This window comes from Perna viridis, chromosome 9 (genome assembly GCF_037379345.1).
Source record: "Perna viridis isolate PV_CMFRI_1.1 ecotype Kerala chromosome 9, ASM3737934v1, whole genome shotgun sequence".
Classification (NCBI taxonomy): Eukaryota; Metazoa; Mollusca; class Bivalvia; order Mytilida; family Mytilidae; genus Perna; species Perna viridis.
Genome location: NC_142453.1, coordinates 18320777 through 18392865, shown reverse-complemented (window position 1 = coordinate 18392865; position 72089 = coordinate 18320777). Strand labels below are relative to the sequence as shown.

General features: G+C 31.3%; 4 protein-coding genes and 1 long non-coding RNA gene across 6 annotated transcripts in view; 3 read left to right on the top strand and 2 right to left on the bottom strand.

The window, feature by feature from the left end:
- Positions 1-12904, top strand: part of LOC148607169 (tectonic-like complex member MKS1) — a 23803-nt gene extending 10899 nt beyond the window's left edge. Inside the window, exons 7-18 of the mRNA XM_088545438.1 lie at positions 164-294; positions 726-771; positions 1694-1787; positions 2303-2345; positions 3466-3528; positions 4269-4339; positions 5462-5540; positions 7713-7999; positions 9083-9165; positions 9849-9908; positions 12049-12086; positions 12526-12904. Coding sequence (XP_088401564.1) covers positions 164-294; positions 726-771; positions 1694-1787; positions 2303-2345; positions 3466-3528; positions 4269-4339; positions 5462-5540; positions 7713-7999; positions 9083-9165; positions 9849-9908; positions 12049-12086; positions 12526-12626 — 1096 coding nt within the window. The 3' untranslated portion in view covers positions 12627-12904. The remainder of the gene's footprint in view (positions 1-163; positions 295-725; positions 772-1693; positions 1788-2302; positions 2346-3465; positions 3529-4268; positions 4340-5461; positions 5541-7712; positions 8000-9082; positions 9166-9848; positions 9909-12048; positions 12087-12525) is intronic.
- Positions 12905-34749: 21845 nt separating this feature from the next.
- LOC148607168 (uncharacterized) lies at positions 34750-38481 on the top strand. The gene is made up of 2 exons (XR_015915323.1): positions 34750-35844; positions 37482-38481. It is a non-coding gene; the product is annotated as an uncharacterized LOC148607168 (long non-coding RNA).
- Positions 38482-42891: 4410 nt separating this feature from the next.
- Positions 42892-46981, top strand: LOC148607167 (flavin-containing monooxygenase 5-like). The gene is made up of 6 exons (XM_088545223.1): positions 42892-43587; positions 44056-44111; positions 44358-44545; positions 45293-45645; positions 46177-46277; positions 46576-46981. The coding sequence occupies exons 1-6, from the start codon at positions 43017-43019 to the stop codon at positions 46927-46929; spliced, it is 1623 nt and encodes a 540-aa protein (XP_088401349.1). The 5' UTR covers positions 42892-43016; the 3' UTR covers positions 46930-46981.
- Positions 46982-55157: 8176 nt separating this feature from the next.
- Positions 55158-59074, bottom strand: LOC148607166 (flavin-containing monooxygenase 5-like). 2 transcript variants are annotated; one of them, XM_088545566.1, is made up of 6 exons: positions 58507-59074; positions 58250-58305; positions 57275-57462; positions 56592-56951; positions 56067-56160; positions 55158-55627 (listed from the first exon to the last, which is right to left on the bottom strand). In XM_088545566.1, the coding sequence occupies exons 1-6, from the start codon at positions 59072-59074 to the stop codon at positions 55277-55279; spliced, it is 1617 nt and encodes a 538-aa protein (XP_088401692.1). In that variant the 3' UTR covers positions 55158-55276. The 2 variants fall into 2 exon arrangements, with proteins under 2 accessions (XP_088401692.1, XP_088401691.1); XM_088545565.1 differs by having other exon boundaries at positions 56067-56167; positions 56599-56951.
- Positions 59075-66330: 7256 nt separating this feature from the next.
- Positions 66331-72089, bottom strand: part of LOC148607165 (uncharacterized) — a 26626-nt gene continuing 20867 nt past the window's right edge. Inside the window, exons 9-12 of the mRNA XM_088545458.1 lie at positions 71091-71142; positions 70281-70388; positions 69354-69432; positions 66331-68576 (exon numbers count right to left, since the gene is read on the bottom strand). Of these exons, the coding sequence (XP_088401584.1) occupies positions 68481-68576; positions 69354-69432; positions 70281-70388; positions 71091-71142 (335 nt within the window). The 3' untranslated portion in view covers positions 66331-68480. The remainder of the gene's footprint in view (positions 68577-69353; positions 69433-70280; positions 70389-71090; positions 71143-72089) is intronic.

Genomic DNA, 72089 nt, shown 5'->3' with positions numbered 1-72089 from the left:
TTTCCCTATTGGTAGTAAAAGTATTGATAAATCGAAATTCTTGTGAATGAAAAATTCTGGCACCATTACTACAACTATAGTAAATGAAAAATGATAACCCTGAGTTTCCGAATCATCACTTTTACAACAACTGATATTACATTACTTTCTAAATTTTTTTCAGAGCTGGTACTTTAGATGATGAAGTGATATTAGCCATTGTGTCATTAGATCCTAATGGTGTGCTGTGTATGAGACCAGACTTCACCAGGGGGAGAAAACCTTATATTAAAGAGACCTCTAGTTTTGGAAAAGGTTAATAATTAGAGCAACACATTGCTGTAACTTTCAGTGTTCATTTAAGCCAATAAACTTCTGTTAGTCCATATTTTTATTTGCCCTTTTCGTGCTTTATTGTAATGTTTTTTTTGTTTTGTCTTTCTTTTTTGATTTTGTTGAATATATACGGCTAGTGACATCCAGGTTTTGCTAATCACTACTCTGTTATTTATTGAATTTAATCTAAGAAATACACAATAAATTAGTATAGCACATCATACGATGATGACAAAAAACCTGTACAAATACAGGTGTGTTCATTTTGGTTGCCATAATAGATATCAAAATTGATAAGGAAATGTGGGTATTTAAAGCCAGTAGACTGCTTTTTGCTTATTTTTCACAATTTTGTTATTGCCTCTATGACACATTCCATGTATCCTCTTTTTACTTTATTTATTTTTCAGAGGTGTATGAGTACACAATAGAACATGCATCCAAGCTGATGAACAGGTAAAATTATGCCAGGTTAATTCCATGTAATTTATAATTCATTTTACATGGCTGCAAAGAGTTAAGGGTAATATTGTAGTATCATGCTGTCATCAGCGTTCATGTTAGGCATCTGTAATTAATTTGGTTTCCAGACAGTAACATAAGTATTAGTGTTAGCACTTTTATGAAAGCACAGTCATATGATTTTTAGTTAAAAAAAAAAAAGAGAAATAACCTATTAAAAGATTTAGAAAAGGTATTTTAAAATTTTTAAATGTTCTATTTCTTTACATTTTTTTATACTAAAATTCATATAACTATGATGAAACTGTACTACTAGGCACCATATCACTTAGGGAAGGCTGGGATTAAGTTAGGGGTTTTGACCATAGGCAATTAAGAACGAGGAGCAACAAAAGGGCCACAAACAAGCATTTCTTAAGGAGGTAGACCTAGGGTAATGGACATAACTCTTGAAATCAGTGATATGTTTGTATTATATTCAATTTCACCAAAGCCTATCAAGTTTTCATTTGAAACATAATGAAATCAGTCCAAGTTACTTTGATGCTTACACAAGATTGATTTAAAATGCTGAATACAAACATTCCAATGATTTCTAAGAGTTGTGTCATTTACCCTAGGTCTACCTCCTTAAGTTGTCTTAGGGTAAACTTGACTGTTAGTGAATAGAATCTTTTTGTCGTCCAAATTTTTGTAACAATTATCTTGGCTCCCTATGAATGGATTGATTTTATATTTTGTGAGAGCTTCATATAAATGAGGTCTGTGTTGATTTTGGTTGCTCCCTGATTTCAACTTCCTGTATGAGTGGGGGTATTCTGAGCATAATGACCAGGCAATATCATGTTTGTCCTGATTACATGTAATGTAAGATAACATGGCAATTGATATGAAAAACGTCTTTTTTCTTATTAAGACAAGAACAAGATAAGGAGATGAAGATGTACAGAGAAGTCTACAACAGACATAAAGACTTTCTACAGGCTTGTGTAGGAGATGAATTTGAAATGGTATGCATTGATAAATTTGTTTTGATAATTCTCTGTTAGAATAATTTGATTGTATGAACTTGCATGGCAAGAGCAAGGATGGCAATGTGCATAGTGGTGAAAAAGAACAGTGATAATGTTCTTCTAGGGAGAGGTACAATTTGAAAGTCTCCAAAACATGTATCTGTTCATCCCCAGCAGTTTGCAGATGATAACGTTAGAATATATCAATATTTTTTTTTAAACTTTGCACAGTATTATAGCATACAGGTCATGTTTAATTTTCAGCAAAATCAGTAATACAGTTTTTGAGTTAATTCATTTTGAACTTTTGCCACCCCTGTTTTTTCACCATTACGTTGCAAGGAATCACCTAATTCCTTATTTTTTGTATTATCTTACTGTTAATATATTTGTACATTCTTAATATATGGTTTTTCATATTTCAAAAAAAAACAATTGGAAACATTTCTGCATGCCAGCTGCCTACATGTGATTTAAAACTTGGTTCAACATGTGTTTTTTAATATTTTCAGCCAGCACCTAATGTACTCAGATTGCTAGTCTATGGAGAAATTGGTGAGTCATCAATTCTAAGTAACATTGTTTTACTTACTCAAGAAATGACTCTTGGAGAGGGTAGATTTGTACTCATTTTATCATTTATATTTGATTATTTAACAGTGAGCGACAGTGAGGTGTTATATGAGAGTATAAATGCCAAGCCCATGTTAAAATGAGTATAAATCTACCCCCAGAAGAAATTATTTCTTTTCTAATATGACAAATATGGTCGTTTTTGTGACAAAAATTTTCCTAGGTGTAGCCAAAATAATGACTGTTCCGTTTAACATCCTTCCTGTGGAAGTTGGATTTAATTAAGAAATAAACCACATATCCAAGTAAACCATCTTGTTTATTTATATAATGATTTCAATTAGATATCCTCTCAGCCGTTAAATCATCGTGTAAATGTTTTTAATGATCTTTGTCTCGAAGTGACAGCGAAAGAAAAGAGACAGTGCATAGGTGCTAAAGGTTGGGTTGTACCGACATATACTGTTTGATGATATGAAGACGTCATATTAGAATTTATGTTAATACATACCAAGTGACAAGGTATTATTTGATGCCCTCCAAAAATGTGTGTTTGTTCGTGTCTGCCCTTCCCGCGATGGTTCATAGATGATAACTTAGAATATATTGAAGGTTCTTTCTTCCAAACTTCAATGAAGTTCAAATTTCACTTTGATCCAATTATTTACATTTAATTTATGACCATATTATGTTATTTTTACCCCCAAAATTATTTTGCAACATTGTGGTATTATTTAATGTCCCATTAGATGCCCTATTTTTTTTTAAAGAAATATCAGCTATAAAGTTTGTTATAGCACCTTTTATCTGTCTGCTACATCCTCCCAACCTTACTTAAATTGTCTTTATATATTTTCTAAAGTAGTTTAATTATCTATCTTAAGAAAAGCTTAGGATTCAATATATGTGAAGGGTCAAGGTTGTACACTCAAATGTTTTTATCATGAGGGGATGCCACACATTGCATTTTCCTTATTTTCTGTGCTTGGATTGGATTTTTGGATTTATGTTCAGAATTGTATTATATGTCAAAATTTGGCTTTTACATGTCAAGCATCTACAAATGTATGTCGTAGTACTATATGATTTTTATTCTTTGTAGAATCTGCCAAGAATTTTGAGTATGATAACCTATACTGTCATTTCTTTGTTGACCTTCCAAAACGTAAGTATATATAGAACTAACCTTTAGGCATTTAGGGATGTTAAGATTAATTGCTGTCAGTCTGTTTGTTTGTATGTATGTGATGTTTATTTTTCAAATGTTATATAGACTAAAATTTCAATACATCTTATTTTAATAGTTTGAAACATTGTACAGAAAAACAGCTTTCCAAATGTGTATTCACGTCCAGTTTTTTTGTTTTGTTTTGATGTTGGTTAGGAGTTTCACATCACGGTTTTTAAGGAGGTAGACCTAGGGTAAGGGACATAAATCTTGTAAATCATAAGAACATTTGTATTCTGCATATTATATCAATCTCATGTAAGCACCAAAGTAAAAAAGATTGATTTCATTCTGTTTCAAATAAAAGCTTGATAGACTTTGGTGAAATTGAATATGATACAAACATATCTTTGATTTCAAGAGTTATGTCCCTTACTCTAGGTCTACCCCCTTAAATTGTCAAAATGTTGTGTCTATACTTGTCCTAACTAATGTAATATTAAAGCAAAGAATTTTACCAGTGACAGTAGCAGTAGTGTGACCTGATTGGGTTTACAAATTTCAGACCTTTCAAACCCTTGATTTGTCCTTTATGATTTTCATTGTACTGTTTATTTACTTACCATCTGCCAATTTTCACATCCCCTTTTTTTCTTCAAATTTCATCCCTGTGGTTTATTTGTAGATATTTTTGATAAAATTTTTTTTACCTTTTTATCTCTTCTGTGATTTAACAGATTGGCAAGCAGAAAAACATGAACAGTTGTCATGGGTTACACAGACATGTGCCACAAAGGTCGAAGGTCGGGTAAGTTTTCAAAGAAATATTACCAGTAAATAAAAGAAATTTTCAAATTTTCATTAGAGTTGATATGCAATCAAGTTACTTAGGAAATAGAGAAAATCATATAGTTTTTAAAGTTTACAATAGAAACCCATTTTCTTTTCCTCTTTTTAAGCTAATTATTATACCCCCACTTGCAAAGTGGAAGATTATAGTAACAACAATAATAATAATAATAATTATAATACATTTAGAAGCCTCTATTTAGACTGGATTAACACATATATTAATACATTATACTAGTTTACATAGTGGTCCTGTATTATGATACATATACACATCATAAAAATACAATAAAAATGATATTATGGGTTTTTATACAAACATTTCAACTGACAATAATAACTCTGTAGGAATAAATTCAGTAAAAAAACTTCCATTGCTTCCATTGTAAACCCATATTTTAAGTGATGTCCCATGTGGATAAACCTTTAGAAATCAAGCAGTTTTATGTATCTTTCTTTTAGGTTCATAAGCCAAGTTATCTTTTGCAACTTTCGAAACATAGGGTCATGCGGCATTTTTTTGGCCATTACCATGGCTTGTTTACATACAGTGTGAAAATGTGCTAAATTTTTACCATAGCCCCCACTACTGTTTGAAGTGCTGTCAAAAAAATTATGAATAGCAAAATGAAGAACTGGCATATTCTGAAGTGCAAAAATGAAATATCTTTCAAATTATGAAATTTGAAAAATATTATTCAATCCCATGGCCACTGGCCTTCTCTTCATGGTAGATTGTTCTCCCCGAAAGGGGGGGGACCTTGTGACGTCATGAATGTTTACTATATTTATACCTATATTGAAAAATACTCTTCTTAATAAGATTTTTTAAAATACCTCAACATATTACAGTTTCTGACTTTTTCAGGTAAATTGTTCCATAGACTGGTACAAGACGCTGTTAACGAACATTTATAATATTCTGTACAGGATCTTGGAATAAACAACAAATTAATAACAGTGTCTAGTTCTTCTAGAACTTATTTTATGTACATATTTAAATATATTCATACATGTAGGTGTTAAATATAGTGACAATTTTGATTTGTCTTTTTCAAATTATTTTATATTTTCTTTTTAGGATGATGTTGCCCATTTCAGTTTTCCATTTAACTTTGAACTATTCTACAAAAATGATTCTGTAAATGAAGATGAAAAGGGTATGTATTGCATTATTAAAACAACTATCAGTTCTTGTAATATTAATTTTATACAAGCAGTGTGTCTCCATAATTGAATGTTTTGACCATAACAGTTTTATAAAACAGCAAAAATGCTTTCCATGTTTTTTTTGTTGTTTTTTTAGAACTATTTCCTTATAACAAGTCTTCATTTTTTTTTCGTATTATTGCATTCAAGTTTTAATTCTGAGCCATTTTAATGTTCATAACTAAAGCAATATTGCAATCAGCTGCTTTCCAATTGCAAATAAGACTCTTTTTTTATGAGCAACTCGGCGGGTGTTTCTAGAAATGCAGAGGACACTTACCCTACCAGTGCACCTGGTCCATGCTCCCAGTTTTTTAGCTGAGTTCGGGTTTGGTTTGTATTTGTAATTTTTGTTATTTTATGTTCTTTGTTTTGTGTGTCTATTTTCCCTGTCTAGTCATTATCCTTGAATTTTATTCTTTTGATTACTGTTCCAATCCTGGGTCCCTTGATTCCCTTTCAATAATGTTGACCTTCTGATAAAATTATTCTTGGCATGGTAACATCACTAGCAAGTTAATAAAAGTATTATAACAATAACAACAACAGTCTGAGAAATTTTTGCCAATAAATACTTGTACCAGTACTTATGTTTATTTAAAGTCATATAAATACAAATTGAAGATAAGGACTTTTTGATAACCAGTTGGCACTGTAGAACATACATTTATAAGTTTATGGCAGAGTTCTTATTATTGATAAAAACAGGCACAATAAGGAGATTATTTAGAACTTTTTTAACATACCAGCATTTATTGTATGATCCATTCATACATAAAGGGCATTTTTCAGTTTGCATTATCAAATTTGCATTACATAAATACATTATCAAATTTACATTACATAAATACATTATCAAATTTGCATTACATAAATACATTATCAAATTTGCATTATATAAATACATTATCAAATTTACATTACGTAAATACATTATCAAATTTGCATTACATAAGTACATTATCAAATTTGCATTACGTAAATACATTATCAAATTTGCATTATATAAATACATTATCAAATTTACATTACATAAATACATCATCAAATTTGCATTACATAAATACATTTTTGTCGGTAGTGTAACCATTCACACTGTGCATGTATGTTGAATGTGCATTTTTATATATTACTGTGAAAGTACTTTTATTCGTGGATACCAATTTTCGTGGATAAGGTTAGAAACACTAGTTTTTGGATTTTTGAATTCGTGCTTTTCAGGTTTTCAATTATACACCTTAATGGAAATCTTCTTTTGGATTGGAACCAAATTTCGTGGTTTGGCCTTCTCATGATAACTACAAAAGTTGGTACCCCGCAATCAATAGGACATTAACAGTTATTAGAATGCACATACTGATAACATGTTAATTATTATGTTCAATTCTCATTCATTCTCAATAAGTAGTACTGATAACTAGAATTTTACAGCATTCTCAAAACTGTAGAATGTACAATTCAATGTAATTATGTACATTATGGTAAAAGCACTTATAATGCAAGAATGGATGATGCTTAATTTGAATCTATTCAAATAAGAATATTCATTTCATGTGAGTGCATATATATGTGTGGATTTTGATGTACAGTAAATGTATTTGTTTTCATAGCTTACCAATTTTCACTACTTTTAAAGTGAACAGAAAGCATGAAAAATAGTATCCAGGAAATTGATATTTAACACTGTATATTGCTAATCATTTTTTAACTCTATTAATATTGATACGTTCATTTGACGGAATCCTTGAAAATTAGAAACCGCAAAAATTAATTCATTTACAGTATGTGTGACCAGGCATATCTCATTTTATACCTTGCCAAACAAAATTTCCTTGTCTGTCCTTCTGTCTGTCCAACCATCTACTGTTTTTGGAGGATAACCCAAGAATGGATCAATGATTTTTTAAAAAAAATTGAGCAGTTGTTAAGTACCATAAAATACTGATTAAGTTTAATTTTCAGCAAAAAAAAATTGATAGGTGGTTTTAGAGTTAGTCCATTTTGAATATTTTCACCCCCCTAATTTCACCATTACACGGCTGGTTATCACTAAATGTACAATTAATGTCCTAATTTTTTACTATTAAACCAGTTTATATAATACTTTTTGTTTTCCTATTCAGATGAACCTCCACATTTTCCACTGATTCTGATAGAGATATTATCCTTAGATTCCTTTAAAAGATTCCGTACTGAGGGTTACACATATGTAACTGTACCAAACAGACCAGGTATGTTTATATATAATGGTCAGGGTTATTCAAGAAAAAAATTCACTTGGAGAGGAAGGAACACTGAATCAGATAAAGATATCATTAAATTTCTCTGTGAAACCTTCATCGGGGGAGGGGGGAATAACTCACCAGAGTTGGAGGATCAGACATACACAGCTATTCCATCTACTTTCCAGGTACTGTGCCAGCTTTAAGTATATTTTTACACAACTAGAAAAGTGTTAATACTATAAAGTTGGTAATTGTAGCACATGCTGAATTATTTGATTTGTTTTAAGAAGGAGGATACTGAATTTTAGAGGTTTTGACTTTAAGTGCCTTGCAACTGTTATTTGAATGCATTCAGGATGTAAAATTTTGTTTTTGCACTTTTGCTTATAACCTCACAAATAAATTATATGTAAGTCAAAATCATATCTACAAACAAATGACCAGCTATACAGTAAACTGGTAATACAAATGCTGCTAGTAACACTATTTGCATAATTTAATGATATAGAATAGAATTTTATTTTAATGTGCAGTCTGATATATCTATAACATACATGACAAAATGACAAGTAGCATTTATTACTTAATCATTTTTTTTTAATTTGAAACCTTATCCACACATCAACCAGCCTTTGGATGTTTATGAAGCAGTTTCAGTTATAGATATCTCAAATATAACAATGAAATAAATTGACAAATATTCATATATAATATTGCGTAAATATGAGGTTTGTAAAAGCTGATAGTTTCATATAGCTAGATTTATGTTTCAAATTGATACCGAAATGAAAATAGAAAATTTTGATAATAACATGAAAATATTCTGATATAATTAATCTAAGGTTCAAATAGCTTTTGGAAGAGTAAATATTAGGTGAAGACATTTTTATTAATATTATACAGGGATTTTCTTTGAGTAAAGTTTTCAAAAATAACCTCTCATACCTTAACTATAGATTCTTTTTTTTTCCCCAAGGAAGAAGAAGTCCTAAAAACAATCATGTAAACCAATAATACACTTGTTGATGTCAATTCCAAATATAAGACACTGCAAACCTTCATAATGACTTTGAGACACAAAAAATTATCAGCATATGTTTAAAAAAGTGAATGGATTGCAGTCTTGATTCTTTTATGTTGAAAAACAAACAATATTATTAGTTATGGTATATTTTTTCACTCCTGTCTGAAACATGTTTTTAGATTTTAAAAAGTCAGCTCAATTGAGAAAAGCACTCTGAATTATTTTTTTTTAAATGTATTTTTAGGGAAGTCGCTTAAGTAAATATGGATTCCGTACAGAAACCACTGGAGAGGTCAAGGTTAACCTCAATGTAATAATGCAGGCTAGGTGAGTACAGGTTAAATTGTGTCTGTCTGTTTGAATTTTGGGGATATATTGGCTGATCGTAATGTGTCTCAATATTTTTATTATATCTTGTCTGTCAATACAACCACAAATTTTGTTTTAAGTCATCTTTTATAAATAAATTTTTGCTGTTAAAAGATATAACCTACATAGAAAACACATGCATTTGCATGCAACACACACAAAACTATGATTGCCTGAAATTTATAATAAAGTTCACTACATTTTAGGGAACCACAGAAGTTGGTATCAATGATAAAAGTATCTAACATGTATTTTATAGAGAAAAGGACACAAAACAAAATTGTTTGTTTCTTTCTTTGAGGTCAAGTAGACTTAAATGGTAGACTCTCTTCCAACCTTCACCAAAAATATGGGATGGGTGGGAGTATTTTTTTTTTTTTTTTTTCATTTTTTTATTTTTTATTTCTTATCAGATATTTCATAGCATTTCAATTGGCCTTACATAACTAGAATATTAGAAAGCTTTAAAAAGTGTTCATCTTTATACCATTCAAGGTCCTGGCTTGAGAAATGCATTAGTGGCCTTCCAAGTCTCTGTTTTTCTGAAAAAGTTACACGAGTTGTCAATGATTTTATTGTTGTAGTTAGAGTAGAAAACATTAAAGGTACATTATGATAATTTTGTTTTTGTTTTTTCACAGAGCATTTATGGAAAAGAAATCTCAGAAAAAGTCGCTTGGATCTCTACTGGATAATTTAGGGTAAGCACATATTCAACTAACAGTGAACTATAAGACGGAGTGTCAGTGAAGGCCTACATATATAGATCCTCTGTCAAAACATAAATGGTTAAAAATCTTTCTTTGGGAATTTACACATGTAGATCCAGTGTCAAAACATAAATGGCTCAAAATCTTTCTTTGGGAAGTTACATATGTAGATCCTCTGTCTAAACACAAATCGCTCAAAATCTTTCTGTTGGAAGTAACATATGTAGATCCTGTGTCAAAACATAAATGGCTCAAAATCTGTTTTTAGGAAGTAACATATGTAGATCCTGTGTTGAAACATAAGTGGCTCAAAATCTTTTTGTGGGGAGTTACATATGTAGTTCCTTTGTCAAAACATATTTGGCTCAAAATCTTTCTGTGGGAAGTTACATATGTAGATCCTCTGTCGAAACACAAATGGCTCAAAATCTTTCTTTGGGAAGTTATATATGTAGATTCTCCATCGAAACACAAATGGTTCAAAATATTTTTGTGGGAAGTTACATATGTAGATCCTGTGTCGAAACATAATGGCTTAAAATCTTTCTATGGGAAGTTACATATGTAGATCCTGTGTCAAAACATAATGGCTCAAAATCATTTTTTGGAAAGTAACATATGTAGTTTGAATGTGATTGTTTGAAATTATAACACAGACACATATCATGCTTTATGTATAGGAAGTCTTGCATATTCCCGTTGGTCAATCTCAGCGATATAACAACATAAAGGTGCATTATCAAAAAATTTAATGTAATTTGAGTACAAATAGCTCTGTCACTCATAGGCAAATCCTTTAAATCATATTACGTGTATATATACTGTTTTGAAGAAAACAATTTTTGAATTTGGAAGGTGTATTAAAAACATGAATGCTTCAAAATTCCTCAATTAGAAATGACATACACAATTGGGAGGTGAGTGTTTGAATTATTAGTTCTAATGTACTAGGAATTTTACCATATTCTTGTATGTCAAGACATCACTGATAACTCTAAAGTGGTACATTACCAACAAAACCAATTGTTATATGAGTACTAATATCTCCATCTCTCATAGGCCAAAACTGTATTGTATTAACACCAATTTTAAATTGCTTGATATTTTTCTGAATAATATGTATGATTTAAACTTGAGTTTAAGAAAACCTGGAAGTCCGGGTAATATTTTCGTTCCACACGTTTCTCTAAAACATAACCCCGGGTCACCAGTAACGTCTTCTGTCTTTTGATTGGCTGAGTGAATATGACATTTTTTTGTTTACTTATTACGTTCTGTATTCAAATTTACCAAAAAATATGTTCCAATAATTATTTTTATCATTTTTCTGTACAATGCACAATAATTAAGTTAATTTAGATAATTTTATCTTTGTTTTTATTTTATTTCATAAGTGGCAATTTACTCACTTATTGTGCATATCCATTACTGGTGACCTGAGTCTATATTTTTTAGTGATCCTAGGGTCGCTTATGATATTGATCAGGAAACTGGATTAAAGTTTAAGATTGAAATGGTAAGGAGTAGGAGATCCCTTTTTTTGTAAGGAGGATTTTGATTCATATTAAAAAATGTACGTGTCAATGTTTCAAACCTTTTTTTTAAGTAGATGCATTTGATTTAAGATTTTAAAAATAAATGTACCATATACTGGAAGATTATTATTTCTGAAGTATCAGTCTCTGCAAAAATCAGGCAGTGAGTGAAATATGGTATAAAAAAAAACACCATTTTGAAAGATTAATTTGACAATATGCCCCATCAGAATAAAAAAAAATGACAAGATTTTCTGTATAATTTTGGTGAACTGAGTTATAATTTCATTGAATGCACTGAAAATTAACATTTCAAGGGCAGATGACTGTTAAAAACCTCCTTTTCTAACTTTCTATTGAAAAATTACTGAAAAAAATCCAGTAATGCATAGAACAGATAGTGGTCTTTTCAAAAAGAGAAATCATCCTTGAGTGAAATTATACTATCAGATCAGTGGGTCTTTGTCATGCATGGTTCTGATTTTTCCCATTTTGCCTGTTTCTTTCGGAGACTTACACTTTATTATTATAGTATTTTTCCTTTTATTTAAGTGTGAATACTATCATTTCATGTTTATTTATCCTATTCATTTCAGAGTGAATGCAGTGCAAGCTAATATAACTTCTGTGCTGGGTAAGTTCATTAATGATAATTTAAACTCTCCCACTAAAAATAAGTGGTACATGTATTCTGGAATCAGTTTGTTCATCCTTTTGTCTGCTTGTCCTTCTATCTGTCATTGAACCTGGCCCCAGTGCCATAAAATTATAAAAAAAAATATTTCAAAACATGGCTTTGTAAGTCTGAGTATATTCTTAAATTCCATAGAATCTCACAATTTTTTTGTGAAATCGACCAAGATGTTGTAATAAGAAAATTGTATGGAATACATCAATCAATTAAGCAAACAAAGATTTAGAATGATATCTCTCCACTAAGTTTTAAATATAATTTTGATGAATTTTCAAACTTCATTAAAAGGTCAGAAGTGATTTTTATACATAGGGCCTGCTAATAGTACAGGAAAGAGAATTGTATGAATTAACTAAATGTGAAGTTAAATCATTTACAGATGCATTCAAGAAAGCTCGCCAGAGAATGATGCAAGCTAGAGAGAATGCAGAAAGAGAGTTAACTAAAACAACAGGAAGATCTGTCGAATCAACTGCTTAGGTCATGTGCTAAATGAGTGGTAGTCAGGATCATGATCGGCAGCTGGTTTTTATGACTGAATTTGTCAAATGGAATAATTGTTATTTTTTATAGCGCATTCATTGATGCAGTTCAGAGGATAAAGTTAGTCATCCATTGATGAAATAACAATCACCTGATGAAACTCTCTAGATAGTTAACTGGACATTTAAAAAGAAGATTTAAACTTTTGTGAGACATTGCCAGAGATATTGTAAATCTTCTTCTCAATCGTCCAATAAACTACTTTAGGAAGTTTATCTGCCATTTGTCATACTTCTAAACGAAGACCGACCCTATCACCTGAACTTCATTATTGTATATGCTGTAAGCAATAGAGAATCAGCTTGAAGAACAATTTGAAAAAAATGTTAAAAAGAATGTAATTTGATGATTTCTTTGAAAGGTTGCAGTTCCATTCTTATGAAATGTAAACAAAATGACAGTTTTTATTGAGTGAAGATAGCATAGGATCAAATGACCTGAATGAACCTAAATTTGCAGTATTACTAATACTGCAGTGGAATGATACCTAAGTATATCAGGTGGCTGATCCAGAATTAAGAAAAGGGGGGGCACTAACTAATCTAAGGATGAAGTGCCTGTTCCAGTGATTAATAGCCAAAGGGGGGATAACCCTTGGATCTGCCTATACATCATTAGTATACTTTTCCATGTAATCTAAGTGTTCCACTTTGGGATGGAATGATTTGAAATGTTATGTAAAAATTGTTAGTGATATTTTTATTCCGTCCAGTTAAAACATATCATGTAATTTATTATTTATTTTGTAATTGTAAATAGATATTTTTAGAAAAAAAATTAAATGTATCATGTATTGGTAATTTACGTACTTTTTCAAATTAAGAAAAAAGAATTTAATCTGGGACCAAGAGCAGCCTAACAAAATATAAAGGGAAAAACTCCATAATTGACACAAATAGTATAAAAGATAACATGAGTAATCTGGCCAGGGACACCACAAAAATTTAGTCTTAGAATATTCTTAACTTCCATGGTAATTCCAAACAAAGTCTTTGAAATAGGTGACCACATGAACAATTAAAAATCTCAAGTTTAGAATTTCCTCAGATCAAAACAGTTTGAAATTTTAGTTAAGGAAGGATTTGAGGAAAATTTCAATTTGAGATTGATACAGAACTAAATTAAAAACTGGAAGTGTGGTGGACTCGGTAGGGTATGTGTCATCTGCTTTACTAGAGTCACCTGACGAGTTGCTCTCATGAAGTCAAGTTTGAAGGAAAGTACTACATTGTCAACAAATCAAGGAGTTTTATAATATTGACTGTGAAACTTTTAAGGTGACAACTTAAATACATTTATACTTATGGCTACATTACTTTATTACTAAAGTTTATTTGCAAGAACTTAAGCACAGTACAAAAACATATCATAAAGCTTTAGCTCAGATTCTAGCATCATGCAAATAAAGTCAGATGTAATGCATTTTCATGTCATTTCAAATTTTTGTCAACTTACTCGAGTTTTAAGTGGAGTCTGAGTTGCTCATTTACTTTTGTCACCTTGTATGTATTATTTTGGTTATTTTATGTTCTTTGTTGTGTGTGTCTGTTTTCCAGGTCTGGTCTTTGTCCCTGGATTACATCTTTTGATTTCCTTTTACGTACATACATGTACAGTACCTGAACCGATCCGTGCAACAAAAATTGTGATTGGTCATCAATCACCGATCAGTTTCTGATCAGTCATCGATCCGTCAAACTGATCCATTTAACTGGTGATCGCATCACATGACCACATTGTATTTTACTGTTGTTTTCTTTATTAATTTTACACATATTTACATAATGTAATAGATATAAACATTAATTTATACTTTTATTTTACATTTCTTTAATTTAAACAGATCTTACCTCATTTTTCATAACAAAACTGCAATCAGATCAGTCATAGGTCATCGATCCGCCAGCGATCAATCAGTTAACAGTCATCGATCCGTCAAATTGTTGCACGGATTGGTTCAAGGACTGTATACATGGTTTTTGTATTGTATGATATGTGTGATTGATATGTTTTTCGTATAAGGAGAAAAAATAACCAGATTTACAATTTTTATGAATTGACAAGTCAAACGTTTAATATAAATGATAATTCACTTTTTTACCCTAAAATAATGTGGAACAATCAAATCTTTTGTATATGACAATAAGAATTATGAAATTGTCAGAAGTTGAACAATCAGAAATAAATGGGAGAGAGTAATCAAGGGAACCAAGGTTATAGCGGTAATCAAAAGAATATAATCCAGGGACAAAGACCAGACTTGAAAAACAGACACACACAACAAAGAACACAAAGTAACTAAAATCATACACACAAAGTAACAAAAGCAAATGAGCAACTCGCACTCCACTAAAAACTGGAGCATGGACCAGGTGCACCGTTAGGGTAAGCTTTCTCTGCTTTTCTAGAAACACCCGCCGAGTTGCTCATAAAAAGTCAAGTCCAGGGTAGACAAACAAGGAAAGGAAAACTATGACCCATTGAATAAATCTGTTTTCATGGTGCAGATGGATACACCATAACAATCCACGAGTTCATGATGATGACCATAAAAGTTCTGTAATGATGACTTCAATCTTGTAGCAACATAACCCTGTTTCGGAAGCCTATTTGTTACAGTTCTAGCTCGATACAAAAAGTCTGCGTAGTTACGGCAAGCTATGGCATAACATGTGAGTTGTGATATGAACACTCCATACGCAGGTGCCGAAGGGATGTTGTCACAGATGAAAGGAAAGTTGACAATTTTGAATGAAAAATCATCACGTTTGTCGTAAAGTTTTGTCAATAATTCTACTTTACCATCGAGAAGGGAGAAGTCATTAGTTGGGTTTCCGCGCAGTATATATCTTGCTCATCAAGCAGTTAAATGATTACGAAAAAAATCATATTGCTTTTTCTGAATTTCAATTGTAATTGCCCGTTTCAAATCATTTTACATTCAGTAAAACTCTAAATTAAAACAATAAACTATGAAATAAATTTACAAGAAGTGAAATATATCTATAAAGTAAAGTGAAGAGTCCAATGTTCATATTACAATTTAGATTTACATATCTCATAATTCTCTTTTTTGAAATATTTTTGAAGTAAAGAAACAGAAAATGACTATTCATCTGTGCTACAAGTTATATGCATGATAGGTCAAAATTTTAACCACAATAAAAGAATATCTGTAAAAACAGATTCATGTCGTACTTGCCACCTTCTGTAACCCAAGGTTTAACAAGTTCATCTGAGGATCATACTAAACAAACAAACAGATGACATTTCAACAAGTAAAATCAAATTGAACATTTAAAAAAAAAAACATAGAATAAGTCCATTTATGGAATGTTTCTAATTATTGATCACGTTATAGAAACCTGGTTTGCGACAGTTTACACTCCTACATATATCAGCGATAAGTCAAAAGTGTAAGACTGGCACACAACAGGTTATTGAGTATAACATATTCAGATATTAGAAACCTTCCTTATAATTTAATTTCTTACGGATAACAGTCAAAATATTAATAATTGATTTGTAATCAAAGCATTGATTTGTTTGGGATAATTTGAATCGGGGAGTGGGAACCAATCAAGGTTGATGACGTCATAGTACCAAGTCAGATTATATAAAATGACCTGGTACATGTAACTAATCAGTAATGTTCTTACAAATCAAATTAATTTTTCAGATGTGCCGCTTTTTTCAGCAAAGGTCACATCACCAATCTCATTTAAGGAGGTAGACCTAGGATAAGGGACATAATTTTGAAATCAGTAATATGTATATATCATATTCAATTTCACCAAAGCCCATATCAAGCTTTCACTTGAAACAAAATGAAATCAGTTTTAGTTATGTTGATGCTTACATGAGATTGGTGTAAAATGCTGAATACAAACCTTCCCATGATTTGTAAGAGTTATGTATCTTACCCTAGGTCTACCTCCTTAAGTAACATCATTTTCACTGCATATTTTGATTTATTTATTCATTCCATTTTATATCTTTGGAAAATTAGGACCGACAAAGCTGATTATATATACCGAATAATATAATGTACTCATTTTGCTTTGGCAACGATGAGACTCTCCCATCCTATTTCATGTGTTTCATCGTGCTCTAGAAAGAATTCCTCAAGCTTGCCATTCTCTTTCAGATTTTTAACACTCTCTAGAGTTTCTGCTAACTCCTCAACTGACATAATTCCCCAGTAAGAATCAGTATTTCACTTAAATGACATTGCAAGTTGAAAACATGGTGTAATTATTAATTTAAACATTACTTTCAGCTCTATTTTATCTAGATAGAAATGAAGTTCAACAAGAAATGTGCATCTAATTCTTTTTAAAATAAGTCAGGCGCGTAGCTGAGGCCAAATTGAAGTGTAGGCAAAATTACGGCAGGGGATCTGTGGATTGGATAGTAGAGATGCAAAGGGCATCATAATTGACAGCTATTCAAACTTAAAGACAGTGTCCGAAAGATCACACAGGTTTCTGAATAGTAACTCTCGCAGAGTATTCCAAGAGTTGTATCAACTCCAGTAAAACGTGTTAAAATCACATAACAGAGCGGCAGGATGAATATCACATGTAATCATACCAAATTTATAAAAAAAAATCCATCCACTGTAAAATATTCAGTAACACAATGATTTAGACATAGCCCACAGTTTTGTTGCAACACCAGGGGAGGGGATCTTAGAATCAAGAACAGTAATTACTTAAAATAAAAAACCGGTAATTGGATAATTGTAAATTCTTGAGTTAAAATGTTCACCAGATGATTCTATAACCAGAATGTCTTATTCGAGTTCTAACTTACATGATTCAGCATAACAGTGTCAAATACTCCATTTTCAAAGGGAATATTAGGTGGAACGGCTTACTGGAACCGAACACGAGAACAGAGGTTAAGGTCTGAAATCTTATCACGGGCTTTCGATAACATTCCTTGGGTAGCATCAATAAGTGAAAATTTCTAGAACCCATGTCTAAGTAACTCGATAGAGAAATTTCCGGTCCCGCAACCGGCGTCAAGCACTTTTATGTCCTACAAAGAAACTGAAACGCTATTAACTCCAAATATTGCAGCATTCCTTAACACTGCATAAGAATGCAACCTGAGGTAAGGATGATCGCTGGTCATGTTCATCCATTTTTGCCAAATTTTCGGACTTCTTTGGTTTTACCTATTTCATAGCATTTATATTTTTTGTACAGTGACCCTCATTTTTCTTTCCATAATTTCATTAAACACACTTTATTACTTTGGTAAGTTTTTTTATGAAATCCTTGTTATTTCGTCCGTGTTTTAATAGATAAAACCTATTAAGACAAAACCTATGGAAAATCAAGAGAAACCTTTTTCCCGATAAAATTCAAATACTTATATCTAAAAAACGAGCACACTGACCTATCTATTTTTCTTCTTATATTGATGTCACAACCCTTTGAAATCGCTGTAATTCTAAAGTAGAGCAGCGATCATCCTTAATGCAAAATTATTATCTGCTTCTTTGTTTCATTTCCATAATTGAAATCTAGAAAGTCAATATTGTAAATCAAATATGTTAATGCCAAGAATGCAGAAAATACTGTATTGTGAGAAGGGCATTATAAATATCAAGTGTTAGGTGAGGGATACTGAGAGTCATATTGCAATATATTTTACTTCAGACAAAAATCTTGAATTCTGATTAGGTAATGGGTAATGAGTTATTTTAGTCAAATCCCTGAACATATTTACTTGCCCCGCCCCCACTGGATAGTGATTGGTGGATCGATATATTACCCCAATGTCACCGATATATCACACGATATATCACCTTATCAGGATATGGCGTGACGATATATCACCCCGACGTCACGCTATATTACACTATCGTATTCAGTATAATATAACACATACTGCCTGTTGTAGAGGGTGTTACGCATCGTACCACACTGTAAATATATCACCCTCGACTTCGTCTCGTGTGATATATTTATCTCGTGTGATACTACAGCATAACACCCTCTACTACAGGCAGTATGTGTATAATATGGACCGGATGGTCGTTGCCTAAATGTATATGGACCGAAGTGTAGCTGAACAGTAGTATAAGCTATTTATTATATCATACTTTTATACTTTTTATAGTTAACTCTATATTATTCGTATGGACGGAAATAGAAAACATACCCAACTTTGAAAGCGAGGCGATCCATATAAATTCCTACCGGCCCATATGACGTTATATGGATCGGTAGTTATATCAAAGAAATCAAACATTTACAAATTACCTTTTTATATATTTATCACGTGTATGGAACATAAAATATTAGGGGAATATATTTTTAATCTAAAAGAATATAAGATTTAGTACTATTTTGAAAAGGTAACTAATGAAAAAGATCAAATTATGAATTATCAATAATCAATTGATTAAATCAAAAGTCATATTCAGTGTTTCAACCTAAGCTGCGATGACATATATTATTACAGACATTATATGGATAGAAACTTACAAAGGAATAATATTATATTTACCATGGCCAAACCCATATTTTCAATGCATTTAAATGAAACTACAACTCGTTTATTAAAACGATATGCAAAATCATATCTTTTTCCTTTCATTCTTGATGGTGCAAATAGTCAAATGAATGGCTTTTTATACCATGTTTCATCCACTGCCAGAATAATAAATCCAAAAATTCCCTTACACTGACGATAAGACATTTGAAGTTTAGATATTTAAAAATTACAAATGCTTTGCAAATTTACAAATTTTCAATGGGGAAAGCATCTTTAAGTGAAATTATATTGCATGAGTGGTGGGTTTGACGTGCATGGTTCTGATTTTTTTTTCTCATTTTGCCTTATTTTTACAAAAACTTACACTTAACAAATTGACAAGATTACAGTTTTTTCAACAAACATGTACCTTTTTGTCTCTTCTGCAGTGGGTCATTAGTAACCCTATTATGAGGTCTGCTGCTGCTGCTTGTCTTCCAGAATCATAGCAATCGCATTTCTCATCATAGTTTATGAACGTGCTCATATTTGTGCTGTTTCTAAAGTACTTTGCAATTCCTTAGTATTTACGTGAAAAAAACCTGAAAATTAGATTGTATACAAAAATCGAAATATATATACATATAAATTGTGCTATTAAGAAAAAAAACTTGAAAAATTTAACTACAAAATTAAATATCAATTTTACCTGTAAAAAGAAGAAAAGTATATTGAAATAGTGAAAAGTCAAAGTTAGTATAATGCGTCAGCAAACAGTATAACTAAAATGACAAAAGAGAGAGATGTCGAAATGAAAGAGCAGCTCAAAGTAAGTTAAATTATGTATAGTTTTGTAACAGATAGTGTTCTTCTTTTAGTGCGGAAATGTCAATACATATACATAAGTGTCTCTTTTAAGTATCTTTATGCTTTTATAAACTAATTATAGTTAAACGTTCAATGTCAAGTCCATGTCTATGCATTTCAGAACGAGATCCTTTGATTAATCGAGCATAATAGTCAGTGGGCCACATAAGAAAACACTGACCCCAGTCTGGAATTTATGCGACTGTGTCTACTTTTATAATTTTCACAAACAAATATTTTTTCACGTGAAACTCATGTCGGTCGAGCTTCACGTGATATTAACCTGAACTTCACAAGAAATATATGTGATCTTAACAGGAATTTCATGAGAACATTTCACGTGAATTTCACGTCATGGCTCGATTCATCTGAATTTCACGTAAACTACATGTATATCACAATTGTATTTGCCCAATTCAGGAAAAATTCGTGTGAAAATCATGTGAAATAATTTTAAGTGTAGGTGTTTACCATTTGACAGGTATTGCTAATGTTTTAAGTAGCTGTCTTTGTAAGAATCGTGCAAAATTTGAAAAATGTGATACACCCCAAAACAGGCTGCATATTTTTATTTTTGTAATTAAGTTGTTTTATGGCTCTTTACTAAGAAATGTGTAATTATTCATTCAAATCTGCCTGCTCTTTGGAGATAATCGACATTGAAAATACAGTAGATTCTATTGTATTTGAGCGCCATTTACAGAGTTATCTCCCTTAATTTTGAAATCTACAGTGCATTCTATATAATTTTTATCTCCTAAGAACACAGGTTATATGAAAAACCACATGATAATGTCTGTTTACTATGACATTTCAAACAAAATATCAAAAATAAAAATATGTAGGCTTTTTACCCCTGAATTACATTTTGCATGATTCTTTGATGGAATTAGTTAGTTTAAGTATTTTAGTTATGATAGGGGATTAGCGTTCAATCGGTCAGTTACAAGTCAAAACGTAAGATAATTTTATTTGGTAAGGGTCTTATTTATTAATTTGATAAAATTCTTTCTACAAACTATTACGTCACCTAATTTGTATTTAGTTATCAAGATAAAAGAAATTATAACCCCACCCCAATATAAATGAGCAAATTTTTTTTGAAAAATAACAGTTTCGTTAGCAACTGTGATCTTTATGATTGCTAAAGTTTAACTTGTCGTTGAAAATCTAAAATCTAACAAATATTTTTTTGGCATTTCATGGTACAACTGGTAAAAAGTGGTTACATATTTTTGGTAGACAGGGAATCATGGGTTAATCCCGATAATTATCTAGATATATCACTATTTGCCAGGATAAAGTTTTTTATTTTTTTATTTTTTTATTTCTTTTTTTTTTTTGGGGGGGGGGGGTTGTTTTGGCTTTTTTGTTTTTGTATTTTCATGGTCACAAAGATAGTTTTTGAAATTTGTGCTTCGGCAAACTTAAAAAAAAATATCAGAAAAAACATATGGTGTAGTTTGGGATCAGACAAGTCAGACTACTTGGTTCGTAAATACCCTCAACATTGACCATGATGATGACAGAATGAGACATCTTAGACGTTTCAGACTTTTTTTTTCATTTCATTAAAGATTGTCTTCCTTAATAAAGTATAAGCTTGATAACACGCTGTAGATGACTACATCTGATAAAACTCTCTGGAGGGTTGAAGGTAACCACAAGTAAAGATTAATAATATAACATACTTTCTAAATGTAGACCTGTCCTCTAAAAGTTCATCTTGTTGTTAATTTATTTAGTAAGGTGAACATCTAATTTCATCTTATATAATCTCTTCTTGAGATTAAAATCCTAAATTCTCGGTAGAGTATTCTGTTCATACTTTGCTAATTGGCAAACAGTTCAGTCTCGATCTATAGCTAACAAAAATGTTAAAGAAGAAGTGACCGCAAACAAATTTCACGAAAGGAGAGATATGCATGCATATGGACTATAATCTGCTTTAAACGAACCTTATACGCCGAGTCGGATTTAAACGTGTTGACGCACGAATGTATGAGACACATTATGCCAATAAGTCGTTAACCAGTCAAATTATCCTGCGTGCTTGGTGAAGCAGCAGTGACAACAGTTTTTTTAAGTGTTTAAGAATGATCCAGCTGGTGGATAATATGACCTAGATTAGAAGTGGCAAGAACAAAAATCGTATTTTTCTGATAATGCGCACTAAAGTATACAAGTTCAACAGTTTATCACTTATATATTTGTCCTTTGGCATGTCTATTTTTTCCATGCCACACTTGCTGATTTAATATTTTCATTATACATTATACCATTCCTGCTTCATTCAGTGTGTTTCTTCGTTCATTTATGGATGGACTTTTCCGAAACAACAGTTGTATTTCCTTAATATTTCTAAAAGTAATGATGTGTTTATCATTCAAACAGTTTGGTTTTGATATATATGTTATAGTTGATTTTATTGTATTTCCTTGACCCTGTAGTGTTCGACAAGAGTAGGAGCGTCGGCTTAGTGCAGAAGGCTAAATTGCCAGACCCTACCCACCCCTCCCTATTCCCAGTGGCAATCGAAATTCATTTTATCATCATTTCATGTTCATTTAATCATCCATTTCATGTTTATCGCCTAGTTATTGCTATTATACTGCTGCTTGGGCGTTAAACATCAACCAACCAATCAATCAATCATATACAAAAAATCTCAAAGATAGGAAAACATAAATGGACGAAAAATGGCCACGTAACAATGTTCAATCGAAAACTGACAATTTGACACGCTAATTTAAAACTGCCGAATTACAACGGGCAAAACGGTGTCCCACTGGTAGCAGTTGAACATAGTTATTTTGCGCTCCTTTACAAAAGAACTAAGAGTAGGACTTGCACTTGCTCTAAACCACAATTCTTAAATTTACTTATAATACCATGAATTGTGGTACAGCAAAATTTTGTTGGTCCTATCTCACGTTTTTATCATAGAATACAAAAATACAACAATAAAACATCCTTTTTCTTTTTAAATGTCATTTATTTTCAAAAAATATATATAACCACAACCATACGATTTATTTGCAGAAGACGCATTAGTAATACAATTTCTGTCCTGTGTTCCCTGACCGAACTACTACTTGCGACAGATCCGTAAATATCACTACTTTACTTCGTTCTAAAGCAATGTTTTTTCTTCTCCTAAAATCCAACCACTGAATCCATCTCATCTTGAAGTTTGTAAATAATCATAACGTTGGCGCAAACCCCCACAAAAATACAAAACGAAAAGCAGATCACTTCCCTGGAGAGAGATGGGGAGTAGGAAGGGTTAAAATATAGAAAAAGAAAGCGAATGTGTTAGAAGGCATATAATTCTAATGTTAGTTGATGCACAAAATTCTGACCCTAACAATATTGCCAAAATAGCGACTTTACTATCATGCGATTAATCTTGTAACAATAATCGTTTCTTGGATCTCAAAGATAGAAAAACGGCTACGGAACAAAATTCAGGCCAAAATTGACAAGTTGAAACGCTAATTCAAAGCTGTCAAATCACACCGGATAAGATGTTCCACTTGTAGCAGTAAAACATAGTTCTTTGCGCTTCTCTACAAAAGGAACCAAGAATATGACCCGCACTTGGAATTTTTGGAAGAATTGCTTGCTTATAATCAACTGTTACTGGTATATTTAAATCAGATATTTTAGCCTCCGCTTTTGAAAGCATCCCTAGACTTCCATCAATGAGTGAGATAGTCTTGAAACCATGTCGTATTAGTTCTATAGAGTAGTTCCCTGTCCCGCAACCTGCATCTAGAACTCTTACGTTCTAAAATGTAGAAACTTTTTTTTATGATTTATATGTGAGAAATAAATCTCTTTCCTTCACAGCCGGTGACTTGTCAACATTTTTGTTTATTAATATTTGTAGTTTTTTATCAATGCGTATGCAATTGTTCTGCATAAAACGAATAATTATCACAGTATGTATTTCGTGTAAGTCATAGGAAAAATTCAAAATTCAACCGCTAATTGAAGTGGGACAAACACAAAGTGAAATTTAAATACTGTTAACGTATTAAGATTCGCTGTAAAATGATCATATTCCCGGGTATACATTTTCGCGGTTTAACAATTGATTATCATTTTATAGGGTAAAAATGAAGAGTAATGACAAAATTTTCGAACTGATAAAAACTAGACAGTAGTCTAAAGGGGAAAAAGTCTAAAAGGATAGTCGTATAACAAATAACAATACCAAGATAAAAACCAGAAATCAATTCCATAGATATTCTTGTTTGCGTGTATTTCCCATTGATCGTTTATAGTACATAAGAGTTATAAAGGGAACCAAGGTTATAGCGGTAATCAAAAGAATATAATCCAGCGACAAAGACCAGACATGGAAAACATACACAACAAAGAACATAAAGTAACCAAAATCACACATACAAAGTAAAAAAAGCAAATGAGCAACTCGGACTCCACTAAAAACTGGGAGCATGGACCAGATGCACCGGTAGGGTAAGCGTCCTCTGCTTTTCTAGAAACACCCGCCGAGTTGCTCATAAATAATCAAAGCTGCTAAAAGCACAGACAAGTCAAAGTGCAATTTTGATACCCTGCTAATTACCATCTTTTCAATTGTGCAATGTTATTTTGACACCCAAAAACTTCATTTCTATTGTGCAATGTTACCGGTATTTTGACAACAATTATTTTCATGTCTTTTGTGCAATGTTGTTTTGACCCCCGATTATTTTCATTTCTTTTATGCAATGCTATTTTGGCCCCAGATGACCTTCATTTCTTAAGTGCAATGTTAGTTTTACACCTGATTTGTTTTGTGCCATGTTATTTGGATGTCGATTGCCATTGATTTCTTTTGTGCAATGTTATTTAGACACCCGATTACCTTCATTTCTTTTATGCAATAGAATTTCAGCAACCCAATCATGACGTCAGCTGCAGCAGCACGTCGACCTGTGTCATATTTGTCACTTTTTGTATCGTAGTTAATAAAGTTACTCATTACTAAAATAATCTGAAATATAATACAAACAAACAAACATTAACAACCAAATGGAACAGTCGTAATTTGGTTTTGTTTTGCTTTGTTTGTTTGCGTTGTTTGTTTGTTTGCTTGTTTGTTTTGTTTTTGTTTTTGTTTTTGTTTTTGGTTGTTTTTTTTTTATTTTTTGTTAATCCTGACGCAAGGGCACCAAGGTTATAGATGTAATCAAAAGAATGTACTCCAGGGACAAAAACCAGACATGGAAAACAGATAAACACAACAAAGAAACACAACAAAGAACATAAAGTAACTACAATTTTATATATAAAGTAGCAAAAGCAAATGAGCAACTTCGACTCCATTAAACACTGGGAGTATGGACCAGATGCACCGGTAGGGTAAGCGTCTTCAGCTTTTCTATAAACACCCACCGAGTTGTTCATAAAAAGTCAAGTCCAGGGTAGAAAAATGAGGAAAGGAAAACTATGACCCGTTGAATAAATCAGTTCTCATGTGCAGATGGATACACCATAACAATCCACGAGTTCATGATGACGACCATAAAACTTCTGTGGTGATGACTTCAATCTTGTAGGAACATAACCCTCTTCCAGAAGCCCATCTGTTAGAGACAGTTGAACCATCAAAATCAAGGGAAAGAGACAAAATTGTTCATATCAATTTGGTAAATGGTGTTATAATTTCAATTGAAATGCATTGAAAATGAACATGGCAAAAGGAGGTAGTTCTGTTCAAAACCTCATTTTTGTAAATATATATATTAAAAGTATTTGTAAAATTGATTAAGCTATCACCGGTCTAAAAGGAACCAATTTAAAATATTAAAGTGGATTTGGTCTAGATATAAGCCGATTATCATCTAATTAGATTAGGACACAGTCATGATATTGTCTACTGTTTTGGCTATGGAAGGAATTAAAAACTAGACATAAACACAGGAAAGAATTCAACATGTGGTTTTTATATGTCTTGAAAACATCTGAAAACATATCATTGTCCCATATTTTTCGTTAATTCATGATGAACAAGTAACAAACATCGTAAAGTAAATCTATGTTTCAATAGGATTTTATAAATGAAATAAGTATCTCTTCGTATTATTTTGAAAAAAAAAAAAATATTTCATGTTTGTAAAAAGCTAAAAAAAAACATATTTTACCGTACTGGTTCTACGGTGAACTCGGCTGTCTGATTCAAACTGATGAGCAGTTCTTGTTTTGCATGACACATGTAGTTGAAGTCATGTAGGGTAATAACAGATAGAGTAATGTGGCGCTCCTTGTACATTTAGAAAAAAACAAGTCTTTGACGGTACATCCATCCACATTCATTTTAAATCAAACCAGTCAAATCAAGAACAATAACTCTTAAACCACTTTCATGTACAATCTATATGATATTCATCTCAAAACTTCAACAAAAGTATGAAAAACTTTAAGACTTGCTATGTAGTCTGTATCTGTTTCCAATAAGAAATAAAAATGAATGTTGCAGACTTTTACTTGCACAAATAATCTCTTCTGTGATATTTATTACGATTTAAAGATTATTAGAATGCTGTCATGACCATATGATTAAAATGCAGAAAGAATTTGTCCACAAAAGATTTGTTTAAATTTTGCTTTTTTTATATTATTATTATTAATTATTTTTGTTGCTTACCTAGTTCACTGAACAACTAACGGCAAAACCGAACAATTAATTGTAAGTATGAAGTGTGCATTGCAATTTTCATCATTACCTCTTGACAAATATGGGCTGAATTTCACAAGTTCCCTCTGACTTCAGACCAACCTGTTCATCGAAAAAATATTAAATCATTGAACGCCCCTTAGATATGACAATATACATTTATCATATGTAAAAATAAATCAAGAACTGACCTGAATTTTTCTGTGCTTTTTAACCTACAAAAGATGACAAAATAAGCAAACACACGAGTATCAATTGATACGGCCAACTTATTTACATTACGTTTGAATCACTTTTAGTGCGAATGTTACATTTGTCTTTCTATTGACCTATATGTCAAACTGGAAAGAGCTTACCTTAGATATGTGTGAAGTATTCGTAAACGTATCCGCAACCTTGTTCATTTTGGCATTCTTTGCACAATAGACCTATTCAGAAACTGTATGGACTTTAGGTTTGCTATTGTTTATGCAGTCTTTGATTTGTACATACGTATTTTACGAGAAAGCTGCGACGGCGTAACGTTTTTTTACGAGGACGAAGGTTGAATTTTTGAATTGGTCCAATGGTAAATAATACACAGCAAAATCAAGTTGAGATTCCCAAAATCTGGAAAAAAGAAATGCATCTGCTCTTTATTTTTAAATGTTTTTATTTATATTCTTCTATGTCAAGTCATTATTTACTTTATGACTGCGTGCAAAGGCTTAGCTATAGTCAGATGAAAAATTGTGGGTGAATTAAGCTAATATTTGTTACATACTGAATATTACATGTCGAAATCTGTTTCACATGCGGTATCAACCCGAGACTCCTATATCTCAGGTTTATACCTCAAATGATACAGATTTTTACATTTCATGTTCATTATGTCATATGTTTTAACTAAACTTTGAATATGGTCCGTGAAAGGGTCCGATATAGGGTAAGTGATATAGGTATAGAGGTGCGATATAGGGTATGCGATATAGGGTAAACGAAATAGGGTTAAAAGAAAAACACTTATAATGCATACACAAAAAAGTATATTTTAATGTAAATACATTTTTGTACATGTATTTGATATTATGTAATAAACCTCAAAATATCTATGTATATGTTACATGGCAAATTGGAATTCAGTCGGATCCGGAATCATTCTAGGGCAAATCGGAATTCCAGTTTTTACTAAGACAAATTGAGATATCGCGATTTGTACAGGGGAATTCCGGACCTACTGAATTTCTAGTAGGATCTAAATCGTTAGTGCGACATTTTAAACAATAAAAAAATTGTTTGAACACTGACTTCAAACTACATTTCAAAATATTTAATTTAATCAAGCTACAATATGTGATTAAGTTAAAACAATAAAAACACAGCATTTTCAATATTTTGAAAAAAATTTAAATGTTCTTAAATTTGTAGAATTTAGTTGAAAATATTAGCTTTGGTTTCCGGCTCGAACATCAAAAAGTGTTACATAAGCTGTTAAAATTGCACGTGGATGAAATTTGACAGTCATTGTGACTAATTATCCTCATTTTTCGCTAGTTTTTCATAAAACAATCTTTTATGTTCTTCCATGTTATCACTTTCCATTTAATGATAATACACCACCACAATTTTAACTAGAGTTCAAAGGATTTAAAGTCAGGTCATGAGAATTTACCAATTTGGGATCAATAAAATCTCTTTACTACTTTTCAATAAAAGATGATTAGACTATTATTTTATCATTATATAACACAAAGACATTTTCAAATTTTCCTTTTATCAACATGTATTACAACTTTTTAATGTACACTCATTTAAGTCAGGACAATCCGGAATCCTCTTAGGGCAAATCGGGATATCTCAATTTGTCGTAGTAGAAATTGGAATTCTGAATTGTACTGGATTTAAACCAGTGCAAACCTGAATTCAAATTTCTACTAGGACAAATTGAAATTCCGCTTTGCCCTATGAGGATTCTGGATCGTCCTTGATTCAAATTTGCCATATACATATATTCCCTTTACTTTTTTAAAATCCCAATGAAAATGTTCTTAAAAAAGATCCATTTTATAGAATATGTGCTCATAATAACACAATGAAGGTTATTGATCCAATCTTTACGTATTGTTGAAACATTATTAACATTTCTGGGGAATAGTTTTAATTTTTTTTAAGGTCATGTAATACGGAGATTTAGTGGTTTTCCTTGCTTTCGTTAGATTAGTTTGGTGGTTTCTGGCAAATCGCAGCAAAGAAATGCGTATCCAACATTCACTATGATTTCACACTAGCTAGAAATATGTTGGATGTGAAGGCCGATGGAACATTCAACAGTGTCATGAGCTAAATGTCTAAAACGATTCAGTTGTATATCAAAGCGATAGCTCCTTTGTATCCTTCATTCGTCACAATGGCGATTCGACTGACGCTCGTCATCTTGTGTTGAAGTTAGTAACAGCCTCAATCAAGTCACCAATCAACCTTTTGCATTAACATCGTATATACAGTCGGCGACTACTGTGCATTTTCTACTTAAAATTAACAACCTATTTCAAGAATTTTCAACAAAATGCAAATTTCCGCCAGCAAATTTTTAACTGTGCAAAGACAGTTATCGTCAGCAATTATGAAGGTGATTATCAAAATGCTGGAATTAAAATACAGAGGAATAAAAAAATGACCTAGTTCTTTTTTTTATGAAGGATTATTCGGTGCAGTAATAAAAGGAACAAACTATGACTCTGCTAAAACCCACAAGTTTATGCTAGAGTCCGTAACATTGTTGATGAAAGCAGTAACAGCCGAGCTTGCGTACAATCTAATAAAAGGCTACGATTCGGCCATTCATGCATATAATGACCAGTGGATCTCGAGATTTTCCCACATTCGGACGACGATGTAACAAACTAATTATGCATTAGAAACACATCATTGAATCTTTACATAATATGGAATAAATGCAAGACACACTCCGTTAAAATTTACTGATATAAACTCTATACATTCTCTCACAATTGTAGAATTTATCATGCATGGTAATTCCTAATCCTTATATGTTACATGTAATATGTTTGTGGAAACTTTGGGATTATCCAAAATTTGAATTTAAAAAATTATGTTTTAATTGCATGTACAAATTGTGTCATTTTAATTTTTAAAGTTGCATCTATTTTTCTATTTCGTTGTTTAGTCTTGAATTTTGCTGTAATTACTTCGTAGCCATTGTTCATTAAAGACAGAAATGTTAAGTAAAGACCATAATTCAATCTTTACAATTACAATTAGTTTAAATCACCTATTGTTTTATTTTCTTCCTCTGTTGACCAGCATGTCATCTTAGAAAGAGCTTACCTTTAATACGTGGGGAACATATGTAAGCGTTTTCTCAAACAGTCGGGAACATATGTCAGCGTTTTCTCAAACAGTCGGGAACATATATGTAAGCGTTTTCTCAAACAGACTTGGTGAAAAATACACAGCCAATTCAAATTAAGATTCTAAAAATAAAAAAAATGCATCTATATTTTATTTATCTATGTCAAGTCATTCTTTACTCTATTACGAAGTGCGATGACTTATCTGTAGTCAGATGGAAAATTGTGATGCTAATGTTTGTCAAAAGGTTTTACAGAAAGTAAAAGAACGTTCTTTTGTTAATGAATATTTTAAACGTTCAATTCAATGACAAAAAAAAAAATAAAAATAAAAATAAAAAACCATTTTTTTTACAGTTTTGCAGTTCATACTTTTTTTTGCCTCACCTGAAAGCTAATAAACTAGTCAAATGTCATGCACCAATCATAAGATTATTTACACTATGATATTTAAATCAATAGAAGGTGAAATAGAAGGAAATCTTATATTCTGATATTGTTTACCGTCATAACATAGTTGTAGATTGCAAAAAAAACATATGCGCTGAAAATGATAAGCAGATATATTGAACATAAATAAAGCCAGAATACGGTATGCTCTTGGGAGCTCTTTGAGTCATATTGAGTTTGTTTGATATATTTCGGGTTACTAATATTTATCATCTTGGAAAATATCTTGGAAAATGTTTTACTAACGTCTTTTTCTAGAATGAAGAAGTTGGAAGTATCACCATAAAAAGTAGCATTTGCCTCATAGAGGTACATATAAAAATGAAAGAAATATCAACCAATTCAAAAGTAAAAGTTATTTTTTCAGAGAAAAAATTATTCGAATATATTAGCTAAAACGGTACATGTAACTGAAAATCGTACTGATTTCGAAAAATGATGGATTGCATCTCGACCACGCACATAGGACCGAAGTCCATGAAATTTTAGTGTAGCGGTCAACATGGTCCCAAAAAACCTACATGGATAACCAAACAAGCCACCAGGAACAGCTTAAATATGACGTATTAGTTAAGTAATGCACCATTTAGTACCAGATTGTCCTAAAACGAGTTAACACCTGGAACAGCAACTATGCAGTCTCAAACCACTGGGCCTCAGTACCCTTCCGCAACCGTTTAACCAATAAGTGTCTTCCGACGTAAATATCGACAAAAATACCGAAGCGTCAGCATTGGATGTTTCGAATACGTCAAAATCTCCAACACATGAACAAATGAAACAAGTTGTGATGATATATTTTTGAATATTTCATATTTAGGAATATTTTATGTTAAACATTTTGTCAACTTTATCAAACAAATTGTATAAATCAAATTTCACATAAAGATTGTATTTTCTAAAGGTTTAGAATTACACAGTAGTCAAAAGGATGTTTACAATTTAACAAGACAGAAACAGGATAATATTTAATGTCTAGATCCGTTAAACAACTCAAAAAGATTATGAAAATATCGATTATATGTAAGGAACAAGATTATCAATTAGTAGATTATAAACAGGAAGCAAAGACGGCGATAATTTGGTCTATAAAAGGTTTTTGCGACCAGTTTAATCACTTCTGGTTTGCAATAAAATATATATCGGATTCTCTTCTCTCTCATTTACAGGTATATCATGGACTTTAATGCAATTCGATTTTTAATTCCTTTACTATATTCATAGTAATATATTCAAATTATTAAATGATATTTAACAAAAATAACGTAAGCACTAGTAATATGAACTCGGGTATTTCGGAAAGGTAAGCATGTCCTGCTCCGCCAGCGGCACCCGCCATATTGCAAGTCAGTATAATCCGGTAATGATACTTATTGATTGGTGTTGTATTATGTTACATATCTAACACTTAATACTTGACAAAAACATATATAGTTTGTTCATTAAATTACACCAGGATTGTCCCTCTTTTCCCAAAAATGTAAGCGGTAAAATGATACACCGCTGTATGGGCTACGTATATACTCTTCACCACCCACCTGTAAGTATTTTTCCTCAAAATGGGCCATTTTAAGTACAGTCATATGGAATCTTGGAATAGTTTATGACAGTTAAATCCATGAAATATTATATATAAGATAGTTTGTGCATAAAAACAATACGTTATAGATATATTTTAATTATAATATAGTTATCATGTTTTAAGATAACATTTTACATTATATGCCTACGGTTTATGTTTTATTTTTTATGGTGGAGATTGATGCCCATTTCGCTGAAATATTGACATACTTATTTCATGGGCTAGTCGAAGTCAGGCTCCGAATGTGTGATATGTCATATTTCATCGAATGCATATAGACGGCCTTTGGCTGTGGTTCATTTCCAATGGACTCTTCGTTTTTACTTTCCCTCAATGGAATTATATATATAGTATTTCTGTGCGTCTTAATTCAACAAATTTGGATTTAGATCTTGCTATGTAGTTGATTCTTATGCAGCTGATGAGAGATAACTCCTTAAAATACGGGTACAGCATATCGGAAAAATATAATGTGATAATATTTAATTGGTATTTTATAACTTTGTTCTAATGTCCCTGATTATAGATTATTTAATTCAGCAACTCCCCTTCTTATGGCAACAAATGAGGGTAACAAAACAAAACTACCGAACACTAATCCGATCGATAATCAAGTCAAGTCGAAATTAAGTCTGACCTCTGACACATTGATCATGATTTGATACTGGCATTTCAAACGAAATGATGGGTTAAATCTAGGTTTTATAGCGCGTAAAATCTCCATCTTCCATTGCGGCGTGATTAAATAGCATCTGCATCCTATAGTGTCATAATCGGTAAATCATTGGTCATATCAGTACAAAGAATAATTTACCAAAAAAATCATTAATTATAGATTTAGAATAAATTGAAGATTTTCCAACCATGGACTTATATATCTGAAAACGAATTTGGTAAGAGACCTTTTGAGACGCATTGCACTATACCCCTGATTCAGTAGGCTGTTACGCAGGTACAGATTGCGTTCAATGGTATCAAAGTGGTTAGTACTTGGTTGAAATATAAATACAATGTGCAAGAGATGAAGGTTTATGTCTGCACAAGTAAGGAAAACGTACAGTTTTAAAACTAAAGCAGTCTCTTTTTCATAAATCTTAGTACTGAGATGACCACAGGTTGTCGAATTTGAGATGGAGGCCCAACAAAGATGCTAAACAAACTGTTTCTGTAGTCTCATAGAGCTCTTGTGGTTATATTGAGTAACCATTTACCAAAAGAAGGGTTATTAATGGATAATATATCATCAATATATCTATATGTGAAATTAAGGATTTAGCACCTTCCATATTTATGTTTTTACGCGATTCTGGAGAAATTCAGTCTCATTTGAATATTAAAAAAGTCGGATGGGAGAGGAGAAAAAGTGCCCATTGGAATGCCAACTTATTCTTAAAAATTGGCTCCTCCAAATGTGTTAAGCATGTTATTAGTGCGGAAATCAAGTATGTCGAAAACCTGCTTTTCTGTGCAGCACACATTACAAAATTTGAGATTTTTAAGAAAAATATTTGTAACCTAGAAAAACATAACTTCTCGAATCTGTGAAAAGATTTCCAAATAAGTCATTTTAAACGAGATTTCAATTTAATATGCGACAACGAAGTGTAAAGAGTTGAGAAGTCAAAAGTTGAAGAAAATTCAGTTCGAGAAAACTGCGGAATTTTAGATTTAAGTAAATCTTAAGAATTTTTAAGTATTCATATGTGATTAATGCCACTTCGAGAGTAGGTATTATTGCAACTTGCTTGCTGTCCATCTTTCACTGCGGCGATGCAACAGCTTTTCCATCCTTTGGAGTACATATTTCATTGACGATTCGTTATAAATGGTTGGTATATATTATTCATATTTTAACAGTGTCGCAAACCTAATGATATGTACCTTGTTGATATGTATAGCTCAGTTGTAATTACTAAGACTCTATATTTTACAAAACAGGAATTCGACATTATACTTTCTTGAATGAATTTAGCAATACCTCTTACGTTCATTAAAAAAGGTAGAAATGTTTCGAATGTAAAAAGAACTTAAAGTTTTCCGCAAAATAATGCCCAATTGACTTTCGGTTATACCACTCTAACAAATCCCGATTGTTAGATGAGTTTTAATTTATATAACGGAAATCTTTCAACTTGCTTTTAAATTTACACTTGACCTTCGCCATACAATTGATGAGCTATTTTACACTTTATTATTAATGTCTATATAGTCAAAGATTTAAAGCAAATGCAGGTTACTGAATACTAGTCTATGACCAACCAATACGAATATCAGATGTCCCAACAACAAGGACATGTCATGATTTAAAATATGATCCCAGGGAAAAAATGGTTAAATGACATTGATAAAATCTAAATCCCTTCACAAACCAATGTTTGAACCAGACAAACAGTTAATTTCCTGCAAGGTCATTTTAAGGAGTACACGAACAACAACTTTTAAAGCGTAATAAGATAACATCCGTTGAAAAGTCAAAAGTAAGACTTTAACTTCTATCGTCCAAACTTTTTATTGACTGAATGATTTATACAGTAAATCGGATGCTTGATTTCAAGAGGTGTAAAATTGAGGAAAAATGTTTTATAATGTGTTCAGCATATAATCTGTTAAGACAGTTTCCGGTTAGTTCAGGTTCAATATATTTTACTGTTTCTGCAACTCTTAGTTATAATGTGTCTTCCGATTATTTTGTAATATTATTTATTTCGTCATTAGATGTTGTGTGTATTATTTCAGCTAATTTTGAATGTATTTTACTTTATTCCTTGGTCTAATATTTGTTCCCTCATTATGGATATCTTGATCCTCGGTCTAATTATAATGTCCTTGCGTTCTCGTTGATATATAAGTATAATATATAAGTTTATTTATTAATATTTGTTATGTTTTCGACCATGCCCAGTGTAGGTAAAAGTACATGGTGTGTGCAGAGTTTTGCTTATTTTTAAAGACTTGAATGTTTAAAAATCAGGTTATCCGTCGTGGAAGACGACTGGCGAACGGTAAACTCAACTCTTAGAATCTTGTTTCTTTTAAGTAGTTATACAGTTAAAAAGTAAAAGAAATTATTCTGAACAAATGTTTGCTTTTGAAACACTTGAAAAGTATGATAAGAAAAAGTCAACAAGACTTTTTAGTAAGAAAACCAGTTCACTACCCAGATAGAGAAGATACAGTTCAACCTCTATTAAGCAGTCACCTTTTGGGAGTGGCGAAAGTAATATCTGAAGAAAGGAGATGGCCTTTCAAACGAATTTTGGCAAATTACTAAAATGTTCAAAGTCCAATTTGAAAAGTTGACTAAATACCATTAAATGCATGCAGGGTGAGTTGGAAGATATGTACATAGATATATATTTTGTTTAGCAACAAAAAGTTATTATGTTACGAATGCACTATGAAGTTTCGAGCAAAACAATTAATTCAAAAACGCCATTTTGATAAGCTTCTTCTAACATTGAATATCTATTGGCAAACACGAAAAACAAACATGACGTAAATGAACTTATAGGTGTTCAATAGTAGGACGAAATTAACGAGATTGGTGAACGTTGACAAGTTCTTGTTTAAAAGATAGGAAGTGTATTTGTATGTACTAAAAGCGACAAGAAAAGTAAAACGCAAATAAAGGTCAGTATACATACAACAACCTTGATCAACCGGTATTTATAATCAGGTTCAAAACAACAGATAGCCCAGTATTCTGAGGTTGGAAGACTGAAACAGGAGGTAATGTTAAGTGTTATCTTTTTTTTTACTAGTTATCTGTAAGTCGATCAATAGAATTACTTTCAACAGCTTATTATAATGAGGATTAAGACCTGAGACTATGAAACAGTCACAGACATAAAGTGTATGGGATTCAGTAAAAAAAACTGCATTTTTTATTATCTTTATTATTAGACGTTATACTGAAACTGAACCGATGATTAATTCTCACATATACTATTAATATTCAAAGCATTAGCACCACTACAAAAGTCAATTCAGGTCATAGTTACGATTTTAGTATTTTTAGAAAAAGAACAAACAAGTATGTTTTATAGAGGTTATCATGAACTCTTTGGTTATTAGAGTATATACTTCTGCATAATGAGAACCGATTTGTTGAACGTGTCATAGTTTTCCTTTCCTCTTTCGTCTACCCCAGACTTGACTTTTATGAATAACTCGATGGGTGGAAAAGCAGAAGATGCTTACCCTACCGGTACACGATACTCCCAGGTTTTAGCTGAGTCTGAGATGTTCATTTAATTTTGTTGCTTGATACATATTATTGTGGTTATTTTTATTTCCCTTGATTACTCTTTCAGTATCTTTTCTATAATATTTTATTAACTTTAATTTAAGTAGCACTCCAGCTAAGAATCATGCAAAATGTGATTCATGAGTGAAAAGCCTACATATTTTTATTTTTGATACTTTGTTTAAAATGCTTTAGTAAACAGAAATTAATATTTGGTATTTCATATAACCCATGCTCATAGGAGTTAAAAATTATATAGAATGCGCTGTAGATTTCAAAATTTAGGGTGATACTGAAATACAATAGACTCTACTGGATTTTCAATGTTGATTATCTCCTAAGAGCAGACAGATCAGAATGAATAATTACACATTTCATAATACACACATAAAACAACTTAATTACAAAAATAAAAATATGTAGCCTTTTTTTGGATGTATCACATTTTTCAGATTTTGCATAATTCTTACAAAGACAGCTACTTAAATAACTTCAGCAAAAAGAAAACATACTAAATGATATTGATTTGTTTTATAAAATTTTACAAATATATTGAAAAAAAGAATCTGCATCTTCAATTTGCAAATAACCACATTTAGTTTTGTGTATTCTGGAAATTAGGACCATTAACTTCCGGTTATAAATCATCTTGGTGATTGCCGAATGACACATTACTTTATTTCTGAATTATCTAACGCGTCTAAACTCAGTTATTAGATAAGGTATATTTCCATGGTATTCCTTAACGACTAATATATATTTCTAAATTGAATGTGGCGATACACTTTCGTTTTTCCGCATTAGTTAAAATCAGATTTTATAGCATATGATTTAAATTATAGTGAAAGACATATTTCACAGTACTAAGACAATTTTGAAAAGATAGATTTTGTCATATCACGTAACAGTTATATATAATTACGATTTAAGTCATACTTGGTGAATCTGACATCATATAAATATAGCACTAATTTATTGTCACATAGTATTGTTAAATGCATTTTTGAATATATATTTCAGACGATTCAGAGTGTGTGAATTTATATTCTCAATTTTAATTAGATATAATTTGAATATGTATGTGCTGTTGTATATTTCACCAATTTTACTTTTTTTTCAGACAATGAAATTTATATTATTCATCAGTTTTATTACTGTCATATTTAGCACATCTGCATCGGATTCAACAAGTCGCAGCAACACCTTTTCGACTATAAGAAATGGATTCACATTAGCTAAAAATATAGGAGATTTAATCGGCAAAAGACAATTCAACAGTGTCATGAGTTCGATCGTGAAAACAACAGAACCTTATATCAGGGCAATTGGACCGTTTATTGCCCTTATTGAAAAAGGCGGTGATACAGCGGACGGTCGCCAACTTAAAGAACTGTGTCTTGACATTGGTAAAAACTTAGATCAAATTGATTTTTCAATGTCGTCTTTCCCATTTGATTTATTTACGACAGCAATGCTGTACCTGGATATTGATAGAATCATATCAAGTACCTACAATGATTTCGAAAGGTTTTGCAAATTATCAAACGATCTATTCAATGGAACCAGAAATGTCTTTATGCTCAGTTATGGCACTTATTTCACAAATAGCAATGGTGACAGTCTGTACAGAAAAATCATGAATGACACAGGTATCTCAAATGGTGGACTTTTTGGTAAATTAATGACTGGAACTAATTATGATTCTGCAAAAACCAAATCACTGATGCTGCATTCTTTGACACTACTTATGAAGGCAGCAACAATCGAAATAGCTTACTTCTATTCGATGAACTATGCTTCTAGGGGTCAAAGAGCTGAAAATAAGTGGATCGAGCGTCTTTCTCAGGTTCGAACAAAAATGGAAAATATAAACTACAAATTAATAAACCATCACTGAATAAAATCACATTCCATTTCATATAAACATATCACATTATTTTGTTGTTCGTTTTTGTTGTTTGTTTGTTTGTTTTTTTTTTTTTTTTAGGAGAGGGGGTGTGGCTCTTCTGCTAAAAACATGTAACATTATTGGTTTTATCTGGTCTTTGGTTTGTTTGTTTGTTTGTTTGTTTTTGTTTTGTTTTTTGTTTTTGATTTTTTAAAATCTATATTATACCGATTGTCTGTCGTTTGATACTACATATGTATCTTAAGGATATAGATATTATACAAAATATTGAATTTGAAATATATAACAGTAATTAAGCGTACTAGTTTATTACGTGTAATTACTAAACTTTTTAGTAATGATGTAATTGTTATTGTGTTTAGTAAATACGCGTAATTCCTAAGTGTACCAGTAATAACAGATAATTAATGAAATAAATGTGCCACTTACACTTATGTACGGACTGGAAAAAGTATTTGTGTACAGCTCTGCCTTAAAACCAGGCAGGTGCTTGTAAAGGCGGATTCATGCATTTCTTAATGCTAAATATTTTTTTCTTACAAATCTTCATATAGGCCCATAAAAATTGTATTAGGAAACGATAGTGCCACTAAAAGTAGTCTACCGGAGGTAGTACAACTTAAAATTTGGTAATGTTCCACAACAGAAAAAGTGCGGGAAAATTTCCCGCCAGAATTTTACGCTATAACCTGTCAAAAGATATATGGAGATTCATAGGAAAAACCAAATATTTTTTTATTGGAAATCCTTCAGAAGGCCTCGTAAAAACTGTATTAAAAATAAAGTGCAAATAAAAGTGGCCCAATGGAGATATTAACGCACAAATTTTGGTTATGTTCTACCTCATAAAAAGTACATGAAAATATCCCGCCAGAAATTTTGCACTATAATTTACAAAGAAAAAGAAACAGATCCAAGGACATAGATATAAGAAGTTTTTTTCTGTTTTTATGACCAATCAAATGTATTTATTCAGCTTCATTGATTATCTTGAGATAAGATGAATCCCCCGGTATGGTTTTTTAGGCAGAACAATAATTAATTAGCATACCTAAAAATATAAAAAACGCATTTTAAAATATTTCTGTGTGTTAAAGATTAATTAAGGGAACCAAGATACAAGCGGAAATCAAAAGAATGTAATCCAGGGACAGATACCAGATAAGGAAAACAGACACACAAAAAAAGAGCATATAATAACCAAAATAATACGTACAAAGCAATAAAAGTAATATGACCAAAATGATACGTATATAGAAACAAAAGGAGATGCATAACTCGGACTCCACTAAAATCTGGTGCACCGGTAGGGTAAGCGTCTTCTGCTTTTCTAGATACACCCGCCGAGTTGCTCATAAAAAAGCCAATTCCGGGGTAAAAGAAAAGGAAAAATATAACACGTTTAACAAATCGGTTCTCATGGTGCAGATGGATACACCGTAACGATCCACGAGTTCATGATAATAACCATAAATCTTCTGTATTGGTGACTTCAATCTTGTAGCAACATAACCCTGCGCGGTATTCGCGTGCATAGCTACGACAAACTCTGGTATAACATATGAATTGTGATATAAAATTTTATACGTAGGTGCTGGAGATATGTTGCTACAGATGAAAGAAAAGTTGACAATACAGAATAAAAACTCATTTGTTGTATATTTTAAGTTCAGTTCATGACATTAGGCTGATTTCACAGTGTCTATAGTATCCTTTATCTCAATCTCTACCAAGTACTGCGTATCTGTACATCGGTATGCCGTCTTTTCTGGAATAACAACGATGAATAATAATGTTTCTGAGTCGGGATTATTTCAATAGAAGTATGAATGATTGGAAAATCATAGGTTTTAATGCTTTTGCTTTAAATGTAATTTACTGTATAAAATAAATTTTTCACAAAAAGAATAACACGATAAGTGTTACTGATTGTGGGAAGTATTGCTATTGTGACCCCTTTTATTGCATAACAAATTTAATATAGCCCTTAAACATTATGCGCGAATAACCTGCAGTTGCATTTTCCAAAGTATTGTCCGTTTCCGTTGGATTTAAACCTTGTCTAGCAAACAAAATTTCACTGTATTTTCATCGATGTTATTTTTCAATAGTCGTAAACCTATTTCTGGAGAATGCTGACGTTTGTTGTATGAGTCTGCATTCTTCGATTTTAGAATCGACAGCGGTAAGAACGAAGATATAAGTAGAATAGATACGGAAACAAAATTTAGAGACAACAACCCCACTGGGACGAAAAATATCAGTTCAAGGCCACACATGTGTCTTCAATGAACGACGTTTCTTGCAACCATTTATTCTGCTTGCTTTGAAAATCTATTGTCACGCGCTTGTGTTGTCTTCCCATGTCTTTTTGAAGCTTTGTTCCTACTTTTTTCAATTAAAGTCTTTCTTCAATGTTATCATGTTTGATTTCTGTCTGATTTCCCATGAAACTGCATAAACAATTCCTTTAGTAAAGCATGTTCTAAGATTTTCAAAGATTCGGTGATTAACTACTTGCTGTAGGTGGTGTACAGGTATTCTTTTTACAATTTGATAAAAAAAAATCATTAGCTAAACTGTTAAGGTTAATTTTAATCAAACTAAGCATTTAATATACGGTTAGTAAATTATCGTAAAAATGTCGGATTTATTAAATAATTACTATAATAGTTATAACTAAAGAAAATCAACAAATATAAGTATTTACTAAACCATTTAGGAATTACTCGTAATAACTAAATTTTAAATATTACATTACGCTTATTTATTGTAATATGTATATATAACATACAATAGGTACGTGGGTTGGAGCTACTATAACTTCTAACTGAACGGCGAGTTTCATCCCTGCTTGGGTGCAAAACGTCAATATCGGTGTGGAGATCATATCAAAATAGTAGAGTTTGGTAACAAGCACGGTTGATGGAACCTTCTCAATATTTGAGCGTTGTATATATGTCCTAAATCCAAACGATATATATCTACATTTAAGATATATCCCATTCCTATATTAGATTGCTAATTTGATATGTATGTTAGTATGTCAAGTTTAAATCATTAAGTTACACGTTAGATCAGTGCATTCTCTTTATTTGTAGAAAGATCATGTGCAACAATGGCCTAACAGTCTATGTTCTTTATATTGCATAACAGGAAATTGTTTCAAGTGCATGTGACAAGGGCAGTTTCTAGATTGTTTCGTGTCACTTTTCTTAAACCCATTTGTTTTCACTGAGATTAGATTTGTTAGTATATATACATTTATTTAACATAAATTGATGATTTGTATCAATGTCAGGATATCTGATATGTGTGTTTGTAGGTCACCAGTTGATATCCTAGCCTGCTACCAGAACTTGCTATTTTTCATTCGTAATGAAGCGCATGAGTGAGGAGATAACAAACCAAGGTCGAACAAAGAATAAATCGCGATATTCTACAAAGTTGTGATATGTGCTTAGGTTTTGAAGCATTGCTCCGCTTATACCAAAGAGCTTTGTACTCACTATATTTATTAGAGCTTGCCTGAAATGTACAATCATTAAGCTTTTTAAGTGTATCGTTCACCACCCACAAATCAATGAGTCATAACCAAATGTCCAGGTTTCTATCGATCCGGGCTCAAAACTCAATAACACCTTACGTTTCATTAGATTCGCACTGTTGTGTAGGATAATACTCATTGCATATTTGTTCCAGTATTAATTCAAACTCTTGTTAAAACAAGGAAGGGGGCTACACAATTGTATATGTTGAAATCGATCTCATTAAACTATATTTACAGTCAATTGGTTCTGATTACCATATATTTTCGTAGTTATTAAATTTTATTACCAAACCAATCGATTGTTCAGTTATTTTGTTTAGATCCTTTCTTACTCTAACCAGTAATCTCTGTTGTCGTTTGATTTTTTGTTGATTGTAATTTGTTTGCAGTGTGTGTGTTATAAATTATTCACTTGTGTTTGGTTTGTTTGTTTGTTTTCTTTTGTATTTTGGTTTTTTGTTGTTGTTAGTTTTGTTTTTGTGGGTTTTTTTTTGTTTTGTTTTGTGTTTTGTGTTTTTGTTTTTATTTTTGTTCTATTGTTTTGTTTGTTTTTCTCAACTGTTTTATTTCTGTACTTTACATTACCCTTTTAATGCACGTTTTGTTAGATTACCCTTGTTCTCTTGTTTTGATTTCGCCTATAATATCATCGTCCCTCCATTTGGGTTTAATGCCCTTTACCGCTCATAGTTTTTATATTACTACTGACCAATTGCGAAAATATACAATTCCAAAATTCAATGAAGTACTACATGTAAAATGTAAACTATCTGTCATGTCTGGGTAGGCTATAAAATAAACCAGAATTTTTAGTTTGCACAGTTGGTCTTTTAAAAAATACGCATATTATATAAATGTTCTTCATGTACAGCAGATACACGTATCAAATATATCTAAAGTGACCTGATTTGGAATGATAAATACTGAAAAGGAAAGTAATGAGTTTTAGTAACCGATATATTATTTTACAATTTTCTAACGTCAGACATTCGTCAAAATAAGCAGGACTGCTGACGAAGAGACAATATTGAATTTCTTTGACACGTTTTTAATTCTGGTCAAATGGTCAATGGAAAGTATAAAAGCCGGTTAGTTTTGACGTTTCTACACCCCTGTTCTAAGTATTACCAGTACCAGGTTATGGTATTGTATCATTGAACAGTAATATTGGATAGTTAGACAATATAACTAGAATCATGACTAAAAGGGTAGCTATAATAGGAGCTGGTTGCAGTGGGCTTACAGCTATTAAATGTTGTCTGGATGAGGGTGTAGAACCTGTGTGTTTTGAACGTGAAGATGACATTGGAGGACTTTGGAACTACACTGACACTGCAAAACTTGGGAAGGGAAGTGTATACAAATCGTGTATAATTAATACCAGTAAAGAAATGATGGCGTTCAGTGATTTTCCGCCACCGAGAGAGTTTCCTACTTTTTTACCACATGAATATGTTCTTAAGTACTTTAGGCTTTATGCAGAGAAGTTTGGTTTATTGAAATTTATCAATTTTCAAACGTCAGTGGAAAGCATTCAACAGTCTGATGATTATGGTATGACCGGGCGATGGGTTGTATCCACGACATGTCAAAAGACACGACAATCTGTCTCTGAAACCTTCGACGGCGTCTTGGTCTGTTCCGGCCACCATACATATCCGTACCAACCAACATTTGATGGTTTAGAAAACTTCAAGGGGACCACAATGCATTCTCACAGCTACAGAACTCCACATAGTTTGACAGACAAAAACGTTCTTGTAGTAGGTAAGTGATTTTTGTGGAAATCCTTTAAAATATATAGCATATTTAACCTCTTGTTTGTTTTTAATATTGTTTCCAGTTTCATTAATGTCATGTGTCTTTAAAAAAGGAGGACTCTTCTGTAAAATATACTTTTTGTTGATACCTCAGTAGATTATTAAGCATATGCATTAAAAGTAAAAAAGTTAAATGACTACTAATTTTCAAAAAGAAATTTTAAATTTATTGAAAAATTCTACTGAAGTACTAAATTACTCGGGGCTTGTTTGTTTTGAGGTTGAAATGGAATATCTTGAGTTGATTTTTTGCGATAACTTTCACTCGTTAGGAAAGCAATACGTATATCTGATTCTAGTGCTGCTGGTGACAGATTACTCCTTGAAACATGTGTACATCATATATAAATTTTCAATACACTGTATACACTTGGTATTTTATTGTATTTTATATGACATGAATATTTATTTTTAGGTTTTGGAAATTCTGCCGTAGACATTGCTGTGGATTTAACTAGTGTTGCATCTCAGGTATTCCATTTTTAAAACTGAAATATTCAATTTTCCTGATACAATTACAAATCTAGAAAATGGAAAAATATAAGAAATACAGCAGTTAGAAAATACTAACTATATTATAAACAAAACGAACACTTTTTTTCATTTCTGTTTGCTATCTATTTTTGTTTTATTTTTTTTTTCAAACATCGGTTAGCGAATTGGGATGGGGTCTATCAGAAAGTCTAACCCTAAAACAATGTCCTTTGGTTTCTACAGGTACATTTGAGTACACGGAGAGGAGCATGGGTTGTTGGTCGCAAAGGATTCTTCGGTCTTCCAGCTGATGCTGTCGCTAACAACAGACTTTTATTTCAACTTCCGAAAGATGTTCTACAATGGTCAGTGGAAAAGATGGCAAATTTTACCTTTGATCATGAAACATATGGAATCAAACCTAAGCACAAGTAGGTACATATTTACGGAATGCAAGCCGTTTTTTATTTTTAAAGAAACGTAACCCACCAACACACATCAACCTGTTTAGCTATCCCATAGGGGAAAGGAAAAACAGTAAACATTTTTTCTTTATAGATTTTACTATTTTCACTTTGGTAAATAGCTAAATGGTTTGAAAGGAATTATTGAAGAGTATCAAAGTACTTACCGTTGCTCAAATAAGTCAAATTTTACTATTGTCCATTGTTCCAATCGGACAGTTGATCAGTCTGTTGGGATGGATGGTTATTTCCCTTTGCTAACAAAAAACCATAAAAATGAGGACAAATCGGAGTTATGAAAAAAAAAGATTTATTAAATACATACTGTAAATAATTTCTGAAATTGCAAATATCTAATTTTGGTTTTGTTTTGTTTTGATTTGTTTTTTTTTATTTTGTTTGTGTTTGTGTTTTTGTTTTATTTTATGTTACTGTTTGCTTGTATGTTTGTTGTTTGTTTTTAAAAATGAAAAATGTAGATTTGTATTACTCCTCTTCTATAAACATATATGAAAATGATGCATGTAGAATATGATAAATAATTTAAATACTCATTCTCTTCTGTCAGAGTCTTTTATTTCATCAGTTATCATTTTCACATTTTTTTTTAACTTGTATACCAAGTAATCGTGGTTCACTTCCTCAACGATTATGATGTGGTTAATTACTCAAATTAAACAATTGAAATCATTAATTGGTATTTTCTATTAATAGACCACTAGATGCCCATCCTACCATTAATGACGAGTTACCAACAAAAATTATGACCGGAAAAATAAAAGTAAAGCCAGATGTATTTAACTTCGATGAAACCCGAGTAACCTTCCATGATGGAAGCACCGAAGATATCGATGCTGTTATTTTTGCTACTGGATATTCGTATCAAATCAAATTTCTGGATGAATCTGTTATTAACATAACGAAGAACAAAACCTGTCTCTACAAGTATATGTTTCCCCCAAACCTGACTCACCCATCATTGGCAGTAATTGGTCTAGTCCAAGCGGTTGGAGCTGTGATGCCGATCTCTGAAATGCAATGTCGGTGGTACACAAGAATTTTAAAAGGTAATTAACTCAGTGATATTTGTACATAAACGTAGAAAAAATAAATGAGTATATTACAATGTGTCATACGCTCATATATGTGCATTAAAAAGATATTTCTGTTATACAATAATAATAATTGAACATTTTACTAAAGTTTTCAAGTGCACTTATAAAAGAATGCATTTCTTCATTTTGATAATTGCATTTCATTAGTAAAATAGTATTTAAATATTCGTATTCTATAAAATGCAACAGTGAAACCTATATAAATTCCGAATGTTCCAAAAACCTGTCTAAAACAAATACCAATAATAATCGTTTCATTTCAATTTAAGTACAATTTATACCCTGGTAAACCGAAAATCTGTATAAATTTTAAATGCAGGGTTTGGTTAAAAAAAGGTTTCGCTGTATATGTTTAAAATGGTGTCAATGCAAATACCAGGCAGTAGGTGGCACATGAAAAAGAAATGATTAAAAAAATCATCTATTTCTTATTGCAAATGCATCCTTTCTCAAAGTTGAATGTGGTTTTTTGTTCATTTTTAGGTCTGAACACTTTACCACCAGTACCTACGATGATGGAGGACATCGATACAAAACACAATCACAACCAATCATACGTTAAGTCCCAAAGACACACCATTCAGGTAAGCAGAAATATTTGATCATTGTTAAATTAAGTTAAACATTTTTTTTTTATTTTAAAAAGCACTGGTAAAACGGATGATGGAGAGACACTTCACTATACACACAAGTGAATTTCTTGTAATATTTCAATTACTGTTAATGTGAAGTTATTGATCTTATTTCCAGCTTGACGTTTAAAGTACTGTTAAAACAAATTATTCACAATCATATGACAGAATTATATTGAGCTGAGCCTTCATCTTACACGTGAATGAAAAGTAAAATACATATATCAAAAATTATTATTTTATTTTTCAGACATTCTGGATAGATTATATGGACGAAATTGCTTCCGAAATTGGATGCAAGCCAAATTTAAGGAAACTATTTGTGGAAGATCCTAAATTAGCCGTTCAATGCCTTGTAGGACCGTGTTTACCAGCTCAATATAGAATTCACGGACCTGGAACATGGAAAGGTGCTAAAGATGCTCTCTTGGGTGGATGGGATCGGACATTAGCACCGATGAAATCATCAAATATCTTTCCCAAAAATGCTGGAAAGGACCAAGGCATACATTCTGACATTAGTATTACGTTACCAAGATGGATGACATCATATCTATTTCTGTTCATCATCTTCATGGTTTTCTTTTGCACATGTATATTGTAAATGGGTTGCGATAATTCTGCTTTGAACTAGTGGGACGCTTAGAGCATATAAAGCCTAATATTTTTTTTTTTTTTTTTTTTTTTTTTTTTTTTAATTTTTACAATACACATATTGTCTCTCATATATGTGGTGTGAAATATAAAATGTGCCAAATTCATGTATCGATTAATATTACAATAAATGTATTTAAAACGCTATTGTCAACTGTATATATGATGTCAAATTCAGTTCATTTACTTGAAAAATACTACAAAGAAATACTTTCTTAAATACAAAAATTCAGAATTTTGTACTTTCAATTTTGTAACAAAAAAGTCAACATCATCAAGTGACATAAGAAATCCTCATTATTAGTAATATGAATGTGAGGAAGAAAGACATACATTACATCATGTTGTCAATTTGTCATTGAAATGGTAAAAACAGTTTGGTACCGTATAGTTGTTCTTTTGGGCTACGGTTTGTCCATTGTTATGCTAGCAGAGTGACCTAGATACCACATATTCTTGGATGTTCTGACATTTCGTGCCTAGTAGCCCTCTTTATTTATAAAGTCATAAAATTTGATACAATTACAAAACCATGTTTGTAGTAAGGATGAAGTTGATATAATTGACGAAAAAAATTTATTCAGTAAAACAGTTTGTGAATCGAATTTCGATTTCTTGTTACTAATCAATACAGGATTCCTAATACTTTTCAGATTGAAAGGAGGTCAAAGGTCAATTCATAAACGGTATGGATTTTGAACCAAAGTAAAATTCTATCCTTGTAATACAATATGAAAGAGGAAAACAATAACATTTCACTTCATCAAAATAGTATTCACACGTACAAACAAATGTGTATCGGCTGTAAGACAAAGGAAACTCATTAATTAGAGAAAACAGTTTGACAGAAAAATCAAGACTCAAAACCAGATTGTTTTCACATGTTTTAGTATAAATCTGCGATTCAAATATGAAATACATGCCTCAATTTCATATATGTGGTGGTCCACCACATTTGCATGTACATTTATATAAGAACAACGCAAATACCATTTATAACATTTTAAAGACAAAACATTTTACAGACATATATATCGAGAGATAGGAACGATACAAGTATAAGTTAATTGTTGAAAGAAAAGTTATATTGTTACAAGATTCAAACCACGTGTTCCCTGCATTTCGCAGATGTCGTTGTTTTCTACACCTTACAAACCATCCAGGGCATTTACTTCTGGGCAAGATTAATATATGTTTGTACATGAACGCCGATTTTTGCCTTAATATTGCCATTTGTTATATGGGTTTTCTATTTTTACTATCGCCGATCAATTATCAGTTTTTTTTTTATATTAGGCACTATCAATATATAGAAATCCCGTATCATAAAGGAAGATAAAGTAAACGCACTTGAAAAAAAAAGAATAAACTGAAAAATGAAATTAAACACTACAATCCTGATATGGAGCGGTAATTTCAATGTTAATTGAAATGAAACTCCAACATATCCAAAAAGGAATTATGTGACATAAAATAAGATCAAGAACGTAAAAATATAAAACCGACAAAGAACAAAATATTTTGTGTCACATAATTACCCTTATCGAATATGTTGGAGTTTCATTTTAATTTACATGCATACGTCTTTTGTATCTGTTTTTCCTTTTGTTCGTATTTCTTGGATTGTTTCTAAAACAACTTTTTCGTCTTATTTCAGATTATAAGCATTCATATTTGCATTAGTATTCTCGTAACACTTACGTTAAATGTAAGCGCTGGGGAAGCAAAGAAAAAAAGATGTGCGGTTTTAAATATCAACAATGGCCTGACATTATTTAGAAATCGTGCAGTATCAATCACCAAAAGGAAATTTGGCGACACACTCTCTTAAATAGTAGAACCATACTTCAGAATTATTGGACCGTTCTTACATCTCCTGGAGAGTAATGGACATTCTGCTGATGCTCTCCGTCTTAAGCACATCTATGAATGAATTGGGACCACCTGTGATTCCACGGAAAGTGAGTTCGCATATCACAAGTTCGATCGATTTAGGGCTTCTTCCAATATTTTATAATGACATTGAGAGAAGAATTAAACTTTTATATAAAGTATTTGAAAATCTATACAAATTTCCGTCGACGAAATTCGACGCTGCAAAGAGTGTATTTACTTACAATTATGAAAGAGAATACCACACAAGCGTAGCAAAATGGTCTCTATGACAAATCTGGATCGTACCATGGCGGGCTAATGGTTGGAGCTATGAAGGCAACTAACTATGACAAGGAAAAGACACAGACCTTTATGCTGCAATCCCTTGAGTTGCTTATGAATGCTGCGACTGTAGAATTAGCATACCATCAATTAACAGGCAGTGCCACTGTCCTACGTTCCTCAGAAAAACATTGGATTTCTCATTTAACATTTAAGAGGTTAAAGATGGAGCAAACGAATCACGCATTGACCACGCACCACTAAATTTGACTAATTTTCAAAAAACGAATGAGTTGAAAACATTTAAAGATTGTCACATTAATGAAATACATTCATGAATACATGGAAACGCTGTACCCTGAATGTATATCATATTTTTTTTTTACATTTGTGATGAAGTGATTGGGATCTTACGTATTTCAATAGTTTAAATCTTTTCAAAAAGAGGTACATTATTTCATAAAATGATGTTAAAGATGTATCATATCTGTTTAACGGGAAGATGAGTTAGACAAGTAGATGTATTCTAGTCCCGTGGTAGTAAATAACAATCGTCAGTGTATTGGTAAGAAATTATTGGTTGCTGTTCTTGTTTTTTTATTCGTTCTGTTTCTCATTTTATTTTACATGAACATACCGTAGACCTGAAAAACAACACACAAATCAATACTGCATGCGGCATAAGACAATTTGTGTATGAGCATGTACAAAGAAACCTGTATAAACCGAACCCATTATTTTTTTACTACGGAATATGATTAAGCAAGTGTTCGATTTACCCATGTTGTAAAAAAGCTTTGAAATGATACCAAGGAACTTCAACAAGTGTCAACAAATTATTCAGGGTCTGGTTAAGACAAATTGCACCGTGCTAACCATGAATTGAATGCATAACTGTATATGAAAAAATACAGTTAAAAATGAAATTATATACATAATATACATCTTTTACAAATAAATTAAATATCTTTCAATATTTAATGTCACTCTGACAGTATAACACTGTAACAAGACGAAGATACGCAAATAAAAATTGAACAGTAAAGTGCAAAAAACAAGAAAAGAACTAAAATAAAGAAGAACAAATCGCTTACTATGTACATTATATATTCTCGTGTAAGACAAACTTATCCATAGGGTAATGGGATACAGAAACCTTTCAAATGAAAGCAATGGAAAAATCAAGATAATCACTAAAGACTGAAACTTTAATAATAGTTTAGTCGAAGGAGTTGTATTTTTTTGTTTAAAGCTTTTCTTTTTATTTGCTTCATTTAATGGATCTAAGATGACTACTTTAAATCGTGACCCGTACATACGGGCTAAGTCAATATTTCCATTATTCATATTAGTATTAATGTCGATTTTGACATCTATAAACTAGGTTTGTCCATTAAGTGTGTACATAATAATGTTATCTTTTCTAAAATTCCGATATGTAATAAAACCTGTCTAAACCGAACTCTGTTTAGTGAAAAAAAGGGTTTTGGTTTAGAAAGGTATTTTGGTTTAGATAGGTGTTTTGGTTTAGGTAAGTGCTTTTAGGTAGGTTTTGGTTTAGGTGGATGTCTTCGTTTAGATAGGTTTTGTTTTAGAAAGGTGTTTTGGTTTAGGTAGATGTCTTGGTTTAGGTAGGTATTTTTGTTTAAATAAGTGTTTTGGTTAAGATAGATGTTTTGGTTTAGATAGGTGTTGGTTTAGGTAGGTGTTTTGGTTTAGATAGGTGTTTTGGTTAAGATAGGTGTATTGGTTTAAATAGGTTTTGGCTTAGGTAGGTGTATTGGCTTACCAAGCTTAGAAATCATTATAATTGAACTTTAAAATTGATTTTGGTTTAGACAGATTTTCGAATTATTCTGTGTTCTGTTTTCACAGGTTTAATTGCATATTTTATTTGCGCTTACCGATGCACCTGATCCATGCTCCCAGTTTTCGAGAAGACTGGGGTGCTCATTTACTTTTGTTACTTTGTATGTATTATTTTGGTTACGTTATGTTCTTTGTTGTGTTCTCCATGTCTTGTCTTTGTCCCTGGATTACATTCTTTTGATTTCCGCTATAATCTTGGTTCCCTTGATTACTCTTTGTTTATTAGTCCATATTAGTTTCTCTTTCACAATATTTGCTATGAAAGTATATTGATTTTTTACAATATTTACAATATTCATATATTTTAACAATGAATTTTACCGTTCACTTATGAGTTAAAACTATATTTTTTTTAGAAGTTGTTAATTTCAGTTTGATATTTTTAAGAACATATTTACGTGTATAGATTTAAGCGATATTTAATATCAATTATCTCTTCATAGTGTATATAAAAAATATACATGAAAATTAGTACACCGCGAAAATACATTAACAGTTTTACATGTTTTAGACTGATCTTAATACTTCGAATATTATTCGAATAAAAGGAAGATAAAACATGGACACCATGGTTCATCTGTTATACACCCTTGATATCATTTTATGTCAGGTGGACCTGACCTGTCATCATCACATACCTACATGTCACCTTAATTGGCTATAATCACGTCTACGGGCATTTCTAATGTACTAACATGGCAAAATATTTAGACGACATCAGAATCTGACATACATTCAATGATCAGTGTATAAACTATTTTTAATCTGCGATTCGCCTCAAGAATTTCTAGTAGATATCCAATTAGATAGTGACGAAATAACAAATTGGCGGTTTTTAATCGTGTTGCCTTGCGAGAAATGGGGAAAAATACGAATTACTATTCCACATATACCGATAAACCGACTTCGTATGCAAAAACACAAAAAAGCTTAAATGTAACATATTATGTATCAGTGTCTGCAAAAATCAGGCTGTGGGTAAACATGGTATAAAAAAACCGAACATTTTGAAAGTGTAATTTGACTATTTGCACCATTATAGTCAAGAAAAAATGATATTCCATTTCAAGTTAGTAAACTGAGTTATAATTTAATCGTAATGCACAGAAAAATGATCACTTCAAGGGCAGATAACTGTGTCAAACCCATAATTAATCTAACATTCTATCGAAAAATTCTGAGCAAAACCAATGATGTAGAGATCAAATAACGTTTTTTTCAAATACAGAAATCATAATCAAGTGAAATTATATAATCAAATTGGTGGTGTTTTGACATGCATGTTTCTGACTTTTCCCATTTTGCCTGATTTTTACAAAAACTGACATTTAATGAAATAAATTATCATAGATTTATGTTTTAGAAATTTGTATCCTTTGTAATTTAAGAACAATGGGTTTTAGTGCTTTCGTTGGAAAACGAGAATATTTCATAACATTTGGCTATGGGTAATATCATATATTACCTGAAAACAAAACAAAACAAAAAACAGATTGTATATATTTCTCGTTTGACGTGTTCTTAAATAATTTTAATGGCCTTAAAGTATCTAAAGTTTTACAACTGACCGCAAATAGTTGAGACGGTATACAAAAGTAGAGCAAAGTCTACGTGTTGTTTTAAAGGAGATAAGAATTATCTCGGTTTGTTTAATGCGTGTCATCATACATTTTGACTTGTCCAGTCCTCTTAAAGTGTCATCTGTATTTAATTTGGCTGCTGTACAATAGCCCTGAGTGACCAAGAAATACATACGTGTCCTTGTATTGTCTAGTCTATGATTTTGGTCAGTGAACTGGCCTAAATTCAGTCCATTAATGTCATACTTCCAAGGGCATGAGTACGACTACTGCGCAGAATGTACGTTTGTGTTCAGTTCAATTTACATCTTCTTACATACATGTAACATTTGTACCATGTATATTGAGAATGTATACCTAACGTTTCGCAAATTGAAAATTCATCTCACGACATAACAATCGTTCTTTTTTTTGTTCGAGCTGTCTCAAAGAACTCCTGCGAGTAAATCAGGTACTGGAACACAGATGATATGTTACATTTATAGAAAAGAACTATCGCAATACAATAACTTGCTGCCAGTTAGTGTCTTCCTCTTGTACGTTAGCTTTAGTACATGTAGTAAGATATTTCAACATACCTTCATGACTGAGTTCGACAACGCAACTACTTTGTAAAAGCATACAAAGTACTTCTTAAAATCACTTACATGTGATTTTGCGTTTAATATTTTTCTCTGTTTTGTTTTTGTATTCTTTTGTTTTGTCAATCAGAGTACAGTATTTATCTCAAATTAATTTATTTTTGCTTATCATTAAATCCTACATAACAGAATTAACAAATTTAAATTGTTTAAGGTACCGATTTTTCTGCAAATTATGACTTTTCAATCTGCTACTTTAATTTAAACTTTCGATCATATCGAATTCATGCACTCTCGGCATACTTGCAACTTGTAACATAAAGGCGTACGCTTATTTCTCGGATACCGAGTTGATAGAGCTCCCGTAAGTTTACTGTAGTCACAGACTGAATTATTAAATTAATATAAAATGTCATGTCTTTAAATAAGACTATAAAAATATTTATGTGGCCATTGTAACAACTATTCGGTGAAGAATAAATAAATGGGATTTGATATCTTGCCAATGTTACAATGACCTTTTTCGAAAGGGGTTGCAAATAAGGCTTTATTTTCTTTTACTTATATTTGTTTAAGAAATAAAGAAAAAAAGGGGAAAAAACACAACTAGCGTAGTAACGTATAACACAAAATTTATTTACATGTACAAATGAATTAAGTTAAGAATATGGGTTGTATGAAAAACCACATGTTACTTTCTGTTAACTATTACATTTTAAACAAAATATCAAAAATAAAAATATGCAGGTTTTCCGACCATGAATCACATTTTGCATGATTCGTATGTGGAGTGCTACTTAAACAGAATATTGAGTGTCTTGATATTCAATTATAGCATGTGAAACTGCTATATTTTATTGTTTATCTTGTCAAAATAATGTATTAACTTTCACTTATCGTGGCTGAGTTTGTACTCTGTTTCGATCTCAATTGTTAAATCCAAAATCGGCAAGTTTTTACAGTTAGTTTTATTGTTGTATTTTCCAGCCAATGGTGGGGGAAGTTTGACCGCTAACAGTGGTTTTCGTTGTTTTTTATGCTTATTGTTATTATTATTTTTTTAATTTTTTTCTGTAAATTAGGTCGATTTCGTCATGAATAATTAGTTGCCGAAATCAGTGCCCCTAGAGTTAAAGCTTTTCTGTGAGGAATCTATTGCGTTCATTAAAACCTAATATTTGTATTACAAATTCGAGCAAAACGGACCAGTTGTAAAGTGTAAATACCTTAGAAGGTTGCATCAGTAATATCACCATCTAGAAATGTAAAATTAACGATAGGGAAATAAAATCGTCTCTTCTGCCATTCTCTCGTAGTCACGTCTTTCCCTCTAAAGGGGTTATTGAGTTCCAGGCATAAGTCCACAAATATAAAGGCAGTTTCATGATCCCTCATAATGAATTTTTTAACTGCATCACTGGTCCGTCAATTGTCTTCCTTTTTTTTCTTTTTTTTTTATTAAATATGCGTTATTTAATTGTTTTATTTTATCTTTTATCATTATTTGGTTAATGTTTTTATTATCTATTATTGTGTATATATTTATTGTTATTATTTATTTATTTATTTAAACTTGATGAATTTCATTTGTTTCTTCATTTTGCACATTTTCAAAATTATTTACTGAAATATGCTTACTCTTTTGTTGTAGTGTTGATACTTATAAAATGTAATTTCTTAAGTGTGTACACTTTTTTCTTTAAGAATAATTTGTTTTTATTCTTCCCAATGTAATTTGTATTTGTGTTTGTCATTTCATTGTTGTCATTTTTTTCTTTAGGTGCCTTTTCATTTTTTTACATTTCTATAGCCTTTAACAACTAATATTTTTTTTTTTTATATTTATTAATATTAGATAACAACACATATAACATGCGAACAATGGATTTTTACAGATGGCACAAGAATGAGGAAACTACATATTTAACTTATTTAGTTTTAGTCTCTTTCAGAGAAAAATAATCAGATATCAAACACAAATGGCACAGTTGGCTACTTTGAATCACATACCAAAAAAATCACAGTATATAATTGGGATCTTAAGATCTTAAGACAAATCATTTCCTTTTTTTTTTTTTTTTTTGGTTTTATCTTCATCTCAAGTTTGCTTTTACAAAACACACATACAAAGCAAAGCTAGGAAAACAAAACATAAGATAAAGTAAGAAGTAAGCCATTTGGGAACAGCGACAAATGTTTCATTTTGAGCACGTTCGGTTAGTTTAGAGTTCTGTGGGTGGATTTTAGATCTAAGTGAATCAAGGGACCTTTGCATGCCACTTAGGATAGAAGCTCTTGCTCCATTCCATTTTCCTGGACCTTCCAATCGGTATTGAGAAGGAAAACATGGACCACAGAGACAATGTATTGCCAACTTTGGGTCGTCAAGAAACATTCGTTTGAGATTCGGTCGACAACCTATCTTCTCGGCAATCTCATCCATATAGTCGATCCAAAATGTCTAAAAAGTAAAAAGCATAATCATTAAATTGATGTCAATTTCTTAAGATTAAATCGTAAAGAAATGCATATCTTTGCATCACAACTTATAAAATAAAATATTAAAGATTTAAATTACATTTTTATACTCAATTAAAGTACTTTATAGAGATGAAATACAGTTTTACCTATCTACTGCATAAAGCTTTAAAAAGAGGAAATTTCGGTTAGGATATTGCAAAATAATATAATAGAATTGAAAAGATTTCTTAATTTACAGTAACTCTTTATAAGCAAATCGCAAAATTATAAGCAAAATCTTAAGCAAAAACAGAATGAAATCAATCCAAGTTACTTTGGAAGCTTACATGAGATTGGCGTAAAATGCAGAATACAAACGTTCCAGTGATTTGTGAGAGTAGTGTCCTTTACCCTAGGTCTACCGCTTTAAAATTTGTTACCTGTAAAGTATGCCTTTGTGATTTGACATACATAGTATTGTGATCATATTTTGCCTGGATGTCGGACATCATCTCTGGTACAGAGGGTAAGTGACTTTTTCCTATAATTAGAAATGACACAACTGATCAGATGTTATTTACATATTGCTTACATTTTTTATCATTCATCAAGGTCACTTTCAGTGTAAGATTATTGCTTTAAAATGACCACTTAGAAATAAGAAAATGAATGTTTCTAATAATGACAACAATGTTTTGCCTCAATATAACAGGAGCTATTTTTATTTGAAATTAGATCGCAAATGTAGTACAACCAGTGTATAAGATAAAAAGTAAAAAAAATGCAATATTTACAAAATATGTGACAAAATATGTGACTTTTTTTAAAGTCAATTTACTCAGACACAAATCAAAATGGATGACATTCATAATGTGAATATTAAGTATTTTGAATTTCACTTATGCGGATTTCTCACTATGATTAAAACGTCACAATATTCTGAATTTACTGTTATTTAAATACGCGTTATACCTTTAAGAACACGAGTAAACCATCGGCACTGAATTTCTGAAATGGGCATCACGGCTCCTATTGCTTGGACGAGTCCAATCACTGCTAGAGTAGGGTGTGAAAGGTTTGGAGGATACATGTACTTGTACAAGGAAGTCCGGTTCTTGTCTATTTTGAGAACAGACTCATCCAAGAACTTGATGTGGTATGAGTAACCAGTTGCAAATAGAACAGCATCAATTTTCTCATAACTACCATCTTGAAAAACAACGCCCTCATTGTCGAAGTTATGCACGTCTGGCTTAACTTTGACCTTCCCCGTCATAAGTTTTATTGGTAAGTCGTCGTTTATCGTAGGATGTGCTTCAAGCGATCTACAATATATTCATTTCATATATGTTTGAAATCTGTATACATATGTTTTTTTTCTTAAATTTTTGAATGGGCAAATGCGTTCTCTGTTACAATCGAAATCGTAAATTTACAACCATAAATTCATAATAAAAATCAATATTTTATAAGGATAACAGTCATCTTCTGATGTCCTATAGTTATTATTACTTTATTGGGTATTTATTATTATCTTTAAATTATTTATCGCAATTCCAATCAAAAAGAGTTCCACTAGATGGATACCATGTTTGCAAAGTTGGACAGTTTTCTTTAAATATAACATTGATTCATGACGAGACAGTACCTGTGTTTTGGTTTTACGCCATATGAATGATGATCGAAATTAAAATTCGCCATTTTCTCCACTGACCATTGAAGCACATGCCTCGGCAGCATGAATAACAGACGACAATTAGCAACTGCATCTGCTGGATATCCCCAGAAACCCTTCCTACCAATAATCCAAGCTCCACGTCGTGTGCTAAGGAAAACCTTAAACATGATAAATCAGACATTGGATTAAAAAGTCCATTTTGTTTGACTGAAAACAAAAGTTTTGATTACTTTAAGTTACTATAAGTTTTTTGTTACCCGAAATTCTGGATAGCGCTATTATTAATATACTATGAAAGTACTGTTATTCGTGGGGTACCAGTTTTCGAGGTTTTTGTTGGTAGGCCAAATCAAAATTTGGTTTCCAACGAAAAGGAAATTTCCTTTATTGTGTATACTGAGACCCTCAAAACCACGAATTCAAGAATCCACGATCTTGTGTTTCCTATATGTAATTTGTAAGTTTCGTGTTTTGTCGTTTTGTTTTGTTTTTTGTTATATTATTGTGTTTGCAACTGAAAAGTGTGAAGAAAAGCCTAATAATTTTATGTTTTATCTTTTCAGTGTCAATATCCAACGGTTTATTTTGGATAAATAAATAAAGCTGCCTAACCTTATATATTAAGTGTTAATCTCCGTCAGAAACAGGCAGTGGATGAAAAATGGTATGAAAAATCCACCATTTTGAAAGTTTAATTTGACAAATTTGAGTAATAATTTCATTAAAATGCTCTGAAAATGAACATTAAAAGGGTAGATATCTCATTTTGTTGAAAATTGTCTGGGCAGATCGAGTGATGTTGAATTCAAATAATGTTCTTTTAAATTTGAGAAAGCATCCTTGAGTGAAATTAAATTGTCAGATCGGTGCGTTTTTGACCTACGTGTTTTTGGTTTTCCCATTTTGCCCAATTCATACACAAACTTTCATTTAAGCCTCATTTACCTCAGAAGCTGTGTTACTGAGGTCTACTGCAACGTCGACAGCTGAATTGCCAATCCCTACAATTACATATGTTCATATGTTTATAGAGTATATAAACTAACGAGACCCTACTGAAATACTATGCATTTATATAATTGTAAAAAAATAAGTGCTTAACGCTTTGTGTGAGTTTCTATGCACGTAATGACGCAAAGGTTTTACATACTTTTATATCGTATGAAATTTTGATTTATTCAGGAATCATACAAATTGCTTACCTACGACCAAAATCTTTTTGTCAGTAAATTCATTTGAAGTCCTATAACCATGAGAATGCATTTTGATCCCTTTAAAAGTTTCTTCACCATCAAAAACTGGTTTATATGGATAAGTATGGTGACCCGTGCAAATAAGAACACCATCAAAAACTCGTGAGACAGTCTGTCCGGATTTCATACATTTTGTAGATACATTCCATTTTCCTGTTGCGTCGTAATCGGAGTTCGGCTGTACACTTTCAACAGATGTATTAAAGCTTATATGTTTCAAAAGTCCAAAATTGTCTGCATATAGTCTGAAGTACTTCAGAACATACTTATGTGGTAGAAATGTGGGAAAGTCTCTTGGTGGAGGAAAATCACTAAACGCCATCATTTCCTTGCTGGTATTAATGACGCAAGATTTGTACACACTTCCCTTTCCATGTTTGGCAATATCTGTGTAGTTCCAGAGTCCTCCAATATCGTCTTCACGTTCAAAACATACCGGCTCTATACCCTCATCCAGGCAGCTTTTAATTGCAGTGAGGCCACTACAACCAGCTCCAATAATTGCCACTTTTTTCATCCTAAATTTAAGACTAAATATCAAAATGTTAAAACTTCCAAATTGAAAAAATCTTTTCTCGCCATAAAGTTATTAAAATATCAACCAGCCTTTACAATTGCATATCAAGTTGTCACGTAAATCTGCGGTCCACTGGCCTTTTATATGACCAGCTGGCTGACCAAATGACCAATAAAAATATCATGTCATAAGACGAAAAATTAAATACACTTCACCTATTTTGTTAACAATCTTTTAAAACTTTTAAAGTCAGAAAATAGGTTTGGATGAATAAATGGTTGTTTTAGCTTTGCTTTAAATCATAGGTGATAGATATAGAAAATATAATGTGGCCAAGTTGTATACATTTTTGTAGAATATCCGTGTGATTTAATGTTACTCAGTTTTGCAAGTTTCAAAGTAAACAAATCATTTCAAGTTTTAAGTTGCAGTCCATTGTATCCTTAAAAATTAATGAAAAAGGTCTACAGTAATTGACCACTTACTATCTAATGCTATGTACAAAAATGTTCACTGGTACATGTTTTCACTAGTCAAAATTTGGCTTTCATACAAGAAATGCAATATTGAAAAATATTTGTAATTTTGTTAGAATAAATTATTTCAGAAAGTATATTCTTATAACTGCCAAAACCCTAAGTGACCTATATTCAGAAAAATTAAAACTCGCATTTTTTTTTATTTTGGCACAATGGATGCCTGACTTGTTCTCAAATCAGCAAATTATTAGAATAAAATTTCCTACTTTTATTCACAATTGCATTAATTAAAACACGCAATTAATTCTGGATTTTTCGGTACTTTTTTAATTATTTTAATTGATATCGCCGTTCACAAAATGTTAACAGAGTATCAAGCGGAAAATTGATTTTTGCGTAATGATAACAAGAAAACCATAAAATGGGTTAAGTTTAAGAACCTAATGACAGGAAATGCAAGTGATCCCACATCGAAGTATTTCAAACGACAGTCAGTCTATTGCTAGTGGTATTCGATAGAAATGGTTCGTACGTAAACATGTTGCCAAGGAAAAGCGACAGATTGAAATTAAACATTGACATCGGTATGTCGGCATACATAACTGACAAATTATCAAATTAAGCATTACAAGGATAATTGCCAAGAGTAATGTGGACCTGTCCAGTTGATACACTAAAATATGTAATAAGCGATTAATACACCAGGTGGGTTTATTTCATCATACAAAAGTGTCGAATAGACATTTTGCCGTTGAGACCGATTGGAAGCTATTTTTTTGTTTTTTTTGTTTTTTTTTGTTTTTGTTTTGTTTTTGTTTTTGTTTTTTTGTTTTTGTTTGTTTTTGTTTTGTATTTTGTGTGTTTGTTTGTTTTTTGTTTGTTTGTTATTTTTTTCAGAACTTAGGTGTTTGTTTGTAATGTTTGTTTGTGTTTTCAGAAAATGAGTATGTGCAATTATGGGTTTAATATGAACAAACATTTTTATTTTTTTTGTTGAAAAGATTGAATTTTTAAAGAAGAATGTAGTATATATACACCTAATTTAATTTTGATATTACTCTAATATTATTTTGAATAAGAAAAAAATGGTAGGTAAAATTCTAAGTAATAGCAAATTAAAAAGAATATGCATGAAAGCTGATCTTCTGCATTTTTAATCTTAAAATATTCCATTGTTAACGTTTTTACTGTTGATAGACTCATAAATCGCCAAGGTACAGTGGTTTAAAAATCTTCAAAGAAAATATTTTGATCTATATGAATATACACCTATAGAAATATGGAAGGTAAAATATTTCTATGTCTTCTTGTTGCTAGTTTGTGAACACTATAAAAGTAAAGAGCTTAGTAAAAGGTGAATGGACATGTTGCGCTGATAATGAAAGACATTCATCCACTGCAAACATAATAATGTTTTACCTTTATTAATAAATGCAGGGAGTCTTTAAAAAAATATTTTCCTAATTTGTTTACATTTTTGTCATTAAAAAGGGAAGCTTTGACCACTACCATAAAACATTTAAGAGTAAATTACCCGAAATTTTGCTATGAAAATAAATCTGCAAGTAACAGACATGAATCTCTGTAACAGTTTTCAAGGGACTACTTTACTTTTTTTATAAACTTTTGTCATTTTTTTTTCATTTTACGATGCAATGCATCTGGTGATATGTATGGTTAGATAAAATTCCTTACATTTCTTTTTTTTCTTTTAAACCAAACGCCCTTAGAATTAATGTTACATAATATCAATTATATTGTCTGAGGAAGATTTATAGAACTATGTCGATATGTGGCCTACAAACACATTGACATAAATATTAGGTAACCATATATAATTACCCTTGATGTATCTAAAAAGTGCACAGTTGTTAGGCTCAGTTACAGATGTAATGTATCAAACATGTTGTAAAAAGGATTAAATGTTTAAAAGTTGTGCAAATGTACATTAAAAAACAAAAAAATAAATCATCAAAGATTACGTATGTATGCAAAACGATATTGATATATATTTTATCATATCGTATTTTAAAATATAATTGTGAAAGGTGTATTTGATGTAATACTAAGTATACGAAAACCACTGAAAAAAGGTAAACATATGATATAAAATAAACTAACCACTGATAAAATGTTAACTTTTGATATAAAATACGATAACTACTTATAAGGGATAAACTTATGATATAAAATGCAGTTTATACTTATTAGTGGTAAACGTATGATATAAAATACAGTTTATACTTATTAGTGGTAAACGTATGGTATAAAATATAATAACTACTTATAAGGGATAAACTTATGATATAAAATACAGTTTATACTTATTAGTGGTAAACGTATGGTATAAAATATAATAACTACTTATAAGGGATAAACTTATGATATAAAATACAGTTTATACTTATTAGTGGTAAACGTATGGTATAAAATAAAATAACTACTTATAAGGGATAAACTTATGATATAAAATACAGTTTATATAACAAATTCCAATTTTATTTTGCTGTAATAAATGCATAGTTATTTGAATTCCTTAGAAAGGGAATAAACACTGGAGTACACAATTGATTACATCTTAAATGTTGTGGAAGAGTAATCAAGGGAACCAAGGTTATAGGGTAAACAAAAGAATGTAATCCAGGAGGGACAAAGACCAGACATGGAAAACAGACATACACAACAACTAACATAAAGTAACTAAAATCATACATACAAAGTAACAAAAGCAAATGAGCAATTCGGACTCCACTAAAACCTGGGAGCATGGACCAGGTGCACCGGTAGGGTAAGCGTCCTCTGCTTTTCTGGTAAATGTCTACATTGATGTTTAAAACTACAATTTATGTATAGAATGCAGCAACAACCAAAACAAAAGACTCATATTTACCATTTTTATCTACATATGCACTTTTGAAAATATAAATAATCTTATAGTTTATGTAATATGTTATTTTTTTCAAATAGTCGGGAAAACTATGCACAATTGAATGATCATGTTTCATGTATTAGGCAAAATAATTTTTTTTTCTGGCAATGTACCCGTTGTCGCTTACAGAACAGGGCATGTTCCGAAGCACCCGATGTGTGTGCGTTTGCAAATTGATGAATTTTAATTGCCTTTCTATTTTGATTTGATTTGATTTGATTTTCTATTTTTGTTGTTTTAATTTGCAGGTAATCAATTCATTTTTTTTGTTATCGAATGAAAATCGTGGACAACGTCAAACTTTTATAATATATCAATTCATTTTAATCATACGATATTGAAAGATTGTAGCTTTCATAATGCAAATATGTGACAGTTTTCATAGACTTTACATTATTTAACCCGTGACCACATCCAAAGTCGTAGACACATTTGTCCAAGGACGGTGTCATTTGCATCAAGTTAAAATGAGCGTATAAAATGGATGTTGAAAGCAATGTATGGTCAGGGCTCATGTAAATGGTAATTATTTCATGTCAGCAAGAAGGTCAAGACACGGTCATTCTGAATTGTTAAAAAATATTTTCTTTTTAAAAAGTAATATGCCACCTAAAAAATAAAACGTTTTCAATATCTAATTTCCATACCAAAGTGTAGTGATCTTTTTGAACTCATGGAGGCTCAGGCGGGGTGCATTGTCTGGATTAAAAGTTAACCTGGATTAAAATATCTAGGGTGAGCTTTTTGTGTCTAAAGTTAAAAACTATTTGAATAACATTTCTGTATTATATCAATTATTGCTTTTTTTCTTTTTTTTATCGATTGTCCTGATCTGAAAATCACCCACCCTACCAGGCACCTGGTCTTTACTAGCTCCCAGTTTTTTGTAGAGTCTTGTTGTTCTTTAATTCTATAGTTTCATTGTGCATTCTTTTGTTAGTTCGCGTTAATGATGAAGTTTTGTTTCTTGGTCTTTATTCGGATTGGTTCTGAATATTCTGTTCTTTCTTTACAAATGTTTTTACTTTCTGTTTGGAGACTTATTCATTGGAAAATTCTTACGATGTTTGATATCTAAATTTGCCACTGCTACACAACTATCTAAACGAATAATGAATAACCTACTGACATGTCTGTGTAAATTCAACGTTCCCTATTTTGAAAATACCTTACACAAAATGGGTTTGACATCTGAAAGTATTTACTTTCAAAATAAGAGCATGATGTTGATTTGTGATTTAAGCCAGAAATACCCTACAATTTTCATACCACATTATATATTTATAACTCATATTACAATTGATGTTATGTTACCTTACAATTCATAGTTTTGATTGCTTATTTGAGGCCAGGGCCTAGAGGCTGACCGTTGGTAAAGGATTTTAATATCTATTACATGTATGACGTATATATAAACAATTTGTGTGACATTCGAAACATAAATTGCATTCATCAACATTTATATAATTCCTCTTGGAATTCCGAAAATTTTGTTTTGGTTTTGACAATTTGGGGATTTTTCGTTGTGTGCATCAGTGTTGTGTTTTATCTATTATTCCCATAAATAATTATTTTAGAGACATTTTAAACAAATACATGACCGAACCATTGGTAAACTAATTGATGTATGAAATGTAAACCGTGCTCTTGAAATCTGACTCCAATTTTCTTCCTCGTGTTAAGAAAAGAAAAGTCAGCATCTTCTTTTAGTGAAAAACAGTTTTTATTTCAAATTGAATAAATTCCGTTAACGTTCGTAAGTCTTTTTTTATACGTTTGCTACGTATTTCGTTTGTTTGTTTTGTTTTAATTTGTGTGTTGTGTGGTTGTTTTTTGTGTATCGTTTTTGTTGTTGTTTTTGATTTTTTTTATATAATTTGCTAATATAATGAAAAATGTAATCAGCCACTAATTGCTTCAATCAATCACCGCATGTAGAATCTATGACTTCATCAATTTTGCACATTGAAAGAAAAAAAAAATTCGAGGATTCTGGAAATACAATAAATGTATCATCTGATCAGGAATGTAACGGAGTCATTCGTCGCAACTTTCGCCGAGTCCGTAGAGTAGCGGAGTCACCCGAGGTTTGCCAATTGGAAACGGAGTGTTGTAAGACACTGTTACTCATTCTGCCAGCCAGTTCATATCCTGCCTACGATTTATGAATAGGGGTTTCGTAATTTTTGTTTTTACCTGTATCTAATTATATTTGTTTGTTGATTTACACCAGTCCACATAATGATTTAATTGCTTATTGATACCGTCTGTATAAAAGAACATGCTTTTCGACTTGATTAATGTTACCCTTCCGGAGAAGTTCGTCCTTGTTTAAGTTCTTCATAAAAGCTCTAAATCATCAGCCAAGCATTTAAGATGACATTTTCAGTATGAACAAATAAATACGTCTAACGTAAGAATGACGCTTATGGCGTACATATGAACTATTTCTATGACAAGAAACTAGTACATTAAAGTCGATGATTATGTTATTCTATATCAAACTATGAAAGATTTTTATGATAGGGTTTGTCTCATCGAAATTGAAAGTGTCTGGGTTTATGAATGTTGTGTAGATTGACATTTAAGAATACAGTGAAACCTGTCTAAACCAAACCCTGAATAATCCGAAAACCTGTCAAACCAATCCTGAATAATCTGAAAACCTGTTTAAACCAAACCCTGAATATTCCGAAAACCTGTTTAAACCAGACACTTCCCAATGTCCCCTTACATCAGTGTTAATGTGTTTTGAACCTTGCAATTGATCATCACAACAGAAGTTTTGTGGTCGCCATCATGAACTCGTGGATCGTTGTGATGTATCCATCTGCACCATGGCGGCTGGTTTGTTGATCGTGTCATAGTTTTCCTTTCCTCTTTCATCAACCCTGGACTTGACTTTTTAAGATCAACTCGGCGGGTGTTTTTAGAAAAGCAGAGGACGCTTACCTTATCGATGCAAGTAATCATTTTAATTAGTTAAGTCTGAGTTGCTTATTTACTTCTGTGTTTTTGTAGGTGTAATTTTGGTTATTAATGTTCCTTGTTGTGCATTTTGTATCTCCCCTGTCTAGTTTTTTGTATGTATAATCTCGAATCTTGGTTCCCTTGATTACTCTTTGGAAATTTTGGACATCTAATAAACAGACATCGTTGGAGTCAGTTCTTATACATCTTATTGTTACAGCAAAAAGGTTTCCAAAAACACTCGATTATGATTTTCTACATAATAATTATTGTTTTATTTTCTTTAAAAGCCATATCGCTTTAAAATGTATCACTTTGCAAGTGACATATATCGATAGGTCTTTAAAAAAAACCTTCTTTTAAAGAATGTTGAGATAAAGACAAAAGTTTATTTTATTATTAGCATGAACCATCAAATATTTTGTTTCCCTGTGGAAGCCAATAATAATCTGGTATTTTTCTTAAAGTTTTCAATAATCGTCTGCAAGTTGTTACTATGAAAATCAATGTCCAGCCAGATGTAAGTTAAAGCTGGCAATTCTGTTATTGATTGTGTTTTCACACCCTCCTGTATATGTTATGTCCTATGGAAAAGATAATGCATGCCTTCCTCAGAACAAGAACGCATAATCTATTTTGATGTGTTCTGATAGAGTGAGTTGATTTTTACTTTGTTAGTTCACAGAAGCAACAGCTGCCTGGTAGGCAAATCACCTCAATCGGACACATTTTTTTCTGATTTGAATAATGCCAATCAGTCCTCACTCTATATCATTGTTGTGTGCTTTAGGGGAAAAATTCAGAGTCTTCAGAGACCGAACCAACTACTTTCCACACTATAACAAGCCATTACTAAGATAGAATCAAGGCTGTTACAATTCTGTTTTGAATTTGAATTTAATCTAAATACTTTTACCATACAACAATTTTATTAATGTATAAATACAAATAACTTTTTACAGTTGCCTATGAATACATAGTAGATCTAACAAAACATTTATGTTTAATGTCTTATCTGGAATAGTGGTTTCAAACATTTTGAAGGGCACCAATTCTATTTTTTGTTGAAGGAAAATACTTAGCTGAATTAATTTTGCTTCTAGTTGACATTTTAAAAAAATAAATAAATAAACCTTCCTTTTCCATTCGACTTAATACATTCTAAAACCTTAGCTAAAAAATGAAAGTTAGTTAGATGACATTGATTATATGGCTTCTAAGTCTCGATATCAGAATAAGTTTGATCTGGAATTCTTAATGTTTGAAAGCATTAGAAACAGAAGACCATTTTGCTTTTAGTTTGATATTTCCGGGTACATCAATACATGCACAGTTATCAGAGTTTTCTATTATGTGTAATTAACGAACTAACTACAGTGTAGAAATAATTGAAGATCATACTTTATAACTGAATTAATGCCTAAAAGGATTTGTAGTCTTCACTCTCTAAACATCAACATCAATGTGGACTCATTTTTGCAAATTCTCAGAATCATATTACAAGACTTACAAGCCCTATAAAGCAGTGAAAATTGAGGGAATTTGCATTGCACACATACGATTCTTTTGTGGGTTGCATAATTTATTTCTCATTTCAAAGCATTTCATTTCTTCAAATTAACAAAATAAGTATCCTTTTAGGCTTGTGAGAATACATTTATTCAGCCACATGTAAAATGTGTTCGACAATGGATGCAAATTATAGAGATATTTATAAGGGGTGAACTTTCATTGGACAATTGAAAGTTTTAAGATCAATGATACTTAATATGTTGTCCTATTAATTCAATACAACACATGCAAAGGCCAGAAACTCTGCATCCCAACAAAAATTAAATATGGAGGTTTTTATATAAAAAAAAACATTTATTGGTCCCATTTTCATACAAGACTTTCACTTAATGTAGTATAATTTTTGAGAAAACTAGCCATTTGCTACAGAAAAAAATTTAAAATGTTTGGTTAACATAACTTAGTGAATATTTTTTTCAGAATATATTTTTTTTTAAATCGACAGAAACTTCTTCTGTCAGTGAGTAGCCTTCTTACATGTGGACTGGTTGAAAGTTAATAAGCAGAAGTCACATACTAGCTTTTTAAATATAACATATATAAATACATACAAAACTAAATATAACGAAAATTAATTAAGTTAGATGTCAAAAGATGTTTAAATAAGTCATTTCGTACTAAACACTTAGCAATAATGTATCTTTATATCAATGGAATTCTGTTACAAATTGCATTGAATTAGATTTTTTCTCATGACTTTTTCAAAACAAAATAAAAAGAAAAACAATTGTTAAAACTACAGTTTTTTTCTTATTTTTTCCTTTAACCAAAACTTATTTTTCCTTCAATTAAAAATTAATCAAAATAGATTTTTTTAGTGTAGTTTCAGAGAATTAGCTAATCACCAATGTCCAATGTAAAAAAAAAGAATTTTTCTGAGATGGTTTTCTGTACACCAAAAAGGTACACTTGCATATTGTTAATCCATTGCAATTCAATACTGCATTTATATTTCTGATGGAGTTCCTGTTTGCATAAAATTAAACTATTACTTGTCTTAATTTCTTCCATAACTTCTTGAACATGTTTTACAACATATGGGAGACAACTTCAAGTCTCCTGGGCTACTCTTGCATTGAAATTTCACACAATATTGAGAAACCTAGTAACAGCTCACTTATTTGTTAATTGAATATATGAGTGTCTGAGGTATTGGAAGAACATTTAAAAAAAACTTTTCTAACATCCAACTGGACCTTAATTGCAACTGTACACTTGAAAATGTTTTGGCTAAAACACCAATCCTGATCACTACATACATTATTTCCATAAAAGTTAGTTACAGAAAAAAATATTATAATACATTTATATAAGAAATATTCAAAAACATGAGGATTGCACCTGAAAAATGTCTATTCATACAGTCCACAATTTTACCAGGAATTCACAGAAATGCTAACACTTATTCTCAGTATGATAAAGTCAATAGGAAACAAACTTTTTGAAAAAGCATGAATCATCTCACATTTCCCACTCTTCCAGTCATTTGAGTGTTTGAACCTCCTTGTAATTGAGCCTGCATCTTTGCCAGCATTTCTTGCATTCGTTGAATCTATAAATAAATAAAAATGGAGAAATAATAAAATGAACTTAAAAGTTCTGCTGATTCGAAATAATGCTTAAAGGGAGATAACTCAGTTCAGTGTCATGAAATTGATCTCTGAACATACGATTTCTTCATAAAATTTGATATTAAGCATAGAAAAGTTAGAAAAAAAAAATCAAAATGTAACGAAAACAAATTATACTTTAAAAATTACAAAATTAAACATGACAAAATTACAAAAGGCTATATTTTTTGTCTCTCTTTAAAATTCAATTTCATACAAGCCAGATCATGAATGTATACTTTGGCTGATACTTAACTCAATTTGTTTCACGGCCAAATTCTTTCCTTTTCACCTTATTTGTAATGCATTTTTTCAGTTTATTTTAAATACAGGAATGATTTATGAGAACAACATGGAAGAAAAAAAATGGTGAAAATCAGATGGAAATGTACAATGAAATATCAAAATATTGTAACAATAAAATTGGGGTTGACAAAAAATCAGACATTTTATCAGGAAGAAAATTGTTCCTGTTAATGAAACCCTCATGGTTTGTCCTAAGGACTGTTCCATTAAAAGGTACCCGGGAAAGGCACTTTTTCACCAGGGGTGTCACCCATAGAAGTTCTATTGATGTTTTGCATAAAATCTATATTTTGTTAAGAGACCTGAACACCCGCCCATATACAAAGATTAAAAGCGCCTTCCCCTGGCCCTCTTGTTTTACTGGAGAGGCCAATAGATTTTCTCCTGAAATATTTGCATGGTAGCATACAAACCTCTGCATCTTTCTCCTGTAACAGTTGATCCTGTTCCATAACTTTATCTAAGTTGACCATGGAATCTCTCTTTAATTTCCTGCAAAAATAATATGATTGATCAGAAAGGTAACCAGGAATCGTACGCTATGGGTAATAAAGTGTGAAAGTTTGATACAATTTAGTTTGAATTCAGATTATTGTTTAATTTGTTTTGAGGCATATTCAATTCAATATTTTATTATCAACTTGCCATCTTATTTTTCAGATATTTTCTTTTAATAATATCTGCTGTTAAATGAAATTTAACATGCTTATTTTTATTAAATATTAATTAAATTCATTCAAACAACATTGGGTTGAAAAAAACTTCAAGTCTAACTAAACCATGATCTAACAAAAGGACATTCAATTGTAACCTAAGGAGGTAGATCTAAGGTAAGGGACATAACTCTTGAAATCAGAGATATGCTTGTATCATATTCAATTTCACCAAAACCTATCAAGCTTTCATTTGAAACAAAATGAAATCAGTCCCAGATACTTTGATGCTTACATGACATTGATGTAAAATGCTGAATACAAACATTCCAATGATTTGTAAGAGTTGTGTCCCTTACCTGAGGTCTTACCCCACCCCCTTTAACAATTAAAAACATTCAAAGTTTCACTCCATGAACGGCAGGTGCTCAATTTCATGATTTCTGCCAACATCAGGTACTGAATTTTGTCAGCATCAATGTATATGAATGTTTTATTGTTTTGGACAGGGAAGTAAATCCTAAATATGGCTAGAATATTCTTTCTGCTTGTTGTTAATCTAAGAACAATAGGGCAAAACAATATCCATTTCAAAGTACCAAATTTGCGAAATAAATCATAGAAAATTGTAGGTAGAGGAGAAATTCAAAAAGAGAAACAGATTCTTTCATTTTTGCCACTACTTACGTTCTTTCTCTATTAGATCTAGCTACTTCATTAGACAGTAGATGTTCTGCTCTGTAGTTTTCATAATGGATCTCTGATGTGATATCTTTCAAGTCCTGCATGTGAGTGCTTAAACAAAAACATTATTTTTATAATCAACTTTTTAAATTTCTATTGGTAAGTCATTTACCAACACAAACTTCGAAGCCAAAACAGGAGCTATGGTATTATTCTGTTGTAAGAGGTGCTTTTATTAGAAATTTTCTCAGGAAATAGGCAAATCAGGTTATTTTGAAGAAGTTCAGAATTTGAGCCACTTTTAATTAAGAATTTCCAAAAATCAGAATTATTTCAAAAGATTTTGAAACATTTGTCATCCATCACAGTGTCTTTTATGCCCTTTTTTGCATTGTAACATGAATTGAGATTTCCAAAAAAAAATAAAAAATATGAGAGGAAGACTAAATATGCTCTAACTAGAAATCTTGTATGATATTGCATCAAAGATTCCTTATCCAACTACATTAGTATGAATATTGCACATAGACAACTTCACCTCTAATGAAAATGACTCTGCCTTTAATGAATTGCCATATATTTTTAATACTTTCTTTTGACTTACCACTAAGCAAACATATAAGCGACCTGTGCCTGTATATTTCTAATTGGTCAATTACCGTGTGGTCAATGCATGCCACAAATCATTTATAGTAAAGCCTTCCTTGTTATCCAAATTAACTTCTTGTCCTACCAGCTCAAAGTCTGTTTGAATAACTAGCAAGATCATGCTATAAATATAACATGGAATAAATAGACAAATTTCTTACATACCTGATCAACATCTGTCTCAGCTTTATAAAGTCACAATGTTTTGGATTGTCAACTGAAAAATAGAAAAGACTTTTGACTACAAATATTACATGTTAATCTTGCAATTCACCACAAAAAAAATTCAGTAAATATACAACCATACAAGAATAATTCCATTTATTCAATAACTTCATGTGAAAGGAAAATAGAAAGATAAACTCATAATAAATTAAATTCTGTTCATTTTCTTGAATGCTAACAAAAATAAAATAAGAAATGATTCAACAATAATTATCTCCCCTTAAACTTTAACTTAGAGCCTATCTTGTCTGTAAATTACATAATAAATACATGCATTTATTCTGAGTTCAAGTATGATGGAAAAATAAAACAAATTTTCATTTCAAATCCATTTTACATTCTCCAATTAAGAATAAGTTTTCAAATTTTCAAACTCCTTAAAAGTGAATTGTTGCTTTTTTCTGATGCTTCTGAAGATTATCTTTTCCCTGTTTAGATTTAGAATTGAAACCTTGGATGAAAGTGCCATTTTCAATGAAAATAATAACAATAAACTGGCCAAGAAGGAATAAACATCTAATTTCTTCTCACTTTCACTGCTCTGAACTCAGTTGATTGGTTGTCAGATTAATTCAAGTTTCCTCTAGCATTTCAATACCAGATTGCTTGACAACCCTAAGAAACCATTCTTTGTCTTCGTCTGACATGCTGGACCAGATTTTCAATTTGCCAGCGCAATTGTTAAAAAAACTGACAGGAAAAAGTATCATCATTCAGACACAATATTCCGACTGTGAGCCTTGTTATTGCTCCATATGCTTAGCCTAGAAGCAGTAATGATCAATATTAAAGTCTTTAGTATGACCCAATAACAAATTGAACCAACAACCTCAAAAATTTAAGGCAAGCATACTACCAAGGGACTGCCAGGACAGTGAGCTAAAGCAATAAAATCAACTCTTATAAAGATAATTCCTCATATTCTATAGTTTTGTCTTA

Excerpts from the sequence above, each read along its gene's own strand:
- LOC148607167 (XM_088545223.1), top strand. The coding sequence starts at position 43,017 with ATGACTAAAAGGGTAGCTATAATAGGAGCTGGTTGCAGTGGGCTTACA. Across the intron at positions 44,112-44,357 it reads TAACTAGTGTTGCATCTCAG|GTACATTTGAGTACACGGAG; the intron begins GTATTCCATTTT and ends TGGTTTCTACAG. Across the intron at positions 46,278-46,575 it reads CCCAAAGACACACCATTCAG|ACATTCTGGATAGATTATAT; the intron begins GTAAGCAGAAAT and ends TTTATTTTTCAG.
- LOC148607166 (XM_088545566.1), bottom strand. The coding sequence starts at position 59,074 with ATGAAAAAAGTGGCAATTATTGGAGCTGGTTGTAGTGGCCTCACTGCA. Across the intron at positions 56,952-57,274 it reads GGCGTAAAACCAAAACACAG|ATCGCTTGAAGCACATCCTA; the intron begins GTACTGTCTCGT and ends AATATATTGTAG. Across the intron at positions 55,628-56,066 it reads CACAAAGGCATACTTTACAG|ACATTTTGGATCGACTATAT; the intron begins GTAACAAATTTT and ends TTTACTTTTTAG.